The 58,947-nt window shown below is 49.1% G+C and overlaps 8 protein-coding genes across 9 annotated transcripts; 4 read left to right on the top strand and 4 right to left on the bottom strand.

Moving 5' to 3' along the window:
• Positions 1-357: 357 nt before the first annotated feature.
• LOC120960130 (enhancer of split m7 protein-like) lies at positions 358-2,251 on the bottom strand. The gene has a single exon (XM_040384105.2). It carries the CDS (start codon positions 1,929-1,931, stop codon positions 1,191-1,193), a length of 741 nt encoding a protein of 246 aa, XP_040240039.1. The 5' UTR covers positions 1,932-2,251; the 3' UTR covers positions 358-1,190.
• Positions 2,252-9,263: 7,012 nt separating this feature from the next.
• On the bottom strand, positions 9,264-11,860 carry LOC120959567 (enhancer of split malpha protein-like). The gene has a single exon (XM_040383033.2). The coding sequence runs from the start codon at positions 10,232-10,234 to the stop codon at positions 9,683-9,685; it is 552 nt and encodes a 183-aa protein (XP_040238967.2). The 5' UTR covers positions 10,235-11,860; the 3' UTR covers positions 9,264-9,682.
• Positions 11,861-28,194: 16,334 nt separating this feature from the next.
• On the bottom strand, positions 28,195-34,293 carry LOC120957430 (uncharacterized). The gene is made up of 3 exons (XM_040379635.2): positions 34,033-34,293; positions 33,787-33,916; positions 28,195-33,701 (listed from the first exon to the last, which is right to left on the bottom strand). The coding sequence occupies exon 3, from the start codon at positions 33,698-33,700 to the stop codon at positions 28,247-28,249; it is 5,454 nt and encodes a 1,817-aa protein (XP_040235569.2). The 5' UTR covers position 33,701; positions 33,787-33,916; positions 34,033-34,293; the 3' UTR covers positions 28,195-28,246.
• Positions 34,294-35,039: 746 nt separating this feature from the next.
• LOC120955679 (mitochondrial import receptor subunit TOM20 homolog) lies at positions 35,040-36,789 on the top strand. Its single transcript, XM_040376760.2, has 4 exons — positions 35,040-35,266; positions 35,442-35,523; positions 35,883-36,003; positions 36,073-36,789. Exons 1-4 carry the CDS (start codon positions 35,143-35,145, stop codon positions 36,196-36,198), a joined length of 453 nt encoding a protein of 150 aa, XP_040232694.1. The 5' UTR covers positions 35,040-35,142; the 3' UTR covers positions 36,199-36,789.
• Positions 36,790-37,486: 697 nt separating this feature from the next.
• LOC120955678 (uncharacterized) lies at positions 37,487-40,782 on the top strand. The gene is made up of 5 exons (XM_040376759.2): positions 37,487-38,878; positions 38,942-39,181; positions 39,249-39,420; positions 39,522-40,309; positions 40,478-40,782. Exons 1-5 carry the CDS (start codon positions 38,461-38,463, stop codon positions 40,639-40,641), a joined length of 1,782 nt encoding a protein of 593 aa, XP_040232693.2. The 5' UTR covers positions 37,487-38,460; the 3' UTR covers positions 40,642-40,782.
• Positions 40,770-43,436, bottom strand: LOC120955677 (N-acetylglucosamine-1-phosphotransferase subunits alpha/beta). Its single transcript, XM_040376758.2, has 4 exons — positions 43,043-43,436; positions 41,697-42,973; positions 41,423-41,624; positions 40,770-41,361 (listed from the first exon to the last, which is right to left on the bottom strand). The coding sequence occupies exons 1-4, from the start codon at positions 43,199-43,201 to the stop codon at positions 40,834-40,836; spliced, it is 2,166 nt and encodes a 721-aa protein (XP_040232692.2). The 5' UTR covers positions 43,202-43,436; the 3' UTR covers positions 40,770-40,833.
• A 275-nt stretch (positions 43,437-43,711) lies between these two features.
• Positions 43,712-46,555, top strand: LOC120957894 (FACT complex subunit Ssrp1). The gene is made up of 3 exons (XM_040380326.2): positions 43,712-43,947; positions 44,071-46,116; positions 46,192-46,555. Exons 1-3 carry the CDS (start codon positions 43,894-43,896, stop codon positions 46,276-46,278), a joined length of 2,187 nt encoding a protein of 728 aa, XP_040236260.2. The 5' UTR covers positions 43,712-43,893; the 3' UTR covers positions 46,279-46,555.
• Positions 46,556-48,466: 1,911 nt separating this feature from the next.
• On the top strand, positions 48,467-54,706 carry LOC120957153 (mobility group protein 1A-like). Of its 2 annotated transcripts, none has more exons than XM_040379201.2 (3): positions 48,467-48,621; positions 53,675-53,881; positions 54,038-54,706. In XM_040379201.2, exons 2-3 carry the CDS (start codon positions 53,732-53,734, stop codon positions 54,221-54,223), a joined length of 336 nt encoding a protein of 111 aa, XP_040235135.1. In that variant the 5' UTR covers positions 48,467-48,621; positions 53,675-53,731; the 3' UTR covers positions 54,224-54,706. The 2 variants fall into 2 exon arrangements, with proteins under 2 accessions (XP_040235135.1, XP_040235136.1); XM_040379202.2 differs by lacking the exon at positions 48,467-48,621 and adding an exon at positions 50,279-50,404.
• Positions 54,707-58,947: the final 4,241 nt, after the last annotated feature.

The raw sequence follows: 58,947 nt of genomic DNA, 5'->3' as shown, positions 1-58,947 counted from the left end.
CCCGCCGGTTTGGCCAAAGAACAAATTCTAAGACAAACGAAAAAAAACCTTTATAAATTTTTAAAGCAAACTCTCAACCACATTAACTCTTCAACTAAATGTTCAGTTAGAAATCCATACTCTTACAGCCATCTTTATTCAATCCCTTTCCCAAAATGAGTTCATTTTTTTTTTTGTCGTTGAAACCTTGAAAACCGTTGGAACCGTTAACGTCAACAGGTGGTTTGAACCGAACAGCCATCCTTTTTTTCCATCCTTTTCCCGTGATTCATTTTCATCCCTTTTACCCTTTGGTTTGTGATATATTCGTTTTCGTTCCCACCCAATTTCACCCCGAAATGAGCAACAAAGTTGAAATTATGTTTTGTAAGAATCATTGTTTGAGCAATGTATTTTTTTTCTTCAACATCTTTTTTTTAAAGATTGATCATTCTTCCACTGTCCCATCTCGTGTAGCTGCGATCTCCTTGAACTGGGCTTTTTGATTTGTTTCCTTTTGAAATCACAGCAATTGCATCATGGAAATCTTTGCAATTTTTTCTCCTTTCCTTCACAATCCTAACACACAAAAAAAATAGTTAAAGAAAAAAACCGTACATCCTGCTCCTGTTTGTTCCTATCCCTTTTCCTCCCGTTTCAAGTCTTTGCTTTCTAAATGCTAAACTGGGGCTTTGTAAATGCATAGATCTAAACAAGAAAAAAAAGCGGGAAGCCAGCTCACTGTCTCTCTTTCTCTCTCTCTCTCTCTCTCCGCCACTTGTACTCTCCTGCCCTTCGTGTTACGTTTCCTTTGAGCTGGCCTTCCTCAGTGTACACAGTAATATCACAATGAATATTGTTCTTCGCAACAAATTCAACTACAACAAGAACAACCTTATCGGGTGGCTTCTCACTCGAGCTCCACGCCGATACGAAATAAAAACACTCGCACGCACTGGCCTAAGTGAACGCGTGCTGAGCCGCTTAACTACACTACTAAACTTCCTAAACACTATTTAAAGCTGCAAACCGTTCCTTTGCTGTTTGTTTTCCCCCCAACGCGGTGCCACGACGCGGTCGTCGTCGTCGTCGTCGTCGTTGCACAAAATCCAACTGCCGGGTGCCGGGTGGTGAGATCGATGGATTCGAAGAGATTTGGTTTCTTTTCGTTTTGTTTTGTTTGGATGGCGAGGCCCGGGTAGAGGGAGGCTTTACCACGGCCGCCAGACGGATTCGCCGGACTGTTGGATCTTGAGCAGACCGCCGGTGTGGTGGTGGTGGTGGTCGTCGCACTCGCTCGGGTTCGGCGACGGCGTGGTGGAGGGTGCCAGCAGGCCCGACTCCTCGCTGCGGTACGACTGCGGGGTCAGCGGCATCTGGTACATGGGGACATCGCCGGACGAGGACGATGCGGCCGAGAACGGTGAGATCGGAGGCGATGGGCTGCGGGAGCTGCCACTGTTGCCGGTGCTGCTGCTGCCGCTGGACTCTACGTGCACGGACAGGGGGGACACTTTGTCGAGATCGTTCAGCCGGTGGCCGAGGTGCGTCATCAGCTTCGTGCCGAGCTTGATGTCAACGCCGGGCGTGGAGGCGAGACAGCGCGACACCTCGTTGGCGGCATGGGTGAATCCGGCCCGGAAGCGGTCCGCATCGAGCACCGGGTTCGCGGCCAAGCGCTGCTGCCGGCGGAGCTTGTGCAGGTGGCGCACGGTCAGCTCGAGGATGTCGGCCTTCTCCAGCTTGGCCACGTTTTCGCCTTCCGACTGCAGCGCGGACACCATCAGCTCCTTCAGCTCGTCGAGGCAGCGGTTGATGCGGGCGCGCCGCTTCCGCTCCAGCATCGGCTTCATCACCTTCCGGTACTGGTAGGTGCGGGACAGTGGTTCGAGCGACGCCTGCAGTTTGCCGTTAATGCCGGCCGACTCTGACACCATGTTTGCGTAATCCATTTTGTATATCTGTGTGTGGTTTTGTTGTTTGCTTTTGCACTAAGGCACTTTCACTGAGAAGTCTCTCTTGGAGCTCGGTTTTTTTCTGCGATTTTGCACTTGCACAATTCTTGAAGAATGCACTTTGCTTCCGATGCACACAAACACCCACTTCACTTTAAATGCACCGATATTCTCTCTCTCTCTCGTTCTGCCAATGTTTTGATGGCAGTCAAACGTCACGAACTCGTACTTTTGCGTTAAAGGACAGTGAAACGACGAACGCCAAACCGCGTTATGCTAGAATGTGTAGTGTGTATGTCCTCTCTGATCGGACGAATGAATGGAAATGATATCGAAATTTCCACCACCGAGCGTTTATATACTGCCGAGCCGGTTCGTAGGCCCGGCCGGCCGGGGGTCACCCCTACCCGGCTGCGAGTCCGTCCGGCTGTGCGAGCAAGAGCGAGAGCAAGAGCGAAAGAAGACGCAGCCGACCCTTCTTTCCGTGTGTATGTGTGTGTGTTTGTGCTGTGCGCGCCCGGCTGCCGGATCGGAGTCGGATCCGTGGGAAACTCGCTCGCATCGTCGTTCCCACACGCTGGAACGGCACCACCTGCAAATGTGTTGCTGCTGCTGCTATGCTGTGTACGGGAGGGAATCGTAACCATCTGTCGCTTTTATGTTTTGGGTCCCTCTCATTCTACGCTCGTTCGTTCGCACGGGTCTGATGTTCGGTGGACCGGCGGACGCACGGCGGTACGAAGGGTGGCGTGGCTCGGTGGTAAAAGGGCCTGGTGGTTGAGCCCAGACATGAATGTATGCATGCATGCATGCGCGTTGCTCTCTCTCTCTCTCTCTCTCTCTCTCTCTCTCTCGCTCCTTCTTCCGTGGACTGCTGCTTTCTTTGGGACTTCTTTCGGTACCGTCTTCGGAGGGTGTGGAGGGGCTTTTGCGCAAACACGCCACAGCGGGGTGACGACGCAGAGGGGAGAAATATATGTATCAGTTGCTCGTGCGCTCTCGCTCGGCCGCACGGCGCTGGAACGTGCGCACGGGTCTTGCCAGAGCGGGCCGGCACACAGCAAACAGCAAAACCCCACAAGAGTGCGTGCTCGATTGCGACCGTGGGAGCCGAAGCCGGAGTATTTTTCATATCAGTTTGTGCGCGGGGCCTTTTTGTCCACCTCCCTTCCTTCCCTCCATCCTTCCGCTGCTGTTATGTGTTGTGTCTTCTGGCTTCTTTCTCCCTGCCCTGCCCGCCCGGTGCTGTGGTGCTTTGAATTACGGGAAGTGGAAGTAGTGCCGGGGCGCATGCAGGCGCACAGGCCAAAAACTCCGCGTGCGCGTTAAGACGTCTCCTCGGGAGGTTCGCCTTCTTGGCCATCATCATCATCTACAGGCAGCAGCCGCAGCACTCGTGCGGGTAAAAACGGTGGGAACCAACCTCGGGAGATTCTCGATCCACAATCCCCTTTTCCGTCCTACCCTACCCCACATGAGCACAAGCGTGTGTTTGACACGAGCTTCCCGTTTTTAGCCGCCGTTGCCCGTTGCTGGGATGATGGCGTTTTTTTTTTTTTTTTGCTTTTCTTTGGCTTTTCTCCATTCCGTCCTATCTTCATCGCTTCGATTGTAAATGCTCTTTGCTCCCGCGGATCGTGCGCAAATAGGCTCGTGGTCGAACGTGCGCCCGTGAGACCCTTTTTTTTTTTTTTTGGCTTGGATGTTGTGGCCCGTGGCCTATGGTGGTGGCCAGAGCGTAGCATTCCGGATCCGGAAACAAAGCTCTTGGCTCGGTGGCTTACCCGTTTGGGTGGGATGAATGGGTGATGGTGGTTAGCTCCCTCCGCCAGGCGCCAGACGAGTTAATGTAAATCTGGGGAAGGAGAGAGTGTGTGCGCAAAGAGGAAACGCAAACGACTAATGGGCTGTGTGGTCTGGGGGGGGAGTTCGGGAGGGAATGGAGCTGGTTGGCTTCCTTTTCGATTTCGGTACTTCCGGCCACCCGCCAAAGGTCAGCCCAGAAGGCCACGGTCGCGGCGACGGTGGTTCTCGCTTGGTGCTGGCTTGCGCATGGGCGCGCGTGGTCATATCGAGTCGCATGGGCACGGGGACAGCACGCGGCAGACACGAGACGGCATGCGGCGCAAGCAGGGGTCGCCCGGCTGGCAGTGGGTGATGTCGGAAGCGGTTTCTTGTGTCGTTGGACTCGCGCGCGCGCGTTCGCTCGCGCTGATACAGCATGCGCTTGGACCGACGACGACGACGACGCAGCACGTGTCCGTTTGCGTAATGTGTAATGGCGTTTCGATGGCCGACTGGATGAATTGGTTTGGTGGAACTTTATGGCACGAGTGGGTTGCTATGGCGATTGGGTGTGGCTGTCGGGTGGAGATTCTGGAACATGGTGAGCAGTTGTTGTGGAATTTCCGGACTCGTTGAAACAGGTTGGTTGGTTGATATGGTTTGATTTCAAATTCTATTATCTGGTGGAAGCATCAACAGTACTTCTCGTAGGCAGTGTTCTCAGGACAAGGAAGACAAGGTCTTGATGCAAAGGATTTACATCATTTTCGGCAAGAACTAATTTATGTATAAACCCCTTTTCTAAGGTTCAAAACCTTTTTTTAAAGTTCTGTAAAGCTTGCCGCGTACACTGTTTTTAGTAGAATCTATTCTCCTACAGAGTCTGTTCAGATTTGATTCAAACAGACTGATTCAGTTGTAGTAGACTCAATTCCTGGTCTTGTATTAGACGTAATGGTTTTTGGAATCATGCCAGATGGTTTGAGCGATTTACATTAAAAAGGAAATTAAAGAACCAACGACCTCTTTAGAGCCTCTGAATTAATCTGTTAGCCGGAGATTCAATCTGTGCTTTAAAATTTTTGCTATTTTATATGAATCTAAAGCCTCAAACGTCCACAGAATGACGAATATTTGAAACATCTTATAGTTCCTTCGAGCTTACAGCTGGTACACCTGGAGTAAATCGAACGATTGCCCAAAACGGATAGTCCTTTCCCTTGCGGCTGCACAATCATCCCTCCTAGCTTTTCCGACCAAAGACGCATTGCTTTGTGCGAGTGTCTTAGCGCAAGGAAAAAGGTAACCAGCATAATGTATTCCCTAACCAATGCAACCATCACACCAATTCCGATTCCTGCCGACTAAGAAGTAGATTCCCGTCCGCCAGGAGTTCCCTGCCTGTTTTCTTCCCCCTAAAACGGACCCCTCCTGTTGACCCTTAGCGCGTGGAATGCTTGCCGCCAGCCAGCTTAAAGGAAACTTCCCCCTATCACCCCATTCGAGGGCACAATTAAGCATTCCTAGCGGAAAGAATGCTTGATGCAAACGCGCACCGGCGCACGAGGCTCTAGCGCAGGGGGGGAAAATGTCCGTTACGTTCTCGGCTGCGGTGCAGCCCGTGCGTTTCGTGTGCACAATTCGTGCGCACACGCGAAAGTCAACGTGCCGGCGGCGATAGTGTGCAAGACTTAAGGGGAAGACGGCGAGAAAGAGGTCATAAGAAGCGACCCTTCTTGGGCAAGAAAGTGTGTCTAAACGTGCCAACCAGCATGCGTGCCACGATAAGCGGTGCAGTAGCGTCTAGCTTCTAGGGGGAATTCTTATACAGGGGAAGGCCCCTGGAAGGCATCGGAATGAGGGATGAGCGTTGGGTTTATAAATAGCAAAAGTGTGAAATGAAAAAAATACGTTAAAAAAAACTGGAAAGCCTGATGAAATGTCTGGAAAAACGGTTCATACATTTTAAACATTTTTTCCCCCAACATGAAACAGGAAAAGGGGATTAAATTGTAAAAAATGTGATAGCACCAATTTTTTATATAAAGGTAAAGTCTCAACATAAAAGCTGACGAATTTTAAACATTATACAAGTAGAATGTAGAATAAATAAAATTTGAAGAAAACGCCAAAGCAAAAAGCAGCAACAAGACAACAATCCAATTAGAAACCGATCGCAACGAAAACGGCCGACATCAAACAAAACAATGCAAGCAATAACCACGGAACGATTTAAATATTTGCATCTCCGACCGTGGCGCCAGCCGCAAACGCGCGTGCTACAATGCAACCCCCGATTTGCCCGATTGACAACATTGCGTCTCGGCAGCATGTTTCATCATCCCTTTTCTCCGGCCGTCGCCACCGCTTCTGCCCCATGCCGCTTATCGTTTCCACCGCCCAACAACACGCCGAGAAGCGGTGGAAGAGACGAGCGCAGAAAAAAAGGCCCCGGTCAGAGCGATTCATCAATGAACGGCGGTAACGGCAGCAGCAGCAGCGCGTGTTTATTATGATTCACGATCAAGTTACTCTTTCCAATCCAACACCATCCACCCGTTGCATTTCAACCTCTTGCTCCACCAGCCAGCAGTTTGTCGAACGCATCCATCAAAGGGAGCGTGGAGAGTGTGGCCTCGTCCGTGCTCCATTCCCACCACCCTGGGGGGAGTTATTTTGCAATGCCAGATAAAAACGCACAACCACGCACACACACACACACACTTGCTGAGAAGGCGCGGAACGTGTTCGTACATGTGCCACCATCAGCGGAACCGCTCGCAGCATATTTAAACCGCGCAGGGGGAGACGGAATGAGCAGCAAAAAAAAAAAAAAAACAAAAAAAAACAACACAGCATAACAAACAACCCTGATAAAAAAAACGCGCTCGCGAGCACACACACCCGTTGCGGCGACCGTGGGACGAACGTGTGCGCGCCCCATAGAGAAAGAGCAGCGATACGCCACCTCGCCCCAGTAACGGCCGATGACGGTCCGAACCCGGCCAAGCTCCGAAACTGATCCGATCCGTGGGAAACGGCGGCAGGTGCAGACCAGCGAAATGATTTTCAACGCTCTCCGTCCGAGAGTGCCTGTTTTGCCTCCTCCTCTTCGGCTCCTTCGTCCGTTCGCAGTCCCTTCTTTGCACGCTCAACTTCTCGCACCAACGCACACCACATGTGGCGGAGCGGACGATGATGATGATGATGATGGTATGGTATAGTTCGATGGGCTACTACGCTCTCACGGTCTCTTCGACGATGGCAACAAATGCACCAAACAGCAGTAAAACTACAACAAAAAAAAAACAACAGAACCCTTAGCAGAGCCAGGAGGCACGCAGAGGGTGAGAAAAGGGACACAGTAAAGGGATGCGCGGTTTTTGGTACGTGGCGTATGTGTTTTTATTATCGCCCGGCCCCGGTGGTGATCGGTTTTAATTGGTGTGCGTTCGTGCTGCTGCTGCTGCTGCTGCCCACTGGTGTTGCCCATTGTTCCCTTTTAAGGAGGGGTGGTAAGGGGGGTAGCACCCGTGTTTATCGTTAGGAGTGTCGGGGTGTCCCGAAACTCGCTCGCACGTGGGTCGGGCGCACGAACGGCGCGTTTAGCGTGCGCGTAGGGAAATGATGTAACCGCACGATCATGATTAGCCACCCAGCCGCCCAGTTGTTGATGTTCGGAGTTGTTAGATTGCGCTCAAGTGTGCGCGCCGCTGGTTCCGGTCGGTGCTTTCATTCACGCAAGCAGGGCGGGCGTGCGAGTGGCGCTTAACCGCCGCGGTAATTGGACGGGGAATGTGTGCAAACGGTTTATTTATCGAGGGGTTTTTTGTTATGTTGTTATGTTGTTATGCCGTGTGTTTGTCGGTAGACAGGCGTGCCGTTACATTAGCAATATTAATTTGCTAAATTAATTAACTGTGGGGTTTCCACAACACTTCCACAGTGGGATTTTATGAATTTAGAGGATATATAGGTGATTAAGAAAAAAAAGAACAATAAAAAATATTAATCTGGTACTGATTTCTTACAAAGCTTTCCCATTAGCAGGCTCTCGTGTTGCAATGTTTATTGCGTTATGAGCCTACCGAAAACACACACACTTACACACTTGTCAGGGCGAACGGACCCGAAAAAGGGACGCAGGATAATGGAGCTATCCTAATAAGCACTAAAAACATTTAAAGCCTCTGTTTGTCGTCGTCAGCGTTGTCGTCTTTCGTCGGTTCTAGCTCAGGTGCTCTTGCGTGGAACGTTATTAACGCATATTTGTACTTTTTGTGACATGGTTTGTCACTTAATTGGTTCATTTACTGTTGCAGCAATGTTCTTAATCATTCGGCAGTCGACTTGTACGTACCGGCGCGATGGAGAGCGTACAAGTCATTTAGCGAAACAACAATTAATAAATATTTTCTCCGACCAATCAAATTCTAAATAGTCTCCAATTATTCACTCTTTTTGCTTTCAAAATACAAAACAAACTGATAATAAACGCTTCAGCATCGGTTCCTCTTCAAACAGCATCGATGATGCATTCGTTCCGAGACCGGCAAATTATCACTGTGAAAGAGCACATGCACAAACATTTAACGTTTTCGGTTAATGCTTTCCCACACACACACACATCCAGAAAGATGTGTCCCCGCGGACTAGCCATTCCGAGAAAATCGATTACGACCCACTAACAGGCCGTTTCCGAAAACCCTGTCAAGTGCATTATGCACGCATGAACTGCGGTAATGGACGATGTGTGGGATGTGCCCAGCTACAAAGCATCTCAAAAACTAAAAAAAGGTCCTTTTTGTTTTCTGCAGGACCTTCTCGCTCTTCTCCTCCTGCCTGCCTCTCTTCTCTATCCTGTAAAATTCCAGGAAGGATTTGTCGTTGCCTACAAAGAGCTTATTTCCAGTCCATCCCGGATCTTGCCTCGTTTGACCAGACCCGCCCTAAGTCTAGGAGTAGGATTTCACACGAACAAGCGCAATAAATGCCGCCGCCACTGCCTACAGGAACATTCCTGGAGCGATCCTAGACACAGCGGGAAAAGGACTCGAAAGGAACACCGGCAAAGACACCCTAGAACACCCAGAAAAATTCCAAGAATATTGTTTACCATTCCAATAGGAGTCCTTATGCGAAAGCTTAATGGAAACTAACTGGAATAATCCATTCCAATTGGCACTGTGTAGTAAGAATTCTATCATCAATTACTCATACAATTAGCTGCTGTAGAGCATCTCTTAACGCTCATTGAAGTCTTTCTCCTCATTAACCTGCCACAAACAAAAGACACCAACGAGTGCGATGAAGAGCAATCGTATCACAACAAAAAACGCGTTTGTTTGTAAACAACCTGTTGCTGCTGTTGCTACCGAGTTGAACTTCCATCGCTCCCTCCGCTCCGTGTACAAAGTGGAAAAATTACATCACAACAACCTGTTGCCCCATTATTCCCGTTTTCTTCCCAATTTCTTTCGCAATGGTTTTTTCGTTCTCCCCCAATCCCCATTCCCCAAGATCAGTAAAGAAAGCAGTAAGAAGTTTTGTTTTTTGAGGCATGTTTTGTATTCTGTTAATATCATCTATCAGATTTTGCTTACAAACAAAATTGGAAGACACATTGATTATCATCACAATGCTGGAAGACCGTGTTTTTCTAACCCTACTATCACAAGATCACGAAAAAAAAGCTAACGGACCCTAAACTAAACCTATTAAAGCTGTACCATCATCATCATCGGTTTCGGCTCCCCGTGCACACATTCTTGCTAGACGGGCTGCAAGCAAGACGGTCCGAGGAATGGTGCGCGAAGCACTCGGAAGAGATCGTGAGTTTTGTTGTTCCGCTGTTGCACCGCCACGTGCTGGCACGTTGGAGCCCCACGTTGGAGTATCACTGGCGATTCGGGGCGCGATTGCTGACGGGCGGTTGCGGCGGGTTGGTTGGTTTGTGGGGCACCTTAGGCCTGGGCCCAACGGTCGGCGTACGCCTGCTGGGCGTACTGCTTCTCCTCGCTGTAGCAGTGCGCCGGCTGAATCAGATCCTCATCGACCTCGCGGGCTGGCATAGTGGTCCAGAAGAAGGTGCCGGCCTCGGTGCGGGCAAAGTGTACCGGGACGTACAGCTCCTCGGGCAGGACGGGCTGCAGGCGGAGCTGCTGCTCCTCGAGCACCAGGATGGCGGCATCGGTGGCGTGGCACTGCTCCAGCTCGGCGACCAGCTCCGCTTCCAGGCGCTCGTTGGCGGAGTTGTCGTAGTCGCAGTCGTACTCGTCGATGTAGCTGATGATCGAGCGGCGCTGGTCAACCTGTGCGTGGTGGCACGACTTTGCCGGCGACTTGTTGCTCTTGTTGCTCTTCAGCAGCGTCACCAGCGGCTTCAGGATCTTCTTCAACCGGTAGACGGCGGACGATTTGGCGAGCTTCTCGCTGTTGTAGCGGTTCTCGTTGATGCTGTTGTTGCTGTTGCAGACGGCCAGGTTGGCGGCGTTGTTCACGGCGTACGAATGCATGTTGTTTGTTTTGTTTGTTTGCTGACGTTATCACAAGGTAAACTTCACTTATCACACGTTGCGCTTTCGCAAGAAACTGGTTTTTCGAACCGTTCGAAGTTGTTTGTTTGTGTGTAAAAACGCTGAGTCGTTTTTATCGAACGTTGCGTTGCGTTGTTCGCTGTTGAGCTGATCGAATGCGTTTGATGTAGAATTCGGGCCCGACCGGGCCTTATATAGGAAACCGACCCCGACCCCGACCCTTTCCACGTGTCGCTTCCACGCCCGCCCGCACATCCCATGCAGGCAAGTGAACGAGAGCGAACGGCACCAACACAGGCGCAGCGGAAAAAACGGACGAATCAGGACACGCCGTTGCAGGCAGGTGTTCCCGCTTTCCATGGGAACCGAAAACCCCGGCAAAGCAGCGAACGAAGGGAATCTGAGTACGGAGCCGAGAGCGAAACAAACAAACGACGAAACACAGTGCACACAAGAGAAGGGGGAAGGGAAAGAAAGGTCGAAAAAAAAACATACACAGAACCGGACTAAATCCCTACCAAAGTGGGTAAGGGGAGTGGGTCGGCAAGGGACGGCACGGACCCTTCGGGCTGTGCATTGCCGGGAAAGGACCTGCACGTAATTCAATAACACACATACACACAGCCGTAGGTGGAGGGTGAGGGTGCGGACACAAGTGCGGATCGTTGGGGTGGAGAAGGATTTCGGAGCAAGCAAGCAGGACCAAGCGCAAAACCCGAGCCTCGGGACCGATTTTTCGTGAAATCGTGGGAACTCAAATCTTTTACAGTTTCCCACAGACACTTTTTACACTGAAAAAGCAGCCTTTAAAAAGCGGGCAGATGGCTAGCGAGGGTGATTAAATTTTCGGTTAACGCTTCGTTCGCTTGTTCCCTTTTTTTCTGCTGGGGGTTTGGTTGGTTTGTTGCTGCCTCTCTCTTGCGCGCGCAGGATGCTGCATGATGCTGTTCGCTGTTGATCGCTGTTCAACGGCGGCGGCGGTGGCGGTGGCGGACTAGGAAAAATGATGGGCGAGAGATGACGAGAGCGAAAGGATCGCCTGGGCGGAACACGGAAGATAAAACCCATCGCAACATAAAGCGCTCAGGACGAACACAACAACAGCGGCGCACAATCTTGCTGGCTCGATCTTGTGAGGCAGGGCAGGACCCCGGCGAGTCCTGCGATTGTGTTGTGTTTTGCGCTATTCAGAGCCTGGGAAAAATTCGACGATCGCGATCGTTCCTTTCGGAGATAGCAAAGGGACCCATGAAAAACACGTGCACTTTGTCTTCGAAACGAAAACGGATCGACCCGTCCCTCTCTTTGCTTCTCCTCTCCACGCCAGTATATGTGTTGTTGTTTTGAGTATGGGTTCCGCTTCTTCCCCTTTCATCGTTCCTCCGTTGCAGCATTGCCCTTCCCAGGTTTTCATTCATGATCAATTAGACTCCTTTTTGGCACAGCGATAATCATTTACGGGTGTTATTTTCTCTCTCCTTTCTTCTCCAATTCGAGCGGCTTTACGCATCACACAGGGAGGACATTCTTGCGTGTTACTTTCGTGAATCGCTCTCTCGCTCTTCCGCGCACACCGTATTTTTGTGCATTTTATTTTTGGTTAATTTCTCATCGTTCAACCGGTAATCGAATGGAGCGTTTTCGGTCAGATTTTGGGCTACTGGTGGGTTTAGCCTGTTTTTGTGTGTTGTTGTTGAGCTGTATTCTTTTTTTTTTTTTGTTAGGTTTTTTTCTCCCTCTGTTGTTGCGCTGGAAAATGGTAATGTATAACAATTTGCTGGTTTACGAGTTTCGGCTGTTGTTGGTTGTTGCAACGGCTTTTTTTCCTCTCTATGCTTTTTTATATCATGCGTTCATTTCTTCGTACCGAATCCCGTTTCGAGCTATCGAGCATTATCCTTCGAAGCTTCGAAGTGGCTGGGAAAAGGGAAGACTCCGGGAAGTGTTTTGGTTCGGGCCAGGGGGTTTGTTATTTTGCTTCTCCACACGGCACACAACAAACTCGGAAAAGGATAAGCGTTCGATTCCCAGGATTCAACCAGGGACGATGGTGCAAGTGCACGAGGCGAAGGATGCAATCATAATGTAACTGTGCGGGGTTTTGATTAATGCTAAGCACGTTAATGTTGCTTCCCACACAACAGTTCCCAGGACATCTTCGGGGACTGTCTGAAAGAGCCGAGGGTAAGGACTAACGCTAAAGGACAAGTGTCCGAGCTCATCGGCCGTCTCGGAGATGGTGGGAACCACTCGGATGTTTATTTTTTCATCCACACCAAGCTGTGTGATGCTTTCTCACGTAATCGATTATCCCATTTGCCGTATCATTATCCCTGCCCCAGTTCCAGGGGACAGTTTGCGGGAACAACCTTTCCCATCGTTCGTTTATCATCGTTGGTCCATTTGATGCATTGATACGTTGATTGAAACCAAATCAACAACAATAAGGCGGGGAGGAATTGAGACTTTTCACACACACCGGCTAACGCAGTGCGTTTGTTTTTCTCTCATTCGTTTTCCCCCTAACGGAACGACTTGCCCAAGGGGTGCACTTGCCCCCGTCTGCGCGGGAACATGGAATTCCCTGCCGCGAACACTCACAACACGTGCTGATGTTTGTTGGTGGGGGAAATCGGTTGGACGCGACAGGTTTTCCCAGGACCCAGGACCGTATCGCAGGCAAAGCTGAGCTGAGGTGTAAATTCCACCACACTGGGGGTAAAGGAAAGGTTCACTTGTTACTTGGTTCGAGTAGCTGAAGGATCAAGGGATTAAGTGAAGGGTGAGAACTTCTCGGTGGATTTCAGTTCGCTTGGGAGGAAATCCATTTGGAAGGCCTTTTTGGAGATAACAGGTCCGTTCGGAGTCGTTGCAGAGGAGGAAAGAAATGTTGTTGTTTATTCATTTTTGTGAAGATTAAAAAAACCATTCCCTTAATCTAATTCTTCATATTTCATATGTAATGGGTTTCCTCCTTCTAATAACTCTTTTCTAGGAATGGTTTAGTAAGAGGCAAATGAGGCCAATTGGCTCAAATTCACTATAAAAATGAAGAAAAAAAAATGGTTTAGTAGTGGCACCAGTAACATAAAAGATCCTAGGTAAGTCGTAGCAGAGATATAAACGATCGTACACAATGTAATCCCAACCTAAAGTCAATCGTTCAATGTGTTTAGTTGTTCCACCTAATGTTGTCAGCTACTTATGACCCCCACAGAAGCATACCTCTTCTAAACCAATATGTTAGATTAGACTAGATTTTTCATAGATAATTTAAAACCTCTAGAACCCCCCGCCAAGCCAATCATAGACCAAACCCCCGGGCAACTGAGATTATTTACGAGACGTTTCAACACCAGTTCCACTTGTTCCGAGGTGTCCCGACGCATCCATTCCCCGGCGCATAATGAGCCATCTGTAAAACAGTGTTTCTCCCCTGCCAAGCACGTCCGTGGAAAATCCCTGCCGAGGGAAAACAACGCGTGCTTCCCTATGTACACCCAATCCTGGGAAACAATCACTTTCCTTTCATGCGTTACATTGCTTTCGGGGTGGGAAGCAAGAAACAGGCGTAACAAGTGAATATGCAGATGCCCACGTACACACATGTACGTGCCATCCCCGAGCCTTATCGGTTCCAGTGCAATAAAGTTTACAGCCCAACCCAACTTCCATCCATTACACGCCAGTGCTTTTCCCAATTAATGCCCAATTGGTGTAAGCGACGAACGTACATACACAGCTGTCAATATTTGGTGACCCACGCTGCTACACGTTAGCCTAGGCGCGCTGATTAAGTGCTCTTTAGCCCAGCATTAACCCCGAGCCAAGCCCCCGAGCCCAGGATAAGAGGGAAGAAACTGCCAACAAATCACGTCCGTCGCGCGGTCGGTGTCTCGAGTCTCGGGGCGAAACCAGCCAGAATCAATTGGTTCTGTGCCAAACGATTCTCCTCCCGCTTGCCTTTTGCCGTCGAGTTCGTGTCAAGTGAAAAGCTAACAGTTACACCAGCGTTTCCCGCCTGTAGTCACTGTGTATGTGTTGTACAAATGCATAAATTGTTTAAACAATTTTCCATTCCCCTGTCCCCTTGCGGCTCAAGGATGTGTAAACACACTCACCGACCGACCGGGAATGGTGGGAAAAAAAGAATCGTTCACCAAACACAAAACGCATCGCAGCGATGCAATAAAAATAAGTTGACAATTTAATGGCCGTGCACAGTGCACTATTGCCCGGCGAGGGTCGGGGTTTACCCAGCTCCGGGTTCGGGGAGGGGAGGGGAGCGGAAGAGCGTAGCGGGCTAGCTTGTTCGAGCCTTCCTCACGTCTCCGATTTTGTAAGGATTCAAATTTGAGTCAAACCAGAAACACGAAAAAGGCAGAATCCTGATTGAAGCGTCCACAAGAGGAACCCTTGTACACGTACACCCAAGGGGAAGGGCGAGGGGAAGGACCGTACCGCAACCATAACCGTGCAAGGACCGCTTCACGGGGGTTTTTTTTCCCGTCCCAATTTACACCCGCACTAATTCTGTGCTGAGTGGTGAAACTTTCCCAGGCTTCGAGGCGAACAAGTGTTCGTTTGCTTTTAGCGTTGCCTTATTATCCTGAATCGGTCCCTTTTTCCCCTTAACCGAAAGGAGGCAGCGAGAGAGAGAGAGAGAGAGAGAGAGAGAGAGAGAGAGAGCGCAGGAGGGAAAACGCCCCGTAGTCACGTCTCTCGTTGTCCGTCGTCCGGTGTGGTTGTGATCCTTGTTGATCGATGTTTGCCCAAGTATCCCGTCCCGAGGATCCCTACAATCTTATCCTACTTCAATATGTCCATACACACACACACACACACACACACACACACACACAGGAATTCATTCCCTGGGTCCAAACCCTTGGAGGTAATTCTATCCGTCGCTGTCGGCGTTGAGCGTTGTTTTATGATGTTTATGTCTAGGTCTGGCTTTTTTAGGTTCCTCTTCCCTAGTCTCCTCACTGTTTTTATTTGTTTCCTTGCGTTTGCTTTCCTTAGTGGCGGTCCGTTTTTCCATAGCGTTCTCCGGTTCACCCCCTCCTCGGTCTCGGTCAGCTTTTGTGGAAGGAGGTGCAGGGGGACCCGACGGGAGGAAACCGAAACGTGATGAAGATCGTTCACGGCCCTGCTGAAGGGAAGATCTAATAAGGAGTAATAAGGGATCGATGAGCACAGGAATCATGTTTCTCGCTTGCGGACCGAAGCGGAAAGTGGACGCACGGAGGACAGCAACAAAGGAGAGCCCAAAGAAAGAGGAGAACAGTAAAGGAGGAACCTATAATAAAACACTGCCAGCGGTCGGGACACGGAGGACGGATTTTTCGATATATTTTCCCACACTTTCATTGAACACGTGCACGCAGTTAAAAGGATGAACGGTTGCGAAGGACGGGAGAAACCGAACGGTACAAAAGTATATATTTGGTTATGTGTTTGTGTGTCGGTGTGTGTATGGGGCACCACCGAGGACGGGACGAGAGTTTGCGGTGATGATAATGCTGCTTGCGGTGGTCGTCGATGCATCGATGCAAACCTCAAACGGCACAGGGTGTGCAGTAAAGGCATTGGCCCGGTGGCTTTACATTGGGCAGTTATTTTAGGGTGCAGTATCGGGTCGGGTCGGGAAAAACCTGCTGAAAATGGTGGTGGAATTTCCTCGTTAGGTGCTGCAGGTTTTACTGGAGGGTGATGGCATGTTAGTGTGTAACCATAAAGAGGGGAGTAAGGTGCGTCGTTTGGGAAGCATGTGTGCAGGAATTTCGTCGCAAAGTGTATGGCACAAGTATGGCAAAGTGTATGAAAAGATGTTGGTGGAAGTTGTTTAAAACATTTGCATATTTAATAGGTGACAAGGAACACTGTGTAAATACAGAAAAGAAACACAATGAAATATGAATATGAAAACATAAAGATGGAAAGTGCAACGGAATCCTTTGAATTCTCTAATCTTTCTTGCTCTTTTGCATCCAGTCGTGTCATTAGGAACCTGTTTGGTTTGTCTATCGTTATGAATTTATCAAATTTTCTGAATAATTTAAAAAGAAATACTAAAATTTGAGTTTTTCTTTTTACATTTTTGAGTGTTTTGCTATTAATGTTTTTTTTTTCATTGTTTAAAGTTCCTTCTCGTTTTTGTTCACTTTTCCTGTAAATTAGCAAAAATGTTTCAGCCTTTGAAGGCTCTTACTTTTTCTAGATTTTTATGTTATTTGTATATTTTCTTGATTATTCTTGAAATAAAAGTAAATAGTAAAGCAAAACAATTATACAAAAAAAACATTAATTTTAAGTCATTGTAAAACAGGAACATTGATAGAAATAAAAAAAAACCCGAGACAAAATAACTGAAAAATAGTTAATAATTTAACTCCAAGATAACTTTGCATCAAAAATTTCGACACCACCCTGTGTTGCCTTTTTGTATTCCTTCTACTGCTTTTTTTCTGTTTGGTTGGACATTTTCAAAACTGTACGTACTTTTTTATCCTTCTTCCCCGAGGGTCTCGACTTACTGAACATGAACAAACTTGAAACGCATTCCGCCTCTCCCCGTCCTCGTCATCGTCGTCACCCTCCTTGCCCAAACACGCGGTGAGGTGGGCGAGAAAGGGGCACAGAAACGAGCTAAAAAAAACCCTCCAAAATTAAGAAGATGGAACCCATTCTCACACGTTGCATGTTACAACACACAGTCCAACTTGTCCACCCCGCCCGCTCTGGCCCGCATTTCCTCCCATCGCCTCGAACCGATGCAACGATGCAAGAAGAGACAACAAACGAAAGGAATGGAGGAGTAAAAAAATGGAAGGTTCTGCTTTTCTCGGGTGCACGTGTTCAAGATCGAAAGCGAACCGCGATCCCTCCCGCCCGGATCCCTCCCCTCCGTCCGTACCGATCGCGTCTGTGTTGCTGTGCTTCTGCTTCTGCTTCTACCACCGCTGACCAGGGAGGAGGCTTCCGTGGCACGTACTAAAATGGGTAATCTACCATCCGAGATCACCCGATTGTGATTCCGCTGCCCGGTTTGCTGCTGTGTTTGGTACTGTTGTTACTGCTGTTGCTGCTTTCTGCTCCTTTCTGCTCCTTTTTTCGTTGCTGTTCTCCGTCATGCGAGGCCTCCCGAAGGCAATTGTGTTTCTTTTCTCTGCTGTGTTTTCCACAGTTTCCGAATGTGATTCTGAGCGCTCATTCTTGCTGTCCCGATCCTGGGATAATAGGAGCTTGGCACTTCCCGATCCCTTTTCACGTTACGCCGAATTAGAAGTCAATAATGTTGGACAGAAAGGACGAGCCCCGAGATGAATAGAGGTGGAACATAGAGCTGGGCAGAAGCATTCAGGCATACACACAAAAAGAAGAAAAACCAACCAAATTGGAGGTGGAAATAAAGAAAGAGAAAGGAAAGAAAAGGACCAGCACCAAACAAAGTAGAGGAAGAAAAAAAGGAAACATTTAAAACATTCTAACGCAGGAAAATTATGACTCGACTTGTTCGATCCTGTCCAACAATTCGGGTTCGCCTTCATTTCTGGTACGTTTTGTGTCGTTTTTGTGTGTTCATTATCCGGTGCTTCTCCTTCATCAGCCCGAAGAAAACCAACCTACTTGAGGGTGTAATTTTTCTACTACTTTTTTCACAAAGAATAGAGTCTCGTCCGTCCGGTCCCGAAAATTAGACGACCCCCGGTAAAAAAACTGGACGTGTTGAATGCTTCGAAAGATGTGAAAACCCTACGGGTCCTAATCGATCAATTCGGTAAAGGCCAGTAAAGAAGGCAAACCTCGATGGCTTTAGCTCGATATGGGTTTGAATGTTCTTCAATTCTGTCAGAGGTTTCTTTAGAAATTATTATCACATTCTTTGCTTTTTGTCCGATTTTTGTGTTGTTGTTTTTTTGGTTCGCCCTTTTCTTCAGACTTTTGGTTAGTGGACTGGTGGATTGTTCGGTTTTGTTCGTTGTTTGTAAAAGGACGGAACAGAGAGACAGAATAGCTGATTCCATCGCTCAGGACAATCGATTTTCCATTCCCGATGCTATTCAAGTTTTGTTTCAACGGTTTCACCTTTGCTGCTCAATTCAATTGTACCACCGGTGTGTTGTGTGTGTTGAGCTGTCCTTTCATCCGTCCAATTGGACCGTAGTTGCAACCGTGGTAAAAACCCTGCTAAAGCCCTAATTTAAGCTCATCGGCAACTATGAAATTTGTTGCCTAATAAATCGACGTAACGCATACACAACACGTCCGGGGGACAAAAACCGATGCCGCAGAAGATGCAATTGTGAGAAGATTGTGGGAGAAGGTAAGACGAACGGAATGAGTCATGTTTTTCTTCTGGGCAAACAATCCGAAGACGCAACATAATAGCGTCTTGAACGATCCGTTTACGGTTGACGAGATCATGAGAGGATGGGAAAACAGGGGCCACAAAAGTCACCGTTTACCAAAACCCTCGAATCTAATCGATCGAATTGGACGCTACAATAGCGATCAACGATGACCCGAAAGGGACACTCTCTGGTCAGCCGGGGGATTCGGCCGGGTGAAATTGTTACGACATAAATTGTATCGCCGCCGTCGAAGGTCAGTGGAAAGGAATTATCCAGCTATTAAACACACGCCAAACCTACTGCCAGGGCGAAGATGCACCGGGTGTGGATGACCTTTGGTGTGATGAGAAAGTAGCTTGATTCTTATTTTATTGCCATTTACATCGCATTCGTGTCCTGCTTTTTTTCTTTGTGTGGATGCATGAGACCGTGGTCCCGGGAACTCTCGTCCTATTAAGAAGCGATTGCGTGTAAGCCCTCCAGGCTGAAGATCGGGAAAGCGGAATGGCCAGGTGTTAATCTTCCGTGTGACGAAGTGATGTGCAAAAAAAAAGAAGCAACTAAAGGACTGTTAAGGGTGGCAACACAATTATAATTATACTCAGAAAATCTCTGTGAACGAGTGAAAGTGCCTGGCGGGTCAATGCGGCGTCAATCCCACTACGACGGCAGGATGATCCGGAACAGTGCCGTCCGGCTGGTGAAAGAGGCCCAGGCTTTCCCAATTATCATATTTATCGCTTTTCCTAATTAGGGCCGTCGCGGTAAGAGGGAGCCCGCAAAAAAGCTCTTCGAATGTGGAAACAAACGGCTTCTTGAAAACATTCTTTGCGTCGTCCTTTAGGCGTTAATTAATTTACAAGAAACGGTAGATTTTTCGCTTTTTCATTCCCAAAAAGGCAGTTAAACCGTACATCCAAAATTTTTACAAGGAATTCGTGCAGGGCTAGGCTTAAAACTAGCTTAAATAAAAGATAACAATCTCGTCAATATTAACACATCAAACAAACATATCCGTCCAACGTCATCCAGCTCTGCGCGCGCGTGCGTAATTGATTCTTTATAGCGAACGAAGATCAAAACACGTGCCACCGCTAAAAGGGCACCGTTGTACGTTTGTTTGTTTGCGCATTCGTTCCCGACACGCTCCAACACGCGCCTCAACGCAACCCAAACGCGCTCGAGCTTCCGCCCCAATCCAAAGTTGATCGATGCGAATGGATCTAACGCACAAGAAAATCGAAACTCCTAAGGGAAACACACCGCCGCTTCCCCGCTCTTCGCGTATCTTCTTCCGCTTCCGATGCGCAACGCGCGGTTTGGTAGTTTGGGAAGTAATTCCCTTACCTTCTACCCCCTCACCCAAAAAAAACGGAAAACAACATTTGCTCAATAAGCAAATAACGATGCCGATTCCTTTTTGGAGGAACATTTGGCAGCGAATTTCGGCCACCGACGTCATCGGCATTAGTCTGGCGCATTGATCGGGGGCGCACAATCCGCTGCGTTGTCCTGCACGTGGAGGCTGTGCTGAAGATGCCTTCTCCCTGCACGCACCCCTCCTTCGCCGCTCGCTGACGCAGAATCGCCCGCAAAAGGCCCCCGAAACCCAGCCAAGAAGCAGGTGTTTTTTCGGCCGTGTTCTTGACTCCAATCTTGCCCCAATCCGGAGCGCCTTGTTTTTATCACTGTTATTATTTATTTTGTGAGAACCGTGCGCTGGCGCAGTTTCCCACGCTCCGGAAAGATTTTTTTGCGCGCCACGTTGCGACGGGGCTGCTTTTTTTCTCTCTCTCTCTCTCCCTCAGTTGCTGCTCCTTCACTTCTCGCACTTTCCTTTACCCGGTGCCCCCGGAAGATATATGCAACAAAACAGAAAATAGCAACAGAGCGCGGCCCGAACCGCCCGAGCGAAAGCGAGTGGGAAACTGCAACACACCGATGCACCTGGCGTTTGGGGAGCGCCAATTTGGAGCGACAAGTGGCACGAGAGATGACTCCTTCGTGTTGCTGTTGTTGTTTTTCCTTTTGTTGGCGCGGGTTGGGTAAGAGCGAGGTTTTGGTCCTGTCCGCCAACGGGAGCAGGGCCCAGTTTCGTATGCGCGAATCCTACCGAAAACCCGCGTTACGGCGCAACGATGCTCATTAGCTAACCCTTCGGTGGTTGGTGTTGATGGCATCTGCAGGATCTTTTGACAGGAAACTCCCAGAAATTAATACACGGAGCCTTTTATGCTGTCCTTTTTCATCAACATGACATCAACATTTTGACAGAAATTCATCATTAATCCTCAAAAACGATACGCTTCAAGGGTTAATAAGCACACACAAACGCAGCCTGATGAGCCTTGTGTAAGAGATGCCATGGGAAACCAGATAGCTGATGCATCGGGCATAAATGGATGCAAATGCTCCCGTTTTTTTGTTTTGTTGCGTTCTTTATTTTGTAATTTTTATTCCAGCCCGCAAACGCGAAAGGATATTATATGATGGGGCGCGGTGGGGCGCGTCCGTCCGTCCGACATGTTTTCAACGGTCGATCAAAAAGAAAGGCTAAAATGAAGATGAGAAATGATAGCCACACCAGTGAGGCAAGTGAATTAATAAGCAAAATTCAACACAACACGATCGAGAGAGAGAGAGAGCAAAAAACAACCCCAAAGCAAATCCCAGAACCGGTAGCTTGAGACATGGGGACCACCGCGGGAAGGGGTCGGCGGCCAAGTGGGAAGGTGTCAGGCGGCTGAATTCATATTTGGGTGCAAATTGTTATTCTAACTTTTAATGAGAGTCCTTCTTCGCCTCGTCTCGTGTCTTTAAATGCATGCAAATTTGTTGCTCCACTTAAGGATGCCATTTTGGCTGCTGCTGCTGGTTTTTTGGTTGCCGGTTTTTTTGCCACTTCCTTTTGTCGCCATCTTTTCGGGTCGCTTCGTCACCTTTAAGGTGGTGCCGTGAGAAATATTTTCAGTTGGACTGTCTTCGTTTGTCGTCTTTTCTTTTGTCGCTACCAGGCCGTAATCATCGCTTCTACCAAAAGGAACCCGATTTGAAGACACATTTTGTTGTGCAGAGGATGCGTGTATTTCGGGCGAGGATCCATTATCACTACAAAGTGTGCTTTTTGTATGCATGCGTTCAGCCGGTTTCAAATTAACGAAACCAAGTGGCTCACTTTCAGGGAAGAGCCTAAGGAAGAAAATAAATTTTAATCGCTAAAGATACGCCGAACACAACGCGCTTCTTCAAAAACATATAAAAATGACAGTAATAACACAACTGCACAACCAACCATCATCGGAAAACAAACTCGCTTACCACTCGCCCACAGCCGAAAAACGTACAATTAATACCTTCTTCTTAATTTCTAACCATCCCAATAAACCTTCGTCCCCCGGCCTGTGTCTTGCGTCGCGCGGGGGCAGGTCGGACTGCCTACGAAGCTGGCAGGCGCAGCAAGTGGTAAAAAGCCCCGAACCTGACACCCATGGGCCCTTATCGAAACCTGTCAGCTCGCAACGGCAACGGAGAACGGAGCGGGTAGGAAAAAAGATGGTAATTTATTTGTTGGAAAAACAAGCCTCTGCAGGAGTGGAAAGCCAGCGGGAGGGGACTCGGGAACACGTACACGATGCATGCGAAGGAGTGTCAAGTGTGTGAGAGGGTCTTCAACCGTTCCGTATAGGAATGAACACGTGCAAGGATCGGTTCTAATAAGTTTGTACCGCATCGAAGCGGGGTCTTGATTTGAGTTTTCTTCTTATTGTACGTTTTGTTTGCTTAGGGACATGAAGATTTTTCTTATTGTAAAGGAACGCATCGGTCAAGCTTGATGAGCAAGCGCTTGCTTGGATTCCAGGAGAGAATGGCTCATAGCATTCCAACTAGAAAGCTGTTGGATAATAGAACTGGTTATACTGTCGGCGTCTTTATTGTCCGCACAACATTAGAAAACAAACCCAAAAGGACCTTTGAAGCGATGCACATCTTTAGGACCTTTTATGATGGACCAATTCTACGTAAACGTTATTGCTGGGGTTGCTTTTTGATCGACTTTTGTGTTACTTTTAGCCCAAACACTAAACCTTCGCTCATTGCTTTTTCGTCGGCGTTCCTTCTTTATGTTTCATTATTTCGATAAGAAACCCATTTTTTTATCAACTTCAACGTACAGCATACCCGGAACCTAACGACCAAAGTCATAAAACCATAAAAATCATTGCTCAAGCCTTTTTTTCTTATCTACATCTAAACTCTCGAGGATCTTCGCGTGATTTATCTATTCTGTAACGCTGCGCATGATCGTTCGATATGTTGACGATATACCAAAGCCAGTAAAAGATCTGTTTTTTTTTTCTAAATTATCAAATCCTATGCCATTCAACAAACACACCCCAAGAGATATATGCTCGTAAAACAATTCAGTACCAAAAAAAACTGTACTCAACCAACATTGCCGACAACATTGCCGTGCGGCTTATCTGGCCAACTTGTTTGCCTTTGACCCACGTTTTATGTTTCACGCCAACAAGTGATCAGATAAGACACACACACTCTCTCTCGCACACTCAAGGGCCACATAGGGGCCCGTCACATTCCCGTGTTTGGCCTGTATCACGTTTCGACGACCTTCCCCGAACGTGCAACGGTCTTGCGCCTATCTTATCCTTAACGATCCGTTTCCCTTTCTCGTCATCTTCTCTTCCAAGAGGTATTGCTCTACTCCGCAAGGATTCGTATGCGTCACCGATCGTTGCGCATATTGCGCCAACAATTACGCATCAAGCAAACGCATCGTTTTTTTTTATCATTTTTCATTCTTCGTCTGCTTAAGCGCACGTAAAGTGCGGCAACAAAACAAGGCAAGGAAAAGAAACGCACGCAAAGCACAAAAAAAAAGGGAAGCAAAGGATCCGCTCCTAACCAGCGACACTAATTATGCGCATTTGCGTGTCGATTCCGCTCCCCGATTTCCTTTCTCCAACTGCGAGGGCTTTTTAGTTAGTTCCTTTCCTCGAGGAGAGGGGCGTGTGTGTGTGTGCGTATGCTCTTTTGTGTTAGCTCGTGAGTGATTTCAATTCCTTTTCCTTCAGCATTGCAACACATTCAGCTACTTATCCCTGTCGGTCTGCTGCGGGGGGGTGGTGGTGCTGCGTAGTTGTTAATCTTCTTTTCCCTTTTTGCTTCGCGCATTGCGCTAAGTAAAGGCGAGTAGCTCCATTAGCTAAAAAGATAGAGGAAGCGGCAGAATAATAATAAAAAAAAGCCAGGGAAGAAGGAGACACAACAAAAAGTGCACGAACCAGAGCGCACAAAAAGCAACAAAAACGCAAAACCTCTAACCGAAAACAGAAAGACACACACACACAGAAAAAGCTATCCAAAGAAAGGATTGTTTCGCGCCCGGGAAGGGAGAACCCGAAACAATATCCATTAAATCGCGCTACCGACACACTTTGCCGCGCGGGCAAAGGGGGAAAGAAGCTAAAAGAACCGGCAAAAAGCAGCAATAAAAAACAGTCCCCTTACCCTCTCTCTCCCTCTCCCTCTCTTTCTTTTACGCGCATCACACACACGAAGAAAAGGGAAGGCGCACCACAACACAACACAACAAAACTCGCGCTTGTGCCACGGATTTTTCCTCCAGCCCTCTAACCCCACCAACCCTGACGGGCTGTGTTTTATTCTGTTTCCCTCACACCCATTGGCGCCCCACCCCTTCATGTGCTGCTTGCCCTTTCCCTCTCTCTCTCTCTCTCTCTCTTGCCCACCTTACCGGACAGGGCACATTATAGTTTTATTAAGCTAAATTGGCTCGAGCTCAACACGTGATACTGATGCGGCTCTCGAGAGCGCAGCGCAAAGCGTAGCTGCGAGACGCGGGAAGCTGTGTGCGCCGCGGCCAAGCCATCTGTTTATGCGCGGCGAGCACGTTGGCCGTGTGTGTGCGTGTGTGTTTCCCTTTTCAATCCTCCTTTATTCATCACTGCTTCGGCTCCTGCTTCTCCCTCTGCCCCGCTGCCTCTTTCACACTTCCTCACGAGCGACATGTTAAAAGCCTGTGCAGCACGGGCCCAACTGGCTGCTGCTGCTGCCCGCGCGCGCAAAGCCGTACCAACTCGTGGGAAAATGTCTTCCGAGCGCAAAGTTTCCCACGAACGCGTTCGCCGTATATATTGATGCGGTTTTTTTTTTTGTTGTCTCTTCTTTCTTTCTCCCTCTCGTAAATGTAGAGCGCGTGCATGGGATATGGGGAGATAGAGGGAAAAGGCACTATATGTGTGTGTGTGCTTTTTTGAAAGGGGAAGGGGAACCGAGGCGGTTGGGTGAAGAAATAACACGACGCGAAACACGAGACACAAGCTGCTGCGCACTGGGCCGGCGGGCGAGAAAAGGAAAGCAATAGCGCAATGGGCATGGGTTTTTATTATGAATAAGCTGCGCGTACCACTTTTGTTGCGCCCTTTCTTCACCTTTCTTTCCCCCCCCCTCCCCCCCGGTCGTGCCACTCTCCTCCCCTCGCCCTACAGTACATTCATACCGAGCTCGTGTGCATGCTTGAACTTAATAATTATTTTATGTTTTGATATTTAAAACCAACTGACAATTCTATGCTCGCTTGGGTGTAAGTGAGAGAAGGAAGGAGACAGTCAGCGAGCGTGTGCGATAGAGAGAGAGAGAGTGAGCGCTCCGTCGCGTATTCAAAGTTGCTTTCAGAGAGCGTTCGTCTGTTTCGCACGTTCCAAAGCCTCCTCGGACCCGTTTTGCTCCCTTCCCTACCCCGACGAGCGCCGACGAGGAATGGGTCCGCGGGTGGCGTGTGTGTGTGTGTGTGTGCGGTAGGCACAGCAGCACCAGCAGCATTAACGATACGAAAAGCGTGTTTGGCATGCTTCAATCGGTCACCGCCTCACCCCCTTTTATTGGTTCTTTTGGTGTGTTTACGCAAACGGGGTGGAAGGGAGAGGTGGGAAAGCGGGCATTGGAAGTGGGGTGGAGACCATTTTCGAATCCGGTCTCACACTGGGACCAACTCCGCTGGGGATTGCCGAGGGGGGAGTACCGCGAACGCTCTCCCCTTGTTACGTCTCCCCTCACCCCCCCCTCAGACACGGTTGGATGGCACGAGCTCCGAAGGCACGAGGCAATTGACTCCGCTTTATGCTGCCGATGCTCGTTGACCTATTGGGGTGGGTTGGCGTTAGAGGGGCGGAGGCGAGGTAGCGGAGGGATGATTTGGAGAGATTGGACGGGTTTGGGTTTGGAAGAGTTGAGAATGTGGGTGGATGGGTGAGATTGACCACCTTACCTCACCCAACCCCTCCCCCCTCGAAGGAGGGTGATGGGGGTTGGTTCAGCGTTTTTTTTTCTTCAAGCCTTTCCAACTGGACAGACTATGTGACTGATTGTCGGTGGACGGGGACACACACACACACACACACTGGTCTAACTTGTGCTGACACACACCGCTCACTTGGGGAATCGTAATCGGTTCGCTGTGGTGGTTGCCAAGGGTGCGCGCGTTGCTGATGGTAGGCGTTGAAATTCGATCAAGTGCAATTGCACCATGGGGCAATGCCAAATTAGAATTGTGCTGACAGGGTAATGTCACACTAACTGTTGTTAAGCCAATATGAGCCAATTCGCACAGGGGACATATTTATTTTAAAATCTCAGGCCACGTGCTTGTCCTTTCAACATCCGACGGCAGACAGGTAACGGGCCGCTGCTCCATTAAAAAGATAATCCCGGTGCTAATGGTGATCGCATGTCGACAGGAAGCTTCCGATCGCTGCTTAATGTAGGGGAAAGCGGGGCAAAATGGGCATGTGGGGCAAAATGGGCACCCTCTATTTAAGCATTATTTGACTACAAAGCTACTTTCCAATGCTCAAAATGTATTCATTAGAGTGTTTTATGAACACCATGTAAGTTTCATAACCCTAACACAACAAATAACCAAGAAAAGTGCAAAATAAGGTTTAGTAGCATATGGATGTAATTTTTGTCACTTCGAAAATAAGCTTAACCCAGTGTCACAGGGATGCGTTGAAGTTTTACATTATATATTATTAAAGATATGATATTTCTATACAATTTGTCAGAAGAAAGCAAGGCGATCGAATGCGTATTTTTACTAATATAACATAAAATACAAAAATGCTTCACGTGGGGCAAAATGGGCAGTTACGCTTGGGGCAAAATGGGCAGATACTTTTGACAAATGGCGTTTGGTGAGGCTATGGTGTTGTATTTGTCGCCTCAATAATGATAACAGACACAGCTTCAAAAGAATCGATTTTGTAGATTTAAACGTGTAAAAACTGTTTTAATTTTGATAACATATTTTTGGAAGAATTTTAAGGGCTTTTCTGACCAGCAAAACAAAAGATAGAACAAAAATACATTTCACGAAACGTGCGCAAAAGCATAGACCATTACCTAAGCGCAGTTGTTGTGGCCCATTTTGCCCCAGTGTTTTGACGTTTCACAGTTTGTTTACATATGCCCATTTTGCCCCAGGGATATGCCCATTTTACCCCGCGTGTCAAAAATGCTTCTCGTAAAACATCAACTTTTATTTTACATTATTTACATGTTTTTAAGTTGTTTTCATTCTATGTGGCAATTTAAATCCATAGATAAATGGTGGAAGCATGCAATAATGAAAGAAAAATTGTGTTTTATGGCATATTCAAAGGAATATTCAGTAAACTGCTTAACATGCCCATTTTGCCCCGCTTTCCCCTACAGTGCGTATCAGTTTGAAGATAACAAAAAATAAATGCAACTTCCGCCCGGGGTATGAAAAATCACTGCAACCGCAAACCACACACACACGAAGACCGTGACCGTACGGCGGAGCGGTTGAGTTTGCTAAATTGATAGACAGTTTTGGGAACCGATACGGAAATGGGCTTTTACGAGGCTGAAGTAAACACACACACACACACACACACACACACATACGCTTTGCAACTGAACTGGCCCGTCATTTGCTTATCAGAACCTTCTGTGTATCCGCGTCCCAACATGATTTATGTGTACCATTTATAGTGCTGTCGTGCGGCGCGTTCTTGCGCGTGCCGAGATAGAAATGTCTTTATTTAAGTTCCTTCTTTGGTCGTTTCCATTCGCTTAGTTCGCACATCACAAATAAAAAATATATATATGTATTACGTTCTTATGACCATAAAATTCATTTATATTTAGATAAGTAGCTTCACTATTTGTACTTTCAGACCTATCTTCAGTTTACGCTTCTAATTCCCTTGCTGTACCGTTCTGTTCGACAGTAAAAACATGAGGCAAAGCATTTGTCGCGTTTTTTTGTTTTATTCGCTCTATCATCACTCTTAATTCAGAAAAATGTTTCCATAATTCCTCCAAAATCCTTACTTTGGCATTCCTTTGGAATTCATCTAAGCTTGATCACAACGTTGCAAATACGATTTGATTAACTCATAAAAAAAATTTAAACATGAATAAACTCGATACGTTTTTAACGAACAAAATGTAAATGAAAAAAAAAATGAAAACCTATAATCCTACCAGCCACAATTGCATAATTCGAACGATAAAAAATCGGTGTAAAATAAAAAGAAAAAGCTTGTCCACTACACCCTAAGCTCACCTAATTCCGTGTTGTGGTTGCTTTACGAAGAAAATACTTCGTATCGATCATCTGCTGATACACAAGCTCTTTACAGTCACAATCGGTGTACAGCTCTACCTCCAGCACGACGGGCGTTTTGTCCGTCTTGGGCGGGTAGTGGATAACGCGCACGTAGAACGGTTTCTTCAGTAGCTCCACCAGCCGCCGGATGACGTCCTCGTTGCGGAGCCGCGGGTTCGGCTGAACGCTCGCCAGCCGCACCATGACATTGCGCAGCGCGATCATACGCAACCCGATCGGGCACTTGCGCAAATCTTTCTTAGCCACCGTTTCGCGATTCAGATAGTCCACGTACAGCACGCGTACCTGTTCCCGCTCGTCGTCGATCTCTTCCACGATGGCCCGATAGTACTTCCCGTCCACATGGTAGGGCGCGAGACAGGGCGCACCCACCTCGAGCACGCTCGCCTGCCAACGGTGCAGCGGGTTGCGGGACATGGCCACCGTTTGTACCTTCTCCTCCATGTTTGACATCCGCACCGTGTGCCCCTCCATATGCGGAAAGACGTGGAACGTCAAATTGTCCCCATAGTTGATGAAGTCGGCAAAGAATCCAATCGTCGACGGTTTGATCGGTGCCTGGTGAGGAAAGCTGCGTGCTATCGGATCTTCGCTCTGGACAGGAGAGTGGCTCGTGTCCAGAGTCTCGTCATTTTGCTGGGCGGACAGACGGGACGATGTCTCAAATTCGGTCGAGTCAAAGGAGGCCGGCGATGGGAGTGGGGTAAGATCTAGTGAGATCTCGCTTTCCTTCGTCTGACTCTCGTGGTAACTCTCATCGTCCGGATCTGCGTGAATCAGCTGAGCCCGGTTAAACCGATCGTACTCGTCCTCTTCCTCCGGTAGATCGTTCGGATCTTCGATATCTTTACTATAGACATATTCCGCTTGCAACTGTTCCATCAGCTTCTGCAGCTCGCTCCTCTCCGATGTAACGCTTGTAGACAAGGTTGTGGAGATCGGGTGCGAGGAGGTGCTCGGCTGGTTTATCATCACGGCAAACTCGCTCTTCCGGGGCGGTATATGTTCCGCTACCCAGCTCGGGCGTTTCTCTGGCTGCTCCGAGCGCAGCTTAAACATATTCAGCTCCAACAACGCTTCGCGCACTGCAACCGAATCCTTCAGCAGAGTGAGATGGCACGGGATGGGCAGATGACGAGCGGAGCCATCGCCCGACCAGACCGACGTGTCGACGCGGATTTTGCACAGCTTCTGCACGAACAGTCCGTGGCACACGATCAGTGCATCTTCGGGCCACAGGGACGTTACGGAGCAATAGTCTATGGGCAGTATGCCACTCAGCCGGAACCGGTGCGACTGTACCGGCACCAGTCCACAGGCCGACGCTGGACGCAGATCCTGCAGCGAGCACGTCTCCTCGTTGCCATAATCGACGAACAGCACCCGATACGTGCGGTAAGGTTCGATGACGAGCTGAATTTTTCCGCGGTAAAAATGTCCATCCACGTGGTACTTCACGAAGCACGGCTGGCCGCTTTCGAACTTGATCGGAACGGCCGGCGGCGGTGGACCATTCTGCACGTGCTCATTGATGGTGTCGCGCATCCGGGTCAGCACCGGCTCCTGGCTGACGTCGTAAATGTACACCGTGCCGTCGTTACCGATGTACGTCGGCATGCCCACAAACACGGTCTTGTCGAACCGAGTCGCCTCCGGCCAGTCCGCGATACGGTCGACCGCGACGTCGATCAGCGACAGGGCGGCGGCGCACGCATCATCGATGTCCACCTTCACGTCGGACTCATTGGCGTTCAGTAGAGTTTTTGCCGTTTCGTTTCCGTCCTCCCCGAAGTCGAGTTCTTGCGAGTGCGTGGAGACGGCGGCGACGGTCCGAAAAAACTGCTGCAACCTTTCGTACTCGGACCGCATCATCTCGTCGACGGCTTGCTCGAACAGCTGCACCTCCTCCATCGCACCTTCGCCCTTGGTCGGGAAGGTGCGGAACCGGCCGGTCGAGTGGGCCAGTCCGCGAACCACCAGCAGCTGGTTGATGTTCCGGTACTCGGTCCGTTGCGGTGCCAGCGCCTGCCGCATCGTCTGCCGTATGCCCCACAGCACCACCGACAGCGCGCGGCCGACATCGTCCGACTTGTTGGGCGTCTTGGCGTCGAGCGAGATGGCGTGCTTGTCGTACGACTCGATCGTATTGAGCAGCGTGTCCAGCGTCGTCTGATGCCAGCTAGTGTTGCCCCCTATCGGTTCAATGCACGCCAGCCGGCACCGCACCGCTCCCGGTTGGATCTGCGAAACGTTCGACGTTAGCCGGGCCATATTGGTACGGTGCACCCGTACCGATTCGGCCCGATCGATCAGGAACACCTGGTACTGCAGAATGGCTTCCTCCTGCACGGCCGTCACCCGGCCACGGTACCATTCGCTCGAGTCGCCGTCGGACGTTGCCGTAAACACGACGCACATGTCCCCGACCGCCCAGTTGCATTCGCCCGATCCACTGTCGTCCTCTTCCGCCACGTTGCCGTCCAACGCTTCGACCATGTGCTGCTGGATCGTGTTGTGCAACCGCTCCAGGCACGGTTTGCGCGAGCACACTCGCACGTAGAACTCGTCGGGCGATACCACCCGCAGCATTTCGACCATTATGCGAGGATCCACCAGCCTGCTCGGCGGCGAGGCAACGCTCGACGTGCTGGTCGGCGTAGTAGGCGCCAACACATCAGTCACCGCCGGTTCCAGCATGCGATCGTTAATTTCGCTCTCCTTTCCCGCAATGCATTGGGCGTGACCCTCGTGCACCAGCAGCTTGTTGATGCACGTGTCGCGGTCCGCCTTGTTGTGCAGGTACAGCACCACACCGTACGTGTCCGTCACTTTGCACAGCTTGCCCATCTTCACGCTGAACCGCAGCGTCTTACTTCTGCCCATGCGATTGAACTCCTCGGCCGCTTCTCGCGTCCAGCTGAGCGTGCCATGGTTACCACCGCCGCTGCTGCCCCCATTGCTCTGCGGGTAGATGTACTCCAACCGACAGCAAACGGCGAGTGGATGCTTGCGCAGCGGCGCACTGTCCAGCGGCAGCAGGTACAGATCGTACCAGTGCACCGTCAACCGTTCGCCACTGTCCAGCACGTACACTTCGCACGCTCCAGTCGGAAGCACCGTCTCGATGCGGCCCCGGAACCAGACCTTGCTTCCCTGGTCGCCTAGCGTGAACCCGCACACCAGTCCCGCGTACGGATGGAAGCACTTGCGCTCGCCCTGGCATAGCTGGCCCAGCTCCTCCTGCAGCGCTTGGAAATCCTTCGTCTTCCACTGCATTGGCATCAGGTAGAACTGATCGGGCGATAGCGAATGGGTAATCTGCACGTCGAAACTATCGTACTCCCTCAATTCCGGCGCGCGGGGAATGTGCAATCGCTTCTGCGCCTGTGCCTTGGCCTTATGCATCCAGTGGTCCAGCAGCACGAGCCGTTCGACGACCTCACGCCGCCGCTGCTCCGTCGCGTCCGTCGGAATGCAGTGCTGCCCGAAGATGAGCGTGCTGCGCAGCGACATGGGAGCGTAGAACCCTTCCCAGTACACTCCCGGATCCTTCCTGCTGGAGTGCTTGCTGGACCACGAGCGAGTGGTCACCGGAGGTTGGAACAGATCCACCATCTGGCCGCCGCCGCTATTCTCCACCGTGAACATCAGCATGTTGAGCTCCGATACGAATTCCATCATGATCACGCGGCACTCTTCCGGCCAGGACGCGTTCAGGTCGTCCGGCTTCCAGCCGGGCGGTGCTACGCCGTACAGCGAGCAGCGGATCGCCCGGCCCTCGATGCTGGCCAGCTCCTTCGACATCGGTCGCACACACTCGTGCGTCACCGTTGCCTGCCCGCCGTAGTCGATGAACTGCACCCGGTACGGTCCGCGCTGTTCGGGCGTTGTGTTAAGCAGATCCAACACCATCGCCCGATACCAGTTGGCGGTGGAGCTATCCGATCGCACCAGGTACAGCTTGCCGACGCGTACTTTCAGCGGATCGATGCCGGCAATCAGGTTCGCTTCGTAGGCTGCCGCCTCCTGCTGGCACAACTCGACCAGGGACGTAGTGGTGTCCAGGTTCAGCGCATCCTGCACGTAGAATTCCAGCGGATTCACCACGCACGTCACCTTCACGCTGGTAAAGTGTCGTTGCAGATCCTTCTCCCTGTCCGCGTCCTTCTTAGCATGCGATACACGCTTCGTCAGGGAGATCTTGTAGCTATCGTTATTGTCGTACGTCTGGTGACGGCTGCTGTGAGGGCCGCTGCTCGATCGCTCGGAACGTGGTGGTTTCTCCTTCGCTGCGCTTCCTCGTTCCCGGCGGGAAGAACTCTCTCCTCCCTCGCTCGAATCATTGGTAAAGGTTCGATCGGCGACAGTGTGGCGACGTTTGGAATCGCTCAATTCACCCGATGTACCGGCAGGTGCACACTTGTTCTCGGCACTGGCCGCCATCGGTGCGAGCTGCATCACTTTGTTCAGATTCGGCACGGTCAGCTTGTAACACCTGCCGATGCTTTTGACGAAGCTTTCACACTCCGTATAGAGAATGGCCGCTGGGGCAGTGTAGTCCCGCTTTATCAGCTTCAGCGGTTCGGATTCGAGGAACGATTTCACCTCCTTGCCAAACCTCTGCCACGACTCGTCGTCGGCTTCGGGCGGATCGCTCAGGAACCGTTTCGAGCGTGCGTACAGCTTTTTCAACCGTTCGTTGGAAGCCTGCAAACGCTGCTGCTGCCGTTCCGTGTGCTGCCACTGGTCGATGAACGAGTTGCGCACCTGCCGCAGCACGCGAATCTCCTCCATCTGGAGCGCATTGTGCAGCGATAGAAAGTGGGCGTTTATCTTCTTGAACACCTGCTCGGCATTGGCCGGCAACGACTTGTTGCGATTGTCCAGCAAGCGTTTGGTGGTTTCGTAGGAGTAGTACGCATTTTCTAGCAGGTTTTTCAGCTTCTTCGGTGTGCCTATCTCGTGCGCTCGAACTGGCGCGATGGTAAAGCTCATTGGCGTCGTCGGTTCGTTCGCAATCGTCTGCTTTTCGCGCTGATTTTTCTCGTCCATCGCATACTGCAGCAAGTTGTCGAGCTCTTCCTGCTTTCGCTCCACGAGCCCCATCATGTAGTAGCTCGGATGGAGGGCGATCGTGGCATCGCCTTGGACGGTCCGCAGCAGCGTTGGCTGTTTGCACTGCGCACACAGGATCGTATCGTTGCAGGCATACTCAGACACACAATCGCTGCACATGAGATGCTGGCAGGCAAGCAGGAAGGGCGTCCGGTACACCGAATGGAAGTCCGTTTTGTTCGTGTACGGCAGTGAGCACATTCCACATTTCGGGCTCGGGACCCATAGCAGGGGACGATCGGTGTCCACCAGATTAGAGATGCGTGTTTCCGTCATTCTGATCAAATGGGAAGATAGTACGTTGGTGTGAGTGAAAACGATGGCTATTGTCACGGAACAATCAATCCTCTGCCACGACCTACCTGAAAATTCTATTGTACCGGCTTCTTGCGTGACAGCCGGCGTCCCCCGTGTCCGATCACTGTTGCTGTTAGATCAATCTTCCCTGCCGTTTTGCTAGCGTTCTGCACTATATTTCAGCGGTTGTTGTGTCTTAAAAAGTGAACAAGAAAGGATAAAAACACGCCTACTCATACGATGAGCTGAATGCTCGTTTGCTATCTCTTCCGAATAGCTCGCTCAACAGGCTGCCCTTGCCGTGGACTTACCCAGAATATCAATTGTATTGTCTTGTGACAGAGACGGTGTTCGCCGCGTCCGATCCTTTTTGTTGTTAGAAATAGCTGTTCTTTATTTTCCCCCACTTGCCGTCCAACAGCGTTGTTCTTTAACGCTGGGTAGCGTGTTGCGCTAATTATTTCGCTGTTTTAGCCCAGAATGCTGAGATTTTCTGCAATTTCACCTGCACACAATACGCCGAGCGCTGACCAAGAGACTTACCATGAAAGTGAAACAATTGTTCTCGTTCAGGTAAGCTTCTCGAGCAGGATCAGTGTGGCCAGATTTTCTATGGCGGTTTTGCAGTAGGAGTTTCAGATTGTTCCGATAATTTTCGGTAGGAGTTTCAGATGTTTACGGTAGATTTTGAAATGTTTAGTGGTGGGGGGAAGGATACGGGGTGGGGGTGCTAATCTACTCGAGAAAATATGTAAATCCTTTATTTATTTATAGGAGATGGATTAGATTTGGTTAATAGCGGTTATACAAATAAGGCCATTCTGAAGTGTCGATCTGAAAATTGCACTAGCGATTCTTAGCCATCGAAGGTTTGAGATGCACATTTTCTTCTGAACGGTAGCGACTCCCTTTTCTCGGGAGATAAACAGAAAAAAATTTAAATAATTTGAGAAATGGTTGCATGACTTATCGGCTGGTATTATGAGAAACTCTGTGATTTTGAGTGGGATAAATGAAAAATCGGTAGTTTTAGGGAGCTTATCTGTGAATCGGTAGGAATAAAGATTCATCGGAATGTCTGGTCACTCTGAGCCTTTTTGCGTTTACAGTCGGTGAGTTGAGTTATATTGCGCGTGCAGCTGATAGATCGAAAAGAAAATCATTTTGCCGTGTAATAAGAGCAAAAACTACCCCCTAAACCTTTTTACCTTATGTAAAAGAATTTTAACGTCGATAAACCAATAAAACGCCAAAATTCAGCTTCTATAATGTCACCTTAAATTGTCCCAAAACTCGACCGACTGTCAACGAGGCTGTGCGTTGATTTTGTTTTTCTTTTTGCCTCGGTGGTGTGGTTTTGCTTTCGCTAGCGGAGCGCTCGTGTGGATTTGTTCTGGGTTTTCCGACGAAAAGTTACAAGTATGGAGATCAGCAAAACGATTGGAATTGCGGCCGGTGTCGCCGGAACGCTCTTCCTCGGCTACTGCATATACTTCGACCACAAGCGCAGGAAGGATCCCGACTTTAAGAAGAAATTGCGCGAACGTAAGTGCTGCTACTGACACGAGATGTGGTGGTGTAACCGCTCCCGGTCGCCATCAATGTTTGCTCGATTTCTCTTTTTCCCACTGCGATGGCGTGGTGCGGAATTTGTTTATCGCCGGATAATGTTCTAAGCGTGGTCGTAATGTGTGTCTTTTCAACCCTCCCGTTTCCGTAGGACGAAAGGCCAAGAAGGCAGCAGCATCGGCAGGGCCAAGGACAACAATCCCTAACCTGACAGATCACGAAGAGGTGCAGAGGTACGTGTAACAGGGCAGGGGGAGAGGTGCTCCCAGTGTTGAAGCTCCCGCACGGGAGGCAACGGATGGATGGGGGTGTATTGATTTTCTGCGAGTTTTCCATCTCGTGCGCGTGTTGTCATTGGGATGCTTGGCTGTGTGTTTTTCTTCTTCCTCTTCCTGCTCTTCTCGACCGATTAGAACAAGGCGCTGTGGTTTATGTAATCGGCACAGTGTCGGTCCAGGGGTCCAAAATGACAACATGCCATGGAGAAGCACATGGAGTGCTGCGATTTTTATGGAACAAACCATTTTTTTTTTCTAAACCACATATGAATAATGGGCTATTTTAACTAACAAATTTCCTTTTCCCGGTACAGATTCTTCCTGCAGGAGATCCAAACCGGCGAAGCGCTCATTTCCGCCGGTGACATCGAGAACGGGGTAGAACATTTGGCTAATGCAATTATCGTGTGTGGTCAACCGACGCAACTGCTTCAGGTGAGTGGGGGGATTCAATTCGCTGTTCCAGAAGCGCAATCGTTAACACTCCCCTTTCTGTAACTGCAGGTCCTCCAGCAAACGTTGCCAGCGCAGGTGTTCGCACTGCTGATCACCCGCATGCGACAGTACGGCAATCAGGCGGGCGAGAGCGAGCGAAGCAAGATACAGGACATGAACGATGATCTGGAGTAAGTGCGGCCCCAATCATCCAACACATCCGGTCGGTCTTGTTTTGTGGCACACGGGGCATTTGCGAGTAGTTAAGGTCGTCTGCAGCAGCGGGGGGAGATGTAGCGAGAATGTAGCGAGAATGTGTGTCTATCGTCGTCGACAGCAGCGAGTGGAGAAACGCAAACGACAGCCCCCAAAACGCAGCAGGAACACCAATTACCCTCCCCTCAAATACTGAAACTGCCTACCTGCGGGAAACGAACAACAACAGTACAGCGCTCGCGCGTCGTTTAGCAAGCAATCGAATAATTGTTATTGGAAAAGCGCTCCTGCACGTCATCATCGTCATTGCCGGGGTGTGTTGCACAATAGCATGGAGAAACACACCCTCCGAAGCTGCCGGCAGGATCGTCGTCTCCTTTCTCGCCCCCTCTCCCCGTTACACTTCCCTTTCTGTGTTTGTGTGTCGTTTCGTTTCCAGAATCGCACCGAGCGGCGGGCGCGCGGGCATTAAATTTCGCTATTCCGTACGCGTAGTAGAACAAAATCAGATTAGTTATAATGGCAAACCATACGACAAAGAAGAACTCACATTAAACGCAAAAAAACACACATACTACGCTTTTCATCGTTTCCATGGTGGGAGGGATGGGTTAAAGGAAGAAAGCCCCCTATTTTCCATTAACATCACAACGCTTAACGTCCTTAATAACAGCAACTAGCATTTTTTCTCTCTCCTCCATACAATCCGTGCCTAACAAGTGCCCCTCGTCTGCCCATCTGCCCCAATGCGTTCGATTCCATCTCCCAAAGCATACTCCGCTATCCCAAAGAAGAAGAAGTAAAAAACGTTCCACTTCACTCCAAACGGGGGGTAAGGATGGTTCCGTATCCGTACAAAACGCACACACACGATGCGCTCATTCATATAACCAAGCAAGGCGTTAAATTACATGCTGCTAGAAGCTAGAAAATGTAGTAAAGAAATACTTAAAAAAGATCGCCCTCCCGAGGGGGGAAGGAGAGATACAGTGTCGTGTGGAGAAGCACACTATATACAGGCGAAGAAGCAAAACTAACCAACCAACACTAACTCTAGCGAAGAAGAAGCATTAGGGGGTGTACCACCAAACTTTGTTGAAGCAGACTAAATGAACTATATGAGCAACCGATAGCTTTTCCGGGAGAATAAACGATATCCAGTGTTATTTCATGAAAACACGTTAGCGTTGATAGTGTTGTGCTTTTGCTGTAATTTTCCGCTTGGCGCCATTACACCACCGTCCAATAAGTAATGGGAACAGATGCGGAAGATTCGTGTTAGACCAACCGACGACATGGAATGATGAGTTTTCTCACTAGCGGGCACTATTTATAACTCGTTTGTATGTCTTTCGGCGGCGTTTTGCCTAAACGCGACGACTGTATACCAAGAGGGAAACCGTTCATTCCAGACGAAACGGATAGAGTTGGGTGACAAACAAACAGGTGAAATGTTTGCCAACGGTCATGCTTGGGGATACCGAACTTCAAACACTCCTCCACGCGCGGGCGTGTGCGTGTGTGGTATTTTTATCTCACATTTTAAATTGTTCCTTTTGGAACCACGCGCCTTATGGAATGCGATAGTAACGAGCAATATAGGAGTCAATAACAATGCTCCAAACGACCTTTATCTGTCGCTCGCTTAAGTTGGTGCTGCCGTTTGGCTGTGGCAAAGCGCGGCAGAAGAAAAGGGCCTGAACTTTATCTGATTGAGAGTATATTAGCACACGATCACACGATTAAGTCGTCGATTTGTGGTTGTTGCTCCTACGCGACGAAGCTTATCCGCCCCACCGAAGTTGCATCCGAAACCGAGCGAACCGAGCGAATACACGGAGCGTGTGTGGACACACTCGGACCGCGCGGTACAGTTCAGTGTGTCGGGAAACATCGTCGGATGCAGAGCGAAGCGCCGTGCCGGTCGGTTGTGCAGGATAAAACACTCCCCGGAAGTATGCGAAACCAAAAATAGCGTGGCGTTGTAAATGTAAACGATTGATTTTCGCACGATCGCCCACGTTCTGCGAGATCGTATTTCGCGAGAAACAGACACGCACATCTCACCCGCATCGGACACAAGTGTCAAGCGCGTTACTAGTACATGCGCGTTTAATCGTTTCTAGTGCATTAGTCTGCAGTGCAATTATCGCACAGGCGTGTGAGGGCGTGTTATCGTGTCGCTTTGTTTCGTCGTTGCCCTACGAACTGTGCCGTTAAAGCAAGGCGCACGCACACAACATGCTGCTGTCCCATATAGTCCTGATCGTGATCCTGGCGGGTGTATGTATACCGTCCTTGGCCTTGGCCGACACGAGTCCTATCTTCCCTACCAACAAGCTGACCATTGCGGAAGGTGCCGGTTTCCTTGCGTTTTTAAATCCCACCGGTGGAACCGAGTTACTGGGCCAGTCGCGCGTGATCGCTGGCGCCAGCCCCTGGATACACTGCTCCGTGTCGGTCAACAATGTGCAGTACAGTTTGGACAGTGATCAGGTGCATCGCATCGGGGACAAAACGACCGTCGAACGGTACGATACGGAGCGTTGCGGTGTGAGGGTTAAAAACCTCCAGAAGGCTCTCGAAGCCAACTGGACTTTGTACGGCACTGATCAGACGGGGCAAGAGAAAACTGGCATCCTTGAAGTGACCGTTACGTGTAAGTGAAATGTTCTTTGCACTCCTACGCATCGATGCATCCTTAAATTAATTTTCATTTTAGCGATAAAGTTCATCGACGAGCTGAACGTTACCGTGAGTGGATCGGCGTCCACGGCTACAGTCAACTGTCCGGACAAGGACGGTTCCCGGTACTGTCGCATCATCGATGCCGACCAGGTCGTGTCCGAATCTTGCACCAAAACGGTCGATCTTACCCAACAGATTAGCCACTTTTGGTGCCACACGATGTTCTGGGGCGCAATGACGGAGCGGATCACCAAGATCAACTTGATCGTGCAAGGTATGAGGGGGCGGGGTGGGTGGAGCCACGCGATACTACTCTTCCGCTAATCGCATTCTAATTGCAGAGGACGACCGTGACGTGAAGGCAACGGTGGTGGAAACGGAGGACCATATCGTGCTGTCTTGCAAGTACCGCTCAACGGTTTCGCTGTGCCGTGCCTTATCGGAGACAGATAATCGCCAGTACCTGCTGCTTGATGGGCATCTCTCCGGGCGTTACTCGGCGTACAATACAAAGTATCGTTTCGTATCGTTCCGTAAGCCTCCCCACAAGACACAAGGTCACACACGATTGCTGTTGCTAGATAGGAAACTTATGATTGTGCTGTACTTTTCAGAATTTCGACCGGTCTCTGCTCGTTGGAGATCAAGAAACCACTCGCCCCGGCAGACGTTGGCGTGTGGCGCATCTACCAGCAGCTCAACCCGAACGACTACACCGGCTGCGTGTTTGACGTGAAAAGCAAACGCCTCGCCAAAGCCCGGCAACTCATACGCACCCGCGGGCCAACCGCTAAAAGCAACCGACTGGAGCTGACCGCCACCGACATCGAGATCTTTCACGATCCACGATCGTCCAGCGCCACGGTAACGGAGCTGACCTGCGCGGTACCGTACGAGATGGACTATTGCTACCTTTCCGGGCCGACTGCCGGCGACTATGCGCCGCAACGGTTCGATCGGTTGAAATCGCTCGGCCTCTGCCGGTTCGTGGTGACCAACATTACGAGCGGCGTGTGGGCCTGCGGCATTAACGATCTCGACGGGGCGGAAGATCACCTCACGTACTACAATGTGAGCGTGTACCAGCAGCCGGGGCGCGCCGTTACCGAGCAGCTGACGGCCAGCAGTGGCGATCGCGAGCAGCGGCTGCTTTGTCGTACCATTTTGGACCTGCCGATCGATATCTGCCGGTTTGTGGATCCGTCCGGCGAGGTGCACGGTGTTTCCAACCAGATCAAACCATCCACCGATGCGCGATACCGGTACTACGGTAAGGGATTGCGCGAGGGCGAATGTGGGCTGGAAATTGTCGAGCTGCAGGACAAAGACTTTGGCCGGTGGAAGTGTGCGTTCAAGGTGCGCGGCCGGGAGTACGAAATTTCCATGGACATTGTTGAAGAAGGTGAGGTAATGCTTGTTTCGCCATCATCATGCTCACTGTACGTAGGATTCAGGCGTTACACGCTGCGTGTAACGCTGAACGTAAATTCATTTGCACTGAGGGAACAATCGGGGATGCCTTTTCATCGTTTGTTGACATTCTTACCTTGCTTTTTCTTCATCTGTGCAGCTATGAGCGTTGGTGCGATCATAGGAATCAGTATTGCGGCTACAATCGGGCTCGGTATCATCGGAATCTTTGCCTACCGCAAGCTTAATCGCCGTTACACCGGACCCACATACACCGTCTCGTCCAGCATGGCGAACGTTTCGACCGCGTCGCACCAGTCGTGAGAGGAGCGGACCTGCTTAACCCACCAATGCGTGCGTTAGTGTGCCTGTGTGTTCGTTAATTTGTTACCAGTGTTCACGTGTTTGATTGATGATTGTTCTTTTCGTCGTTTAAATAAAAAAGAAAAGTATTATTTTCCTGGACCATTTTGTGGACCATTTTGAGCCAGAGCGCCAGTTCTAGCCACTGCTGTATTAGGAAATGCTATTGTAATCTCCCGATGATCGTGCCGCTCCCAGCAGTAGCAGTGTGCGAGCAACCTTTCCCTTGTGCCGGCAGCAGAGCAACCGTACGCACAGAAGAAACGCGGCACCACACACCAAGTAGACCGAGTTCCGGAACAGCGTCTTTCGCCACAGCCACGACCGGTAGTCGTCGTAGCGTTGGAAGCGATTCCGATACGTGCTCTCCAGCTCGAAGCTGCTGCGGGCGGGGAAGAGACTGAGATAGAAATCCTCCAGCAGTGCACCGATCAGCTGGTTGTCGTCCGGCCGATCGTCGCTTAAATTATCGTTAATACAGTTAAACTTTTTTGGTGTTTTGCGCAGCTCGTCGAGCGCATCGACCACCTGCGTAATGTTGGACGTTAGCATCTTGAAGTTGCTGTAGATGCCGGTTTTGGCGCTGACGTGATACCGGTAGCGCGGAACCTTCCCAAAGTTGGCCCGCATCATGTCGGCCAGCTCGGCACAACCGACCACCAGTGACCTTGTTACCGTTGGCTGGGGAAAAGAGGGCAATTCAGTCAGTATAAGTTTGCCAGAATTTGTTTGCAACACTCACAATGGTTGAATCCTCGTAACGTTCGTACACCAGCGTCGGGTACACCTGTCGCTGCTCCTGTTGGTGTTCCAGCGGAAGGAAATTGTTCTGCTGGAGGGAGCAGTTTGTGACGACCTCTTCAAAGTATCGAACGGCCGACCAGTCCAGCGGCAGATTGTACACCTTCGTCAAAAGTGTTCTAATTTCACGGTCCGACCAAGTGCTGCAATTGAAAAGAACGATCGTATAATCAACAGCATACGCATGTTACATTACCCCGTCCACACACACACACCCTGACGCATCCGTGTCAAAGTCGTCAAAGATCTCTCCGACGGATTTGTTTCTCGTTTCGCTCATCAGGAAGTGGTAGTAGCTGAACGCGTACTGCATGTCGTCCTTCGCTCGGAACCTGTGCTGTTTGGTGACGAAAAACTCGCCTGGAAAGCGTTCCAGCATTCGCTCAATGATCTGCACGTCCAGCAGAAAGCCAACGTGGGCCAGCACCTTCCGGTTGTGGAATCCGTACGCTTTATTAAACACCCGGTTCGTATGGATTAGCGAGTTGGCAAAGATGTCCTGTGAGCTCACGGCGGCATCCACACCCATCGAGGGCATTTGCGCATCCCGTGGCTTATCTTCGCTTGTTCGATTGTGCACAACCGCTCCATGCTGACCGCCCGTCCGTTGTCGCCCATGTGTACGCTGTTTTGCGTGCTGTTTTCGAAGCTTCATCTTTTCTTTGTTGAACCGCTCCACGAGCTGCCGCGTTGAGGAGTTCCCATTGCTGTTTTTCATGCGGAAAATTTCATAAATATCACGAATGTTTTCCGATGCCGGCACACTACCCGGGGGCGCTATACGAGGGAACATCTTCGGCACATCGATAAACATTTGCTCTCCCTCCTCCTCGAACGGTTCCAGCGCGTCCTCCGGTGCGGAAACGTCCTCGTAATCGTGGAACTGGTGCGGATGCTGCCGGTCCGCACCGTAATCGGGATGGTCGCAATCGCCCCCGTCGAACTGGCACTCCTCCAGGAAGCAATCGCGATCGCAGGACCCATCGCCGACGAACATCCACGGACAGTCGGGGGCACAGTCGGGCACAATCCAGGCGGTAAAAACCTTCACCCCTTCGGCGAGCGTCTGCAGATCATCGGGCTGGAGCGGGGCGCCGAGAAAGATATCGTCGTTCAGGTAGAGGAACCGCTGCGACAGTCCCGGTATGCGGTGGATGAACGTTTCGATGCTCGCACTGGAAAAGGTGGGCAGCGCTGTATCCGCGTCCGCGATGTCGGCATGTGGCACGATCTGGACGCGTGGATTCTCCAAGTTCAACCAGCACGGTACCTGCCCGTTCGTGACGATGTACACGTTCCTTACCCAGGGGGCGTACTTTTCCAACGAACGAAGCGAATATCGCAGCTCGTTCTTATCGTCGTACCGGGCGTTATCTCGCGTCGGGGAATAGCGGGCCAGCTCTTGCAGGAACTGTGGATCACTTCCGTTCACCCACGTGTATACTACATCTATCACTTCGTAGCTATTTTGGCAAGCCGATTTGGACGTATGCTGTGGTGAATCGGAAAGGATCAGAGGATCAGATGCTCTCTGCTATTGTTAGGCGAAGCAAACGCTTACCGTTACTAGTAGTGTAATAATGATATAGGAAATGGCGAGCAGTGCCAGTGCGGTCACTGCACAGCAGCACCTGTACCGGAACTTGCCGCCTTTCAGACCGGAAGCGCTCGGCCAGCGGGTGAGCCGTTTCATTCCACGTGATATTCTTCGGCACTCCATTCGGGATGGACTTTTGGTGGAGCTCGCTGATGCACGGCACGGTCACTGTAGCTCATGTTGTCGGACAGACTTGCGTGCGGATTTAAAGAAACGGCGATCACTTGCTGCAGATTAGATGAAGTGACTAATTAAGCGCATAAACGAAAACTCCGCACATTTACGTGGAAGCGGCAACAACATTGCTGTACCGTGCTGCGTGCTGTACCCTGCTGGAATAACAACAACAATAGCTATCACAACAAATATCAAACGTCAGAACGGATCTGTATAGATTTTTCACCGGATTTCACTGCCACGGTGTAGAGATCGTGTTTGTTTGCTTTTTGGATTGGAACTTCCATTTTCCCTCGCCCAATTATTGCCTTTCCATCGTTTAACAATATTATTTAAAAAGTGTCCTAAAACATGGAAGTAATCTATTCTAAAAAGAATGAAAAAATACACATAAAAAAGCGCTTCTACCTCTTTCTATTCACCTTGAATAGGACCTGCTCCGGCTGTCAACAGAAGCAGCTGTCAAACGGCTGCGACCGCGCCAAACATAACCAATCCAAACAATTGCCGTCTTCGATCTTTTTCCTTGTGATTTCCGTGACAAACTACGCAAAAAAGGTTATTTTCAGAGTGTGTTGGGGTTAGAAACTTCCCTGGTCGGTTTGTTGGGCGATTCAGCTCAGAAACAACGCGTAAAAATGGCCGATTTCCTCGAGTATTCATCGATCAGCTCGGAGATTCGCGGTGCGATGGTATGGATACGCCGTAGTACGCTGGCTCCCCCGCCGCAACCACCATCCGGTCGGGCAGCGTGTGCGTGCAACAATCATTAACCCTTTCCCCCCCCCCCCCCCCCCCTTTTCGTACGTTTCCAGTGCCCGGGCAAGCTGAAAATGACCGACACGGCGATGGTGTTCAAAAGCGACAAAACCGGCAAGGTGGAACAGATCAACTCGAGCGATATCGAGCTGCTGAACTACCAGCGGTTCGTGGGCAGCTTTGGATTGCGGGTGTTCCTGAAAAACGGGTCGCTGCATCGCTTTCTGGGCTTCACTGGCGACGAGGCAAAGATAGCGGAGTTTGTGAAGAAAAACTACAAGCTCGACATGCTGGAGAAGGAGCTGTCGATGCGCGGCTGGAACTGGGGCTCGGTCCAGTTCAAGGGGGCGGTACTGAGCTTCGATGTGGAGAACAAGACCAGCTTCGAGATTCCGCTGAACCACGTGTCGCAGTGCAACGTGGGCAAGAACGAGGTGACGGTCGAGTTCCACCGGAACGATGACGCGCCGGTTAGTCTGATGGAGATGCGGTTCCACATTCCCACGTCCGAGTCGGCCGGTGACGTCGATCCGGTGGAAGCGTTCCAGGAGAACGTGATGAAGCAGGCCTCGGTCATATCGGTGTCGGGCGATGCGATTGCCATCTTCCGCGAGATCCACTGCCTCACGCCCCGCGGTCGCTACGACATCAAGGTGTTCCAGTCGTTCTTCCAGCTGCACGGTAAAACGTACGATTTCAAAATCCCCACCTCGTCCGTGCTGCGGCTGTTTCTGCTCCCGCACAAGGACAATCGGCAGATGTTTTTCGTCATTTCGCTCGATCCACCGATCAAGCAGGGCCAGACGCGGTACCACTTTCTGGTCACGCTGTTCCAGATGGACGAGGAGACAAACATCGAGCTGCCGTTTACCGAGGAGGAGCTGAAGGAAAAGTACGAGGACAAGCTGACGAAGGAACTGTCCGGGCCGGTGTACGAGGTGCTGGGTAAAATCATGAAAGTCATCATCAACCGCAAGCTGACTGGGCCGGGCACGTTCATCGGCCATTCGGGCACGCCGGCGATTGGATGCTCGTTCAAGGCGGCCGCTGGCTATCTGTATCCACTGGAGCGGGGCTTTATATACGTGCACAAACCGCCAGTTCACATCCGGTTCGAGGAAATATCGACGGTAAACTTTGCCCGCAGCGGAGGCTCCACGCGCAGTTTCGATTTTGAGATTGAGCTGAAAACCGGCACGGTGCACACGTTCAGCAGCATCGAGAAGGAGGAGTACTCGAAGCTGTTTGACTTTATCGTGTCGAAAAAGCTGAACGTGAAGAACACGGGCGGGAAGGCCAGCTACAAGGATGACTTTGCCGACTCGGACAACGAGGGCGAACCGGACGCGTATCTGGCCCGCGTCAAGGCGGAAGCCAAGGAGCGGGACGAAGACGACGACGGTAGCGACTCGGAGGAGTCGACCGACGAGGACTTTAACCCGAACCAGCAGGAGTCCGACGTGGCGGAAGAGTTCGACAGCAACGTGGAGTCGTCGTCGGACGATTCCGACGACGAGGACGGCAGCGGCGGCGACAGCGACGATGGTAGCGGATCGGACGGTGGCCGCGAGAAGAAGCGCGACAAAAAGAAAGAAAAGAAGGAAAAGGTAAAGGAGAAGGCACCGAAACCGAAGAAGGAAAAGAAGGAGAAGAAGGAACCTAAGGCGAAAAAGTCGAAGAAATCGAAGGACCCGAACGCACCGAAACGGCCCTCGACCGCGTTCATGCTGTTTATGAACGCTAGCCGCGAACAGATAAAGAAGGACTTCCCGGGCCTGTCCATCACCGAGATGAGCAAGAAGGGGGGCGAGCTGTGGAAGGATCTAAAGGACAAGAAGGAGTGGGAAGCGAAGGCGGCGAAGGCGAAGGACGATTACACGGAAGCGATGGCAGCGTGGAAGGCGTCGGGCGGCGGTACCGATGGAGGGGACAAGGGAGAGAAGAGGAAGAAGTCGACGGCCAAGAAATCGTCCGACTCGGCCATGAAGGGCAGCGGGTTCAAGAGCAAAGAGTTCATCGAAGGGGATGATTCGTCCAGCGACGAGGACACAAAGAAGGACACCAAGAAGTCAAAAGCACCGGAAGCAGCAGACAAGAAGAAGGTAAGTCGACACCGACTGCAGTTTAATTTGTTATCGATGTGTCTAATGTATGTATTTTAATGTCTCGCTTTGTAGAAATCGAAAAAATCAGACTCGGAGTCCGAAATGTCCGCCTCGGAGGAGGAAGAGGAGGATGAGGATATGAGCGAAGGCAGTGATTAAATCCGGCAACCATCGCATTTGCATCATCTCGCCCGGAGCGACCTTCCCGTTGCAGTATCGTATTGATTATGAATAAGAAACGCGTTTCTATTTTACTCATCATCTGTATAACACTCTGTACGACACGTATGTAAACATTCTACCGTTTGCCTTATGTTACGGAACGAATCGGTAATGTTTGTTCTTTTGAAATTCCATGCCAATTCCATCTCGAAAGCAGCCAAGCTCTCCTATCAGGTTAAAAAGAATAAATGTAAACTTCACCTTTAACCGGTAATATTCAAGGCTTCGAATAATATAGTAGAAAATGTATGAGAAATTTACGCTTGATTGGTTTGAAATGAGCATCTCATGCAAGCGTTTGATGCCGCTTGCAAACATGTAACGGCCGCTTTCTCTGGCGTCACCGATGCAAAGCAGCAGCCATCACCAACACACATGCATCGGCGGATCCGCGCTAGAGCAGCATGCAAACTCTATCGACGCTCCGTTTGCATGGGAAAGCGTCCCTTTTCGAAAGTGTCCTTCCCCCTAGCAAAGGAAACCAAACGATCGCAGCGTGCCCCTCAAGCAGCAGAAGGTAGAAAGTGCACGACGCAGAGCAGGCGAACGAAAAAAAGACTCCGCAGCGCAACAGCCGGCGCTTTGCTTTGCCCCTTACCCTCTTCGCAAACGGGAAAAAGGCAAGCGCGCCCGCCGAATGCATCGAACACAAGGACGCTCAAAAGGATCAGCGTGCTGCGATGGGAACAGAGAATTGCAACAACCGAACGGAAAGGGAACGGTTATGTTACGGCTTCACGAAGGGTGTGTGTGTTTGGATTTTTTGCTCTCTGCCGGACGGTTACGGTAGAGATTTCATGTCACGACGCGGCGTTCTTTTACCCTTCACCGATGGAAAAGGTACATTAAAAATGTTCGTTACATTCGGTAGTTTTTGTAACGTTCAAACTATATCAATCAGTAATGCAGGCCAGTTGTTTCTATTGCTGTACAGCTTCGCGCTTTAAAACGTAAGGCGAACGTTCATTGTTGTATGTGCAAGGGTACAAAAGGAAGCGATACAATACACTTTTTGGCGCCAAAAATGGCCCGCCAGAGCAAATGTACAGAAAAAGGCGCCTATCCTACCCGTTTACTGTACACTGGAAATGGTTCATTTTGGGAATGTTTAAACATATTTTTAAAGCGAAAACTGCTAACCAATCATCCAAATTCCAATTATTTCAAATGATTATAATTCAATAATTTTTATGCAGAAAATGTTAATTTTTATTGTAGTTATTCATCATTACAATAAAATAGTTAATCCTTCCAGTGAGTTGCTTTTTGAAACAAGTATCTATTTTTTCTTGTCATTTTTAATTGTTGTTCTTCTTCCAACACTCCGGTAGCTTTCCACCCGGTATGCGCAAGACATTTAAAAAAGTGATATTATTCAACAGCACTGTATCCTAATAATAAACCACGCAAAACAGAAAGCTCCTCGGTACGGATGTTGCCTACCAAGCCGCGAACCGCAAGGCAAAACGGCCATCCGTCCCTACAACAAAAAACGTAAACAAACCCTATATTCGCCGTTTGACCTAGCGCAGGACGGCGATGGCGCGTTCGCATGAGGAAGCGATTTCTAAGGAAATTGCATGAAGTTGTTACGCAAATGGGCTACTTTTCATTAAAGAATGTCTGTTTTAAAATTGCATATAATGACCCACGCCTTTTGTATGAAGGAAAGCATCATTTTGCGTCGAACGCTTTCCCATGCCGCGCAAAAGAGGGTTTGATTTGTGTAAAAACGCTCTTTTAGCGCTAATCTGGCTGGGTGGACAGTTTAACGCTGTTCTTATCTCAACTCCCTGCATGCATACGCGCAAACTGCAACGGGCCCCGGCGGGCATGCACGGGCCGCCGCCGCCAAAAGTGGCCATATACACAGATCGGTACCGCAAGCAAATCGTAAATAACAAATAACGCCGGCTGCTGGGCTGCTGGTGCGTTTGAAAAAGTGACGTTTGGCTTTCATTCATCGCATCCGTGCACACGCGCCCGCACACACACACTCACGCGCGCACGCCTCAGCGATACCGGGGAGGGGTGCGCGTGTGTGCGTGAGAGATCGCCGCCGCTTGTGCGAGAGTGTGCGTTGGATGTAGCAGCGCTCGCAGCGCAGACAAAGCTTTCCCTTTAGATTGGTCCAAGTGCTCTGGCTCTGTTCACAGTTCGCTCGAGTCCCCGAAGTAAGTTGTTCTGCGCCCTGTCTGGTGCTCTGTGTGTGTCCATAGGAAAAAAGTGGTCATAAATTAGTGCATTTTGTGCGGCCTATTTCTCCAGTATCTTACTCCGGTGAGTCAAATATCCCGTTCTACGACTTATGGTGACAATATTCAAAGAGTATTTTTCGCGCTGACCGCAAAAATCGGTGACGATTTAGGGGGAAAAAATCGCCAATTTCCGAACCGCTTCGCTGGCGTGGGTTCGCTCACCCAATCCACTATGGCGACATATTGGAATTGTATGGTGGCTGGTGACGACGGCACCGCAAACGATGGCCGTTTTCGGTCGATCGCGGTACCGGACCCGTACCGATGGTGGGTGAAATAGTTTAGCAAAAGTATTTTCGCACCCGTTGCGACCCATTTCGGTGGCGTGCGTGCGATTCGGTGGAACAGAAAAAATCATCAAAATGGCTGGTGCGGTCCAGCGGCTATGGCTTCCACACCGCCGTGCTCGCATTAAATATGGGTGGGATTTTGAAAAATAAATTCCCACCCCGGACCGCGTCCGAGGGGCGAACTTTGTTCCATAATCGTCCTATGGCGGTGTGGCCGATCGATTGGCATCGGTACCCCGTGCGGTTCGGTGGAAAATTCGTGAAAATGGCTCGTTTCGCGCCAAAATATTTTTCCCATATATTGGCTGGTACCGTGGGCCAAATGCTGTACAGTTCGTCCATCTTTCTATGGGGGCCCCTTGCAAACCGAGCCAAAGAGGTTTTTTCATTGAAACGGGCAGGGGCACTCACCGTCGATACGATAAGAGGCGCTGTTGTGTGGTGTGTGGTACTGTGCGAGCCAAACGGCACTCACACACCCCGTGTATCGCTCGCACACACAGAGCGACGAGCAGCGCTGTGTAGAGAGTCGATGTTGGGCTGTGTATGGACCGTAGCAAAGCGTCGGTAGAGTTTTTGAATTTTGCCTCGGAAATCGGTTATCGCAATGGCGGCGTGCTCTCTGGGCTTGCTGCGATGCGTATTTAGAATGTAATTTTTTTCCGTCTTCGATTTACTGACTCCGGTTGTGTGCTGTATTAGGTGCATTATCAGTAGTAGCAGCGTCTATGCGTTGTGCTTTGCCATCAAAAAGCGTTTAAACAGCAAACGCGGACGATTAAACATGGCAAGGGTGGTTGTTTTTCGTTGGGAAAAGAAGGAATTTTTATTTGTGAATATCAGTCTAATGGGCACTGTTTGTTGCTGCAGTGATGACGCTATTCGAGAGAGGAAATGTAAAAGATGCGTTGAACAAGTCCTTGGGTTGTTGGGATCCATTTGCGAAAGCATGGGGAGATTTTTTCGATCGAACAATTTTTGTAAACGCGCGTACTCGCAACGTCGAACAAAAATTCCTGACTGTTATTTTTCCCGCTCTTTAATGGTTCCGCTTGTCTCGCTCACCGTCCATGTGTGTGTACGTGCGGAACGTTTTAGCTGGGCCAGGAAGAAGCGCCACTCACGTACAGTTGAACCGCAAGGCAAAATGGCTACCGACGCCGTGCTGCGAGCTAGACACAGGCGCCAACACAACCGCACCACATCGCTCCATAGCAGGCCGTGTGTATGTGCGGTTAAGCGAGTGAGTGCCGCGGTGTGTGCGTGCCCGTTACGTCGACCATTTCTGTTACCGCGCAGTACCAGACCGTTGATGGTGTGCGAGTGCCCCTTTTTTTTTTACTGTACATGAAAGCCACTCAGCGCTGAGTGACCTGGTTGTGTCGGTCGAGACCTTTGGCGTTGTTCGAACGCGTTCGCAGCAGTCAGTTGCAGTGAGGAACGTTGTTGGCATTGGTCGTGTTTTCTCGGAAGTAGCTGTGCGGTAGCTTTCGAGTTTGTCCCAAGTGTGGAAAAGTAAGTGGCTTTGTTGCTGGATCTTTCAATTAGCAGTGCAGTTTGGAACTAATTAATCGTAAATCATCCCGAATTTGATGGTTGAAATTTGAACAGCGTGCTACCATTAACCGGCATCTTGTGCGTGTGTGCGTGCGTTTTGCTTGGAAAAGAACTGGCCTCGTTGAAAGTGCGGCTTGTGCGCGTGTGTGCGTGTGTACCAACGGTTTTTTTTTCTTTTGCTCTTGGTGTAAGACGCGCACGACGACGCACGCTTTTGCTTGCTTGTGTGCGGTGTTGGCTTGATTTTTAGTGGCTTTTTCTTCATTTCCCCGATGGAGAGGTGAAATTCTTTCTGGTTTGCTCTGCTGGGTTTGTAGGGAAAGTGGCAAGAAAATGGGAAAAATAGGCGTCTTGCGAAAATGGTACATTTTCTAAGAAGTGTGGTTGTGTTCCCCTACCAAATGGTGTTAGTGACGCGTCATTGCCTGGGCGAATGGCTTCCGTTACCCTAAAATAGGGCCTGTGTGTAGTTTTGAAATGTGAGTGGCATGGAAACATTTTCATGAAAAAAAAAACGCTTACAATTTCGCTGAAATGGCTCTGTGTCAGTAGAGTGTAACCTCAAAATTTATGATAATCGTCACATTTTCAGCACAAAGCAAGCCAAGCCCAAGCGGTGCTTGATTTCTGTACCCCATCTTTCCCAGCGGCTTCTTGGTCTTGTTACTACGTAACGGCCAAAAAATGTGACGCGCGTGAGACCTGTGGCGTTGTTGTGGCCCGCTTCCAATACAAGCGCGTTCGCGCCATAACCTTAGCAAGCGTGATGAGGCCACAAGCCCCAGCCAGCCGCCAGGGCATCATCATCCCAAGCGCGCGACCCGCGCGCACTCACGAGGAGAAGGTTCAACAGAAATTGACAGAACTTCGGCGATTGTAACGCCGCTGCGTAACGCGCGTTACTCTCGTTCGAATGGAAATTAACGGAAAACATTTTTTTTCGGATAATAGTTGACGCAATATTAATGTCCATTACCATTCAATTCGTAGTCTCTCAGGCTGAGAGTGAGGCTTTTGGAAAGCAAATAAAAATCGCAGGAATGAGACCTGCGTGTAGAAGGAATATGGTGGCAGATGATGTAAATAGCAGCCGCAGCAGCAGCAGTAGCTCGCTCTCATTTGCGTCCTCCATTTTGTATGGTAGCAGCAAAGGCAAACGGCGGATGCTAGAGCTTCTTGAAAACAAGCTGCTTGATATGGCGTCTAACATGACGGTACGAGGGTCTAATTTTGAACTTGCGTGAAAAATGTTCATGTGTACATTTTATGTATAGCAAAAACATTATTTTATATTGCCTTGGTTTTTTTCCCAATGGGGATTTCTTTTAACGGACCCATTGCATCACTGGCATGTGGTTTGTTCCTTGCTCATGTACGCCGTTTGGCATCGTGCTGGAATTGAAAAAGCGCGCGCATTTTTCTGAAGCGTTACATCCACAGCGGCGGGAAGATAAAGCGCATCAGAGCAAAGGATGAAAATGGATTTATTGTTAATTTTAGTAGGTAAATTCGGCAATAATGTTTTGCCAATAATTATTGTTGTACATTAATGTCCGGCTACTTCACAATAATCAGCATAATTTCAAACATTTTCTCACATTTTGATATGAACTTCGTGTGCTTCCAGAGTTGTGTTAGTTCTTCTCATGTTTATTATAAGATCACATAACTAGATTTCTTGCGAAACCACGCTTTTTTTTAACGGAAATCCAACCGAAGTCGTGAGCTCCTCAACAAGACAAGAGGGACACACGGTACACAGACAGTGTAGAGGACCGCGCTTCCGTCGTTGTGTCGTCGTGTTCATCATTCTCCAATTTCATCAGATTTCACAAGCAAGTTTCCTCTTCTTGGGTCCGGTACACAACCACACAGCACCGTTGCTCCCTTTTTAGCCACAGATATATGAAGGAAGCTTGTGTGTTGGGCAAGCGGATTTTTGAGTGGCTTGGGTTTTGTCGACACACGGTGGTGTGGAAGAAGCGAACGCATGCGAGCGCACACCAAGAGGGAGGTAGTCAAGAGCACGTTTTCTTCCCTAGGTGAGAACGCGCGTTTGACGGTCGCAGCGACACACAAGGGCAGCTGCGTGTGCGCGTCGTATCATCTTTTTTATTTTCTTTGCTCTTCTCTCGGTGTCGAACGTTTACGGTGTGTTCGTTCCATTCTGCGTGAGAACCTGCCTGCCAGCAGCACACAGAAAGGGATCCACACAACCACTCAACAGTTCTCGGATTGGAATCAATAGGTCGGAGAGCGAGAGAAGAACGCATAAGCAGCATATTTTGTCAGCAAAAAATAGCCCCGAATAGAGAACAGGGGACCTAAAGAGAATACTTTGATGAGTTAAGGAGATCTACTGTGTTTGTGTGGGGCCACCGTCGCCAAGGGAAAGAGGAGGCGTTACATGACGACGTTATGTGGCTGTTGGGTTAAAAGGTGGAGAAGGGAGCACGGGGAAGCGCGATGGAACAGTACAGCGCCTGTCGTGTATCGTCGTACACTAAAGAGAAGCAAACATAAGACAAGAGGGGACACATCACCAATAAATGCCATCAACGTCATCATCTTATAATATTTTCTTGCCTTGAGGGAACTCACGTTTCTGAACGGTGGTACAGCAGTAACAGTGTTCGTCGTGATACGTATGTTGAGAGCACATTTTTGCAACCCATTTGCGTTGAAGCAAAAGTCAAATTCAGGTTTTGTTACGATGTTATACGTTTAAAAATTGGCCCTGCTTTTTGTTGGTAGAAATAGAAATGATGGGGAGGATGAGTTGGGAAAAGATACTCCTAGCGCCAGGGACAAGTGTTGCGAGAAACGGCACGAAAGAAGATGCCGAGATGCTCATAACTACCGCACACAGAGGAAGAAGAGTCGTTTCATGCACACTGCTGTAAACGGTTTTCAAGGGGCGGTAGTGGTTAGAGCCTAATGAAAATGGTCTTTCTCCTGTGTTGTTCTGCGCGCAGTCGTGCCATGTTGTCTTGTTTGTTTCGCTAATGGGTGCATGAAAGAACGGAGAGCGTTCAAAGGGGGTTACGACGAAAAACGGAAAAATTCAAATTTCCTTCTTTATGACACGACGATGGGTGGTGAAGATGGTTGAAATAGCAGTATCCATTTTGTAATTTCTTATGATTTCGATTTAATCCCTCTTTCTCCATGTCGTGTGGTCGTTAGTTCATTTTATTTACTTGTGTTCTACCTCTGCTGTATTTTCAGGACATTTTAATTGTTTGTGACTAAAACTTAGCAAAAACACGAAAAGTAATTGCTACCATGGCTGAGAAACCAAAGCGTCCTCTATCAGCGTACATGCTGTGGCTGAATTCGGCCCGCGAACAGATCAAGAAGGAGAACCCCGGAATTAAAGTGACAGAAATCGCCAAAAAGGGCGGAGAGCTGTGGAGAGGAATGAAGGATAAGTCGGTAAGTATTGCCTGTGTTGATATATTATTAGCCCTTTTGTTGAATAATTTTGGTTTAATATATGATACACACTGCTAAAGAACAACAAAACCAAAAAACCGACGCGCTAACATCTTTGTTCTGTTATTTTACAAACGCGCTCAATTTACTCAACAGGAGTGGGAATACAAGGCGGCCAAGATGAAGGATGAGTACAACAAACAGATGCAAGACTTCGAGCGAAACGGAGGAAGCAAGGACGCCGGAACCAAGAAAAAGAAAGGTGCAAAGAAAGTTGTCAAAAAGAGCAAAAAGAAGGATTCGGAGGATGAAGATGACGAGTCTGGAGATGAGAGCGACTGAACTAATCACTAACCTTAAAATAATTATTTTTAATTTATTGTGTAAATGTTCGGGGCCTTACTTCAACTACAAAACCACAGCCATCTCTTTCTCTCCCCCTGTCTTACACGCCGGAAACAGAACAGCCAACGCGCTACTTGAGGACAGTCCTCGCTGTCCCCAGTCCCAGTATTCCTGATACTGACCCTGCTACGTACATCGTACTAGTACAATAACCCTCTAAAACCACACCCCTCCCGGCAACCCCCCGTCAGTATAATGAAAGGCTTTCCGACAGTTTGATAAACCGTCAAAAAGATTCCTTCTTCATCAAAACTACTACCCTAATACTGCTACTACTACTGTTCACTAACCAAAAAAGATCTATCAACTTGCCACCGCGTCACACACAACTTTACACAAAATTGAAATGAAAACGAACTAAAAAAACGTAAAATGACAAGTGGAAAAATAGAGTTTTACCTATTGAACAACCAAAAACAACCAGGCCAAACGCGCATAATTTTATGGGAAATGTCTGCCCCCGCCCCTTCTTTACCCCCCCTTGATTCAAGTTTCGATAGTGGTATGATGGATACATGTTTGTTGTGTTCCTCCTCTGTCTCTTTGAAATGATGAGTTGTTACAAGAAGAAGAAGCATTTTTGGAAGAATTTGGAAGAAAAGATGACCATGACAACACAACACACGCCACCCACCAACCAACACAACCCACCACCCCCTCGAGTGTGAGGAGGAGGAGGAGGAAAGGGTAAAAGCAGGAGGTATAATTTGGATTTTTATTTTCCATGTCGATTGTGAACGTCCTCTGTATCTTGTTTGGGGGGGGTCTCTCTTAGAACAAAAAGCTTAGTATAATGCCACGTACGCGTATAGTTGTTGCATTTATGCTGGCCGGCTGTGTGTGTCGTGTTTTGTGTGTTGTCAGCTATGTGCTGAACCAGCCGCGACCACCTAGCTATATGGCATAAGTGCACTGAAGGATGTACAAGGACAAAAGGCCACGTAGGAGCGTTTGCCTGTGCAACTGTCACAGAGGAGCGCCTTACTTTCTCTCTTGTCCTACATCACTAGCTTCAAGCTATACACGCGTGCAAGTGGAGAGGAGAGGGATATTGTAGCTTTAGTAGACACAAGTACACCGTGTTCATGTTTAATGTTTACTTTTATGTTCTCTATCATGCATCTCCCACAACATACACACACACACTCTCATAAACATCACGATAAAACGGTGCGCAGGATCAGCAGTTTCTGCAGACAGTTTCATCGTTGATTGCGCATGTGTAATGATCCACCATCTCATGTCAGTTGTTGGGGGGGCACAGCACAACACCCACGTTTCAACCAACATTCCAACATTTTTCACCAAATTAGCGATAGCTTTTAATAACATTACAGACACATGATTGCGTCCGAATGCTACTGGGAGGGGGTGTACGCGACCGTTCCGCATTCAAACAAATACCCCTTTGAGAGAGAGTATTTGGAGTGTGCGCGTGGATGTCTCGTGCCAAGTGTCCCGTTTCCGTTTTTTTTTGTGTGGTTCTACGCACTTCCCGGAAGAAGAGTTAGGTGCGTTTTCTCCTGGTTTCGAAGAAGGGTAAAAAATTAGAGAAGGATGTTAGATCGATGCATTAGAATCGGAGCGTGTAGAGAAAGAAGGTTAACACCGATCCCTCCCCAAATTGTGTAAACTACCGTAGAAAAAGCAGCACTAACCGACCAGTAATGTAATTGTATCTTTTTTATACTATTATTATTATTTTACCCTTGTTTTGCGAGCCTCTAGAACTATTTAGTATTATTTTATTTTCTTAATTCGAAAAACCAATGCATTGCGCGCGCCTCTCACCTACCAGCCACCAGGCATAATCATCTCTCCTCACGTTTTCCTCCTTTTGGTTTTATTTCTCTTCACTTAGATTTTGCTTTAGATAGATGTGTTGCGACAGGCACACACCACACGCGAGAAAACACTCGGCCGTCGCATCACATTTCTCTAGCAAAGCGTGTTTTGCCCGTTTGATGATCCTCCTTAATTTTCGTGTTTTTTTGTTTCTTTTTCAAGGAAGGCCGTGATTAAGTAATGATGATGATGATTGATAAAATGAAGTGTGAGAGAGAAAGATCAGAAATGGAATCGTAAAGGAGAGGAAGGCAAGGAAAGGAAAAAGCACAGCAGGAGCGCAGGATGAGGAGGAGGAGGTGGATGCAGAAAGCGGAAGGAGGAGAGTGAGAAGGAAAAAGGCGCGAATGGTGTTTGGTGTGGTGTGTGGGGGTCGTCAGCCAAATCGATGATTACATTTCTTCTCCTCCATTTTTTTTTATATCGAACACACAAGGGCGCGCACGACCATCTGTCGCGCCGAAATCTCTTTCTAATTTGTTTTTACAATCAGGTTTTGTAAGTGAGTGACAAAAAAAAATACAAAAGTAACATTAAAAAACAAATACACTTTTACAAAGGAAGATAAAAATTATTCTTAGTGTGGTTAGGGAAGCCAGGGAACAGAGTTTAGGGAAAAAGGGGGGTAACTCTAATAATGTAATTAATAATAATATCAGCGGTAGGAAGTGTACCCCACAGCAGTAGAGGGGGAGGGAGACACTGTTTTTTAAACACCCACAAAAATACACAAAACACAACACGCACACACCCATGTATGCTGCACATACTGGATACAAACACACATACACAACATCTACACACTCTCATATTGACACAACGACACACGTACTCTTCTGAGTCATCTCCCCCCCAGTCTCTCATGTATTTCGCAAATGCGTTAGGAAAGGCCACGGTCCTTCCTCCCAAGGAAATGAGGTAGCGAGAGAGGTGGCAGCAAAATGTGCACTGGGGCTCCTGCGAACTTGTTTTGACTCTGCGGGGAAATGTGTTCTATGAACTGGGCTCTGACACAAGTCTACTGATGATGATCCCCTTTCCTCTCTGAACGATCTCTGGGGCCATATATCTTCTTTGCCAGGATCACAGGAAAAGGGGGGTACTCGGTCATTTGTGTCTTGGTCTTCATATGATACACTACCCTTCGAAAACATGTACGAAGTTCTGGGAAAACTTGTGCAGAGCAGTCGGCAGCATAGGAAGAAGATAACAGAAGCGAGGGGGGGTTATAGCATAAGAGAGGTGTAGTAGTGTGTCGGTTAGTAGCCATGTTTGATTCAGTTCGTTCAAACATCATCATCCCCCTTTTTGACCATGCCATTACAACGTGCGTCGGCGGTGTGTAGGGTGCGCGCGCGTGTGTTGTTCACGCGTGCGCCGAATACGCAAACGGATTAGTTTTTTGTCTCTTGATATTCAGTGAAAACGGAAGAGCCCGAGAAGTAATAAACAATAAATTCTTTACTAGTAAGGAAAACTTAAACCACATGTTTTGCGCGCATTTCAAGGAGAGTTTGGATAATGAATGTTCCCTTTGAATCTAATTTTCCCTTATTACTCTGGTCTGTCACAATGCTGCTACGGAAGAAGGAATGGGAAGAAGGGGAGTGGTGGGTGGGTGGGGATGTTGTGGGTATGTTAGGGTCTTAATGTTAGGATTAGACACCTTTAGTTCAAGTGGGGAGAAAAGGGAAGGTGGGACTAAACATATGGGCCATTATGTGGGTTTGGGTGGGGATGTTGTGTTAGGTCGTCGTCGTTTAGGTGTAGTATGAGGCAATCCCTCCGCAGGTAGTGCTGCTATATATTTATGCGCACGATTTTAGGAGAGAATCATTTGTTCAAGAATGCGATGTAAAGGATCGATCGGGGAAGGAAAATAAGGAGGTGAGGAGGAGGAGGACATCTGCCAGAACGTCGTCTCCGGTCGCCGGCTTAGGATACAACACACGGCACCACACACGCGCACACAGGTGGCGTACCTGAAATAGACGCGGAATACTTACACAAGCAAGCAACCCTTATATCCTCCTGAAATCTTTTTCCCTCCCAGTGCGACCAGATAACAAAAAAAGCAACAGAAAATGATCTAGAGTTCGATTTGAATAAAAAAGAAAAGGATTTGTGAACGAGAACTTCTTCGTTGTAGGTGTAGCGGAGTTGTGATTAGGAGGTTGTCCTTTCGTAGGTGTTTGGTGTGTAGTTAGAGGATTTCGCTGAAGGTTGACGGAAGTACGTGTATGGTCTGGTTAGGGCGTGTAGTTTGGGTGAGGTTTGTTTGTCTGGGGTTAGTTGGTTGGGTGTGTTCTGTCCTGATACGCGCATGCAAACGGCGAAAGAAATCATTTCCATCCTTCTCTATTCACATTGTTTCCTGCCATATTTTCTTCATATATTTTATGTTCTGCCCAATTTCTGACCATTCGTATCATTCGCCTTGTTTTTCGTGGGTTGACTCTTCAATAGGTAAACGTAGATTTTAGACACAATATTGATGACCTATCTGTTTGCTCCAGATGGGGAAGACTTGTTCGGATATCGGTTGGAATAGATGTTGTTAAAAGAAGCAGGGGGCCGTTTTTAAGATGAAAAGCGTACTAAGAGCGCATTTAATGTGTGTGTGTGTCGATCCAGTCCCTAGAAGTGCCCCGGGTGAAAACGTTGAAGTAAGGGTTCAATAGATGTGAAACGAATATTTGAAGATGAATAAATAAAACAGAAATGGATAACACTGCCTCCGTTAAAAATTGTTCTATTTCCAGTTGGGGGATTTATTTTGGGGCGAGTGCTCAATCAAATTACTCCGGATAGATAGG

The sequence above is a fragment of the Anopheles coluzzii genome, chromosome 3 (assembly GCF_943734685.1).
Source record: "Anopheles coluzzii chromosome 3, AcolN3, whole genome shotgun sequence".
Lineage (NCBI taxonomy): Eukaryota > Metazoa > Arthropoda > Insecta > Diptera > Culicidae > Anopheles > Anopheles coluzzii.
Note: the sequence above shows the minus strand (reverse complement) of the source record. Positions and strands in the feature narration are given on the sequence as shown.

Excerpts from the sequence above, each read along its gene's own strand:
- LOC120955677 (XM_040376758.2), bottom strand. The coding sequence starts at position 43,201 with ATGGAGTGCCGAAGAATATCACGTGGAATGAAACGGCTCACCCGCTGG. Across the intron at positions 42,974-43,042 it reads TTATTACACTACTAGTAACG|CATACGTCCAAATCGGCTTG; the intron begins GTAAGCGTTTGC and ends GATTCACCACAG. Across the intron at positions 41,625-41,696 it reads TTTGACACGGATGCGTCAGG|CACTTGGTCGGACCGTGAAA; the intron begins GTGTGTGTGTGT and ends TTTCAATTGCAG.
- LOC120957430 (XM_040379635.2), bottom strand. The coding sequence starts at position 33,700 with ATGACGGAAACACGCATCTCTAATCTGGTGGACACCGATCGTCCCCTG.
- LOC120959567 (XM_040383033.2), bottom strand. The coding sequence starts at position 10,234 with ATGCATTCGTACGCCGTGAACAACGCCGCCAACCTGGCCGTCTGCAAC.
- LOC120960130 (XM_040384105.2), bottom strand. The coding sequence starts at position 1,931 with ATGGATTACGCAAACATGGTGTCAGAGTCGGCCGGCATTAACGGCAAA.
- LOC120957894 (XM_040380326.2), top strand. The coding sequence starts at position 43,894 with ATGGCCGATTTCCTCGAGTATTCATCGATCAGCTCGGAGATTCGCGGT. Across the intron at positions 43,948-44,070 it reads CGGAGATTCGCGGTGCGATG|TGCCCGGGCAAGCTGAAAAT; the intron begins GTATGGATACGC and ends GTACGTTTCCAG. Across the intron at positions 46,117-46,191 it reads AAGCAGCAGACAAGAAGAAG|AAATCGAAAAAATCAGACTC; the intron begins GTAAGTCGACAC and ends CTCGCTTTGTAG.
- LOC120955678 (XM_040376759.2), top strand. The coding sequence starts at position 38,461 with ATGCTGCTGTCCCATATAGTCCTGATCGTGATCCTGGCGGGTGTATGT. Across the intron at positions 38,879-38,941 it reads CCTTGAAGTGACCGTTACGT|CGATAAAGTTCATCGACGAG; the intron begins GTAAGTGAAATG and ends TTTTCATTTTAG. Across the intron at positions 40,310-40,477 it reads CATGGACATTGTTGAAGAAG|CTATGAGCGTTGGTGCGATC; the intron begins GTGAGGTAATGC and ends TCATCTGTGCAG.
- LOC120955679 (XM_040376760.2), top strand. The coding sequence starts at position 35,143 with ATGGAGATCAGCAAAACGATTGGAATTGCGGCCGGTGTCGCCGGAACG. Across the intron at positions 35,267-35,441 it reads TAAGAAGAAATTGCGCGAAC|GACGAAAGGCCAAGAAGGCA; the intron begins GTAAGTGCTGCT and ends CCGTTTCCGTAG. Across the intron at positions 35,524-35,882 it reads GATCACGAAGAGGTGCAGAG|ATTCTTCCTGCAGGAGATCC; the intron begins GTACGTGTAACA and ends TTCCCGGTACAG.
- LOC120957153 (XM_040379201.2), top strand. The coding sequence starts at position 53,732 with ATGGCTGAGAAACCAAAGCGTCCTCTATCAGCGTACATGCTGTGGCTG. Across the intron at positions 53,882-54,037 it reads GAGGAATGAAGGATAAGTCG|GAGTGGGAATACAAGGCGGC; the intron begins GTAAGTATTGCC and ends TTTACTCAACAG.